The sequence below is a fragment of the Protopterus annectens genome, chromosome 10.part0 (genome assembly GCF_019279795.1).
Source record: "Protopterus annectens isolate FY-2018-M chromosome 10.part0, PAN1.0, whole genome shotgun sequence".
In the NCBI taxonomy this organism is placed as follows: domain Eukaryota; kingdom Metazoa; phylum Chordata; order Ceratodontiformes; family Protopteridae; genus Protopterus; species Protopterus annectens.
Window position 1 is genome coordinate 212,216,420 of NC_056744.1, and position 72,089 is coordinate 212,288,508.

The following is a 72,089-nucleotide window of genomic DNA, read 5'->3' on the forward strand; positions in this document are numbered from 1 at the left end:
AAGGCACCCCAGCCAAGGATCGAACCTGAGAACCTCTTGCTGTGAGGAAGCAATGCTAACCACTGCACCACTGCGGCCGCCCAAGACCTAGAACCTAAAGAATGCTATCACTATAAAATAGTTTGTGCTGAAGAGTTTGCCATTTACACTTTTTTAGTAACCCCTATGATTCCAGTGATATCAACATTTGTTTGAAATGTGAGGGCTTAATTTGATTCTATCAAAAAGCTTTGTTTCTATGCATTGAAAGTTACAAAGCAAACTTCCAGAGCTCCATTGGAGGGAATGAGTTAATCTAGATTATTTAATACTGTAGGAGTTCCATCATTATTTAACACTGTTTGATTTAATAGTGCTAGAGTTTCAGCATTAGTACTTTTGCACTATTTGATTTAATAGTGCCAGAGTTCCAACTGTATTACTTAGCACTGTTTGATTTAATACTGTATGGGTTCCAGCATTTTTACTTACCATCTTTTGATTTAATACTGCAAGGGTTCCATGATTATTACTTAAAATAGTTTGATTTAGTGTTGCAGGAACTCCATTATTAATACATAACAATATTTGCTTTAATATTGCCTGAGATCCATCATTACTCTTTAATATAACTTGATTTAATACTGTAGAAGTTCCATCACTACTACTCTTTCAATCACTCTCATCTTGAAATGGTTTCCATGGTCTGTGGGGAAGTAATGAAGGGTAAATTTGGTTGCCATTGAATCAACCTACATTAGTTCTTATGCTGAAACAACTAAGCACTATTATGAGATTTAATACAGTTTCATCATTCACTGTAGGAGTCATACGTACAATCGTTCCTGGGAACAGGTACCTCTCTGCTCTAGAATGGATGGAAACACAGTATAATTTGAGAGCGCATGCTTTACCATTTCTACTTCATTCTTCAGTCCTGTCAGTTGCTGAAACAGTTACCCTCTGCAGTACAGGATAGCAACTGATTCATGACACTATATTCTACTATCACTGCGATATGCTTATTGATGAAGTCTCTAAAGCAGTCAGCTACTATACAGGAATGAAGATGGAAGTTAAGTATTTCATTACCTACTCTATGACCTACCATCATTAGTCCAGAAGGTGTAATCTCTCATAAGGTAGCTTTCTAAAATGTCTTCCCCCTATTAGTGGGAAAGATCTACAACAGGAATTTACAGAACTGGGTTCACCATCATTAAAGTATTCTTTTATTTATCCAACAGAAAAAATTAAAATACACAAAGTGGGGGCTTTTGTTATGATTTGAACACAGACTGTGTACGTTACATTCTTGCAGTCCAGTAGTCCTGTGTGTGTCCATAAAATCTCGCTGTATAATTCATTTTAAAACACATTTAGTATGCTCTTTTGCTCTGTGAATAATTGGAATTCAGAAACAGTCCAACTTCTGCGTGAGAAGTGACTAACTGTGAAAGCATCTGCTATGACATTTACTTACAAAAGCAGCAGCCTCCTTCCATTGGACAGTCTAGTCATGTTATGCGTTATATAGATCTGGTCTGTCAGCATGCCGTGGGATGGCTGTATAACTATGCACGCAAATCCCCAAGCACTCACTTGCATTCTTCTCCCCAAACAGTCCAATAGTAAGCTCACATGTAACTGTTTCAACAGTTAAGTTCTTCTGAATGAACCATGTCTGTTTCAGAGCTTTGTCTGACTTCCTGCCTGGGTATGTTGAAAACTAATTCTAGCAGTGCTATTCCCTTGTGCCTTATCAGAGTTCATGGAGCTTGTCAATTAACTTTGATTTTAAGGTTGGACATAAACTGTACACCCCGTACTTCCCAGCGCTGCCATATAGACAGGTGTCCAGCTTTTCTGCTCAGAATTTATTTAGAGTGTTATCATGTGTTTGGCCAAGGCCCAGGACCTCCCAGTTTGAAGAGGTAATAACTCGACACACAATGTATCACAATTCAGTAATTTCTGACACAAGGGGCCTCATAGTCGCAGCTCCATCTGCCAAGGACATTGTCAGTATGCAAAAGTGCTACAGACATGAGCCACCTAATTAAAAGGAAACCAGACATTCAGGTATGCCACTGTAACATTCCTTTAATGCATGTATGTTTAAGGTGGCACACATGTCCAGCTGCTTGACAATAAGTCACTATAGTTCAGCTGCCAAGGACAGCTGCAATATTTCTCATTTCTGCTAATAAACTGTTTCCTCAGTTTGCAAACAAATGTTTTGATTAGTGCTCTTAAAATATTTTCCAAATATGGTGGGGGACATGGGTATAAATCATGTTTTTAGTATCACAAAGTATTATTCTGTGGGAATCAAGTCCTGGTCTGCAGTATGCAGATATTATATTTAGGGTTTATTTGTTTACTTTAACACAGACAGTTTTATCATATGCAGGTGACTCATTTCTTCAATTAAGATTAATACAGCCTGTTATCTTAAGATGTCATGCCTTCTTGTTGATACAGCATGCCCTGGGTTCTGCTTGGACATATATCATTGGTGCTGGGATTTGAAATAATGCAGATGAGTTTTTACAAAGTGCTTTAACAGAGAAATTCACTCCTGACCACATCTGGCACATCCTTTATAAAATCATATTTTTATTTAAGGCATTGCAAAATGGTTGTTGCTTAATTTATACATTCTTTTGGAGTTTATACCTCTGCTTATGTCTTCAGATGAGTCTATTTAAACTTGATCATGAGATCTTTTGTTGACCCTTGGGATTTGACAAAGCAGGCACATTTGTTTGTTATTTAAAGAACGTACTTGACTAGCTATGCTAAACTGTTTTCCTTGCCCATGAAAAATCTAACACTATTGATTCTTGAAACATTTATGCTGTGCTAACAGCTATAGCATTACAGTAACTGTTAAAAGGAGTCTAGTATTGTGTTAGCCTATCTGCTCTTGTAAAACTGTCTCAAGTATTGCTGTGAAGTTAGCATGATAAAAACAGATGAACACATTTTAGTCTGAGGTCCCTAAGCATGGACAAGGCGCTTTCTAAATTCTTTATAACTTCAAATGTAAAAGGTTGCATTGTGTAAGCGGGAGCCTTGAAACAACACTGAAGTACAATAAAACTAAACACTTCTTCACCAAAGCAGTGTCATGTTCTTGTATGAGTTTGTACGGCATATCTCCCATCATGAGATTTTTCACTTTAACAACACAAACCAAAAACCCAGAAACCTGTGGTGAATGAAGTCAAGAACAAAACAAAGCAAAGTATCCAAAAAAAGTAAAGAATTCTGAAATGCCCACATTTTATTGTGCAAAGCTTTTGGATTAATACCCTTCTTCAATGCATATAAAAACAACCATCCAACATACTAAATTTGTAATACACCAGTAAAATCATGTGAAATAGCCCCCTATCATATAACTCCATCGATTAAACAATTAAAACCATTAAACATTTCTTGAAATTCTAAAAATCCATAGAACCTTAATCACCCTCCAATGTGACCTATCATCTCAGGTGGAGGGTGGTTGACTGAACCAGTTTCTATTTATCTGCAATCTGCTTTAGGACAATATTTATGCAGAGTTAAGAGCTTTATAACTGATACTAGTGATTTTATAGTTAAATTAAGTGAATGTTTTAATTCTATGCAATGCTCTGAATTTCTATATGTTGTTGTTGTTGTGTCTTTCGGCTTTTCCCGGTTAGGGGTCGCCACAGCGGAACTCCGGTCTGCTAATGATTGGCAGTAGATTTTTACGTGCCGAATTGCCAGCTCTGACACACAACCTTCAACAAAGGTATGCCCATTCATGCATGTCTCCACACAGAAGATGCTTTAGCTGAGAATCGAACAGGACATATTATTGTGAGGCAACAACGTTACCGCAGCACCACCACCGCATTTGAATTTCTATATACATTAGATATTAAACTAATTCATATGGACTTGAAGCTGTATGTGATTTTTTTATGTATGAATGCAGTGATGCACAGCAGAGAAATTAGCAATATTTGTCAACTGCTTGAATTATTTCTTACAAATAACTTATTTATTTTTGAAACTCAGTATTACCTGCAAACTGAAGGTGTTGCTGTGGGTGTGGCAACTGCCAATACTTAAGCCATCATTGTTCTAAATCAGTGGGAAAATGAATATATCTAAATCAGTTCTAAATCAGTGGGAGAATGAATATATTTTTAATTCTAGTTTAGAAGTTGGTTAAAAAATATTATTTTTTTAAATGATTTGTAGATGAATTTTTTTTTAGTGTGGAATGGTGATTCATTCAAACTTTCTCAGTTTGTAGAATATCTTGAGACTACTACCAGATTTTTAAGATTTAAATGCCATCATTCAAGCAGGGAAATAATTTTTTTTAGATGTTAAAATAGAAAATACACTGAATGGTATTAATACTTCTGTATTTAGGAAAAATATACAAGCTAATCGCTGTACACATAGACTAAGCATGCATGCACCACATGTGTTCAGATGTATAGTTAAAGGATAACTTATAAGAGTTAGTAGACTCAATACAGATCAAGTGAAATGTTTAGCACAAATGGATGAGACAGTTAAAGATTTTAAGGAAAGAGGCTATTGTGAAGTTATGTTATCAGAAGCAGTACAAGAAGTTTTGGCTAGCAGGAATGGTTTTGTTAAACCATTCTTCACTGATAAGGTAGTAGGTCCTACCTCTGCTAATTCAGTAGTAACAAATAGCTCTAGAAGTAATATTTGTTTAAGATATGGTACTATGTTTAACAGAAGGATGAATTATGTATAAAGGATAATTTCAAAAAAATGGAATATTCTAGAAGCTATGCCTGAATTGAGACAGCTCATTGATAAAAAAAAACTAGTTTTACCTATAGGAATAGTCAGAGTTTAAGAAAAAAACTTTGTTATAAAAACTTTGATTTAGTGACAAATTTGAATAAGAACACTATAGAAAACATGGAACATTCCCTTGCTATAATTCTATTTATACTTAGTGCTAATGTTGTTATACATCCATGAACTGGGCAAGACTATATGCCTTTACTTGTTTTGCCACATGTAATACCATCAGTATAGTACATCTTGCTTTGTGTAATGAGTGCTCTGCCTTCTATGTAGGTAAATGTGGCTGTAAAGTAAAGGGATGAATAACAGAACATCGCTCAGTTATACATAGAAATATTTCTACCAATGCCTGTTGCTGAATATGACAATAGACATGATTTTAGGTTTAGAGCAATATAACTAGTGTATAAGAACAGCAGCGGAGGGGGTATTAACAATGTACTAGAATTAAGGGAATATAATTGCATCTTGCATTTGCAGGCTGACTCCTTCCCTGGAATTAATACTGCGGTCACTATAAAACCTGTTTTAATAAGAAAACAATTGAGATGTAAATAAGTTTTTTATTTTCAATATTGTTTTTAATGTTTTTAATGCTTTATTTATCTTTAAGAAATGCTTAATGATTTTAATTGTTTAATAAATGGAGTTATATGATAGGGGACTGTGTTACATGATTTTATAAGTATATTATAAATTCAGTATGTTGGATGGTTGTTTTTATATGGACTGAAGAAGGGTATTGACCTGAAAGCATTGCACAATAAAATTTGGATGCTTCAAAAGTCTTGACTTTTTTGGATATTTTTCATTTTAGATCATGAAATCCTCCTGGAGTTAGTATATATAGTTGGGGTGGGTGAGGTGAGCATTGGGGGTGTGGTGGGCATAGCCCTCCCCCCACATAGTTTGGGTATATATTATTTTCTGGAAAGAGTTCTTCATTTGACTTGTAAGAATCCATGTCTTTGGTTTACAACATTTAAAACAGGTGGGTGGCTATGCCCTCCACAACCCTAAATGTGGGGGGCTGTGCCCCTGCACCCCCCTTACAATATATACTAACTCCAGGATTGCACTACAGTGGGGAACAGGGCATATACCTGTTTAGATGAAATGAGTTTCAGTCAAATGAGTTTTCAGTGAAGTGAGCTTTCAGTGAATTGTGCTCAGGCAATTCATTTTCAGTAAAATGAGGCTTCGACAAAATGAGTTTCAGTGAAATGTGTTTTCTATCAAACAAAGTAGAACCATATATATACATATATGTATTTATTGATATTTGGTAATATATATTAAATATATTAATATGGGTCTACTATACATGATCGAAATTTCAAAAAGCCGAAACCCATATGGCCGAGACCACATGTTCGACTTTTGAAATTTCGAACATGTACAAAAAAAAAAAAAAACCTACCTACATGTTGCTAGCAGGAAGGCAAGCCCACTCCCCCCTGCACCCGCACACCTCCTGCTATTTAAATACACCAACTCTGAGATCTCACTACAGTGTGAAAAATGGAAATTTTCCTGTTCTGCACTATAGGGAGCTGTCCATTCAGAATGTTTGAACTTCCAAAAATAGATCATATGGTCTCGGCCATATGAAAGTCGGCCTGTTGGAAGTTCGAGCATCTGTAGTGGACCCATTAATACATACATATATCTATCTATGGAAATACACAGGGATAATCTAATAGGTCTTTAATTGTATTTTATTTATTTTATACATTTGTTGACCAGGTAAACCCACTGTAGGGAAATGTCCCTTTTTGGGGTTGACCTGGGGTCAGTGTCTGGTTAAATCACTTTCTCACAGTCAGACAGTATTCAGATGGAGATTGAAGAAATCAAATGGGCTACAGTAAATCAAGAAATTAAATTTGATGATTTTTTTTTTGACTGATTACATTTATGTATTTATTTCAGCTAAAAATATGAAAAACATATTTCTGTATTCTTTTCATTGATTAGTTATCCTCATTGCATTGTTATAATTCTTAATATGATTGCATGATGCATCCCTTAAATAGGTTTTATACTTATGCACAAATTAACACCATGTTTTTTTTCTGATACTTGGTCTGTTCATGCTGTGGGCATGTTATCTTTCATATGGCCTTATTTTACAGTAGCAAGCTTTAAATGTTGTACTTCATAGCTAATGCAAACATTAGTCTATTAAATTTAAAGCTCTTAAGTGTTAAAGTAATTCAGAGCAGTAACCTACTGTCTGCTTTCCCAATAGAAGCATTACGTTCATCAGGACCTACACAACTCTATCTGGGTGGCCAAATGCATTTACAAAGAATCAAATCCCATCCTGTTGACTACTGCTTCCTTCAGCTGCACTGTAACACATACTGAAAAGGCTGTATAAAATTAAAATTTACTTCACTGCAGATGTTTGCTTTATCATTTTCATCTGCTTTACATTTCCTCAGAATGCTCTCAGCTGTTTTTTATGTGGCAAACTGATCTTAGTTTTCATTTTTGTGGACTTTCAGATAAGCAACTTAAGTGAAACATTAAAATAGAAAGAAACATTTTTACTGTAGTCTCATATTCTTCACCAACAGTAGTCACTTCATGTCCTACAAACCCGTGACAGCTGAAAGAAGCAGGGCAGATGAGGATGATCTGTGATAAATTATATAACAAAAAACTGGCATGCACATGAGAATGATTTGCAATAATAAACAGTTATACATTTCCAGTCTTAATCTTGAAAGTGAGTAACTCCAAATTATTAATGGCTAGGTGCAAGTTTCAGAGAAACCTTGTATCTCCTTACATAATCAATACGTTGATAAAAGTGTTACTGGAAATCACCAAATTTTCTGAGTAAATGAAGTATGTGTTGATATACAGAGTATTTTTTCTTGATAAAAGAAGCTACAATGGATAATAATGAATGAAAAGTTAGAGGTGTCATCTCTATTTAGCTATGTAAGCATAAAAAAATTATGCAGAGAAGTATTAAAATGATTTATAAGTAATGCAGAAGAGTTAAGAGGATACTCTATAAGAAAGTAAGAAGTTGTCATTTCAAGTTTTGTGAGCTGTTCTGAAATGCACAGCTAAAATATGAATATGTGTGTGTGCGTGTGTGTGTGTGTGTGTGTGTGTGTGTGTGTGAGAGTGTGTGTGTATGTGTGTGTGTGTGTGTGTGTGTGTGTGTGTGTGTGTGTGTGTGTGTGTGTGTGTGTGTGTGTGTGTGTGTGTGTGTGTGTGTGTGTGTGTGTGTGTGTGTGTGTGTGTGTGTGTGTGTGTGTGTGTGTGTGTGAGTGTGTGTGTGTGTGTGTGTGTGTGTGTGTGTGTGTGTGTGTGTGTGTGTGTGTGTGTGTGTGTGTGTGTGTGTGTGTGTGTGTGTGTGTGTGTGTATCATAATTTCTTGGTTACCGATGAAGCACTGAAAGCAGGGAGTTGTAGTTACTGCAGAGGGAACTGCACAACCAATGTGAAGACAATTGAGATCCTCTTGGAAACCTTCCCCATACTGCCATGTATGTATATATATATATATATATATATATATATATATATATATTTTTTTTTTTTTCATAAAATTAGCAAGATTTGTTTTTGCAGCATGCAAGAACACCATGTATCAAATTATTAGGAAACTTCCATATACTGCCATTTAAAAATTTCCTAACATTGACAAGATTTGTGCACTTTACAGTATGCAAGAACACCATGTATCAAACTATAGGGGGGGTTGTGTTATTGGTGAGGGGCCTATGGTGTAGTTGTTAATGATACTTTAGCTGCTGTCCACTGTTCAGTTCTAGCCTATGTACAATATCTTTGTAAAGTTTTCATTTTTTTCAGTGACAGTGCATGTCCTTTTGTTCTTGGTTACTTCATTCATTTCTGATATCCCAAAAGACATGTTTTTCAGGCTGTTTTAATTAAGTTCATCTAGGAATGCACTATAAATTTCCCTTCCTGGATTTTGTGCATCTGATAACCAAGCTTTTATGGCAGTGGGATTCACTCATAAATGACAACAACTTAATATAAAAGCAGTATGGGATTATATAGAGATTGTTATGTTGCAGTCATTGAAAGCATTGTCAACCTGTGTAATAAACTAGTAAGTCAAACTGGGGTTAAATTCCCCAACAGTATATAAGTGGCATGTAAGACAAATATTGTTAGGTTTGTGAAATGGAATAAATTAAATTTCAAAAGCTGTGGGATGAAAGGCTATAGCATGCATCAGAAATTTGGACTGATCAAGGATAATATAAAAAAATGTAACATAAAATTATGGTGGTTGATAATAATGGCTTAGCATTACCTTATCTATCCTTTCTTCACCCCATGGAGAAGCTGTCATTGTAATTTTAATTTCATCTTATTTTTCGTTTTACCATTATGTCTATCCTGTGTTTGCCCCGTGTTTGTAATGTTACATGTATTAACAACTCTCATTGAAGAAATATCCTCTTTTATCATTTGTGGCACCCTCCTTTCCTTTCTGATTGAACACCATAGATGATATATAATTTCTTCTCCTGCCAGTGCAGATGTTTAAGATCTCTTTTGGTTTCCTTGCCACATTCAGCTTCTTATCATTTCATCTGCTTTATATTTCCTCAGCATGATCTCAGCCTTTTTTTATGTGGCAAGCTGATTTAAGTTTTCATTTTTGGGGACTTTCAGACCAGAGATAATCAACTTAAATGAAGCATTAAAAATGGAATTAAGCACGTTTGTTGCAATCGGTTATATTCTTTGATATTCAGAGAAACTCTGTGAAAAGTCTTTATAAATTAAGAACTGTTCTGAAATCTGCAATTAAAATATGAATGCGCGCACACACACACACACACACACACACACACACACACACACACACACACACACACATATATATATATATATATATATAGAGAGAGAGAGAGAGATGGTTACAATTAGGAAGAGCAAGCACTCACTTGAACAAATGCTTTTTAATACTGTAAAAAAAAAGCAGATACTCGTGAACGAACATTCTTCCAAATGGAGCTTCTGCTGGCAGTCTTTTGAATGAGATTGCAGTACAGGGGCGTTAGGGAATTTGCACTTATGTCACTCTTGCAGTTAGTATATATAATTAACAGGGGTTGGAGGGTGCAGCCCCACACATGGGCCCCCTGCAAAAAAGAATAGAAAGTAATAATTGTTCATTTTTTTTTTTTTTTGAGCAGGCGCTCATATGAGTGTTTGCTCTAAACAGGTCATGTCGCTGTTTCACAAGACACTCACACACACACACACACACACACACACATATATATATATATATATATATATATATATATATATATATATATATATATATATATATATATATATATATATATATATATATATATAAAACTGTGAATTTTGACTGATTGCTCTGTACAGTGAAATGTAAACATTTCATGTGCATGCAGCATTGAATGTATGTGGGAAAGGGAAGTATGGCTTTAGGACACTTTTGACACTCTGAAGATTTTGGTATTGGGGCAGGAAAGTTTGTGCGAGCATAAAAGGGTAAGGGCAGAGTTAAATGAGGGTATAGTTTTAGTGCAGTGTAGGTGTGTATTGGTTTGTGTTTGTGTGTATGTGTGTGGATTGTCACACTACCTAGGCTAGTGCGGCTGTTGCAGAAGTATTTTTTAAAAGAGAAGTGCAGGGTTATGTTTAGGGACACAGGAAGGATTAGGGTTGAAAGCTACTTCATCTGTCTGTCTACAATATAATCTACTTTAATTTTTCTTGTTTAAGTCACTTCCTTTCTTTCTCAGTGAGAGTTGGTACCTCCTTCTTGCATTCTTTTCTCTCTCCAGTTCATTCCTCCTTTTTTAAAGGGTACCAATAAACAAAATTTGTGTTCACTTTTGATTGTTTTTCTTGCTTAAAGATACATCTTGCCTAGATTCTTCTTAACAATGACAGTAATGGGCTTAGAACGCATTTATTTTTTTTCCTCTGTTTTTGCTACATTATTAAAACTTTTCTTATTGTTTAGTTTCTCCTTCTCAGTACTTATCTGCTGCGTAGAATTCTCTGTCATTGAGGATTTCTGTTTTAGACTGACAGAAGCTTTAGAATTCTTATCAGGTTATGCATTTTCCAGTCTTCCTAATTTATTTTCTTTGGAATACACTCTTTCAGTGAGAGAATGCTTTTCTTCAGTTCATCAAGCCATTTTGTATATATCCTTTAATAATGGTCTTTCCTTTATAGGTATATGAGGAGAAGAGGCAGGCTAGACCAATCACTATGCACCCAGCTTTCTACAATAATTTCTTCTTTAAGACAGGAATGTAGCCAAAAATTTTCACTTGTCCTCACAATTTCACAACTCACATTACATTTAAAAATGTACACGTTTCCTGCTATTGTCCCATGTGCTGTCTTCCATTTATAGATACTGTGTGTGTGTGTGTGTGTGTGTGTGTGTGTGTGTGTGTCACTGCTGTGATGCAGAAGGGATGGAAAAATATTGCTTGGACCATTTTATGCTATTGTATATTTAGCCTGAGGAGAAGGTTTCTGTATGATTTTATCTATAAGCATTGTAGTACAGACTTCAGTAGTTAGTGAGCTAAGATGTCTCTCAGGATTTTTGCTGTATCACTTTTTCAGTATGTGAAGCAGGATTCATTTCAAATCATTGAAGGTGAGTGTAATTACCACAAAATTAAATTGTTAAAAACTGTAGCAGACCTCAAAGTATGAATTTTGCAGGGAGTAAGTCCTTCTGCACATCCCAAATGGAAGGACACTTCACAAACCATTGAACTTGTATTTCCTGATTTTTCTAATAGTGGGGAAAAGTACAATTTCTGTTAGTACTGAAAGCAGCTTTTCGTGAAATTACTTCATAACAATTACAACTGTGGTGGTGGTGCTGCAGTAACGTTGTCGCCTGACAGTAAGACATTGTCCTGTTCAATTCTCAGCTAAAGCATCTTCTGTGTGGAGACATGCGTGAATGGGCGGACCTTCGTTGAAGGTTGTACGTCAGGGCTGGCAACTAGGCACGTAAAAAAATCTACTGCCAATCATTAGCGGACCGGAATTCCGCTGTGGTGACCCCTAACTGGGAAAAGCCAAAAGACACAACAACTTCATAACAATTACACTTGAATTAATTGGCTTCATAGAACTGACTGCCTCCAGTGTGCAGTCTAATAATCTGCATCTTTGGGAAGCATTCCTATACACATCCAGAAAAATGTTCTGGTACTGAGATTGAAGCCCAAATTCTGAATGGTAAAATAAACAGAGGCAAAATGATTAAACTTAACACATATGTTTTAAGAATATACTGCAGACATTTAGATCCTGAGTCAACTGAGATGAGAATGAAAGTGATACTGTGGTTACTTCAGTTAGTGGATTATGAATATATATTTCATAATGTCAATCAGAAGCTATATACATAAAGCTTACATAACTCTGGAACATTTCTAACCGATACTTGGCATCCGTGTAAAAACAATTTGTTTAACAATAAAGTATGTAGATAAAGTATGTAGATTAACATAAATATCACATATCTGTAAACACTTTAGATAGGGGCTGACAGCAAATTGTTGTGGAAAGAACATGCAGATCAGTTGCATAAATATCATATTTCTACAAATATCCCTAAAATGACATGCCACCAACAAATCTGGTTACAAATGAAAAATCACAACTGAATGAATAAAGGTTCTTCTGAGAGTAGGGAAATATCCACTATGATTAGAAAGATACTTAAGAGTTATTGGTATAATTACTATAACAAAATAATTTTTGTATGATTTATTGTTCATTATAAAATCAAATTTATGTCATATGGCTAATATATTCATAGTGAAGAAGACTGTGTTCTGAATAAGCTGCATGTCTATGCTTTTTATGCAAATGCAACAGTTATGAAGATATTTAGATTTATTTATATGTAGATTTCAAAACTACAGTTCCAGTAAATTAACTCAGTGAAAGTTGTCCAGGTTGAAAGTCTGTAAGTGAAATTCCACTGATTTTAGGTGTGAAAAACTTGATCTATCCTAACTTTTTTTGTAGTTCTTAGACATAATATTGTTAGACATCCTGAAAAAAACCCAGCACTAAGCCAGTTACTTTCTCCATACAGAACTAATTGTCCTCTCCGATCTACTGAGAAATTCCTCCTCTGCATCTCTAAAGCTAACAACAACTTAGGGAAAGTTCTTTTTTCTTATGCCATAGCTAGATCCTGGAATAACCTCTGCTCTTCTCTGACCTCTGCCCCCACTAACACACATTTCAAAAATGCTCTCAAATCACATCTTATGAATACATGGCTATGTCCATGCATCACATGAATCTCACAATCTCAGCACACTTTACACCGTCCTTCCTTCCTGCTATCTCTGCTGTATATATGCTACAGTTGGCTATCTTACTGTCAACTTGAAATTGTATATTATACCATGACCCCCCATTAATATTCCAAAACGTGCATGCTGATTGGCCAGCGTGCACGTTGTAAATCGACTTATACTAATGGAAAAAGGTCCAGTCGCCCGGACTTTTTCCATTAGTATAAGTCTCTTTTAAAACACTGTCTCGCTATGTTAAAAGAGTTTAACATAGCGACACAGGTTTATAAAAAGCAACGGAGATCTCCGTTTCTTTTTTAAAGCTGTCTCACTATGTTAAACTCCTTTAACATAGCGACACAGTGTAAAAAGCAACGGAGATCTTGCTTTCTGTTGCTTTTTAAATGTCTCGCTATGTTAAATGGGTTTAACATGCGAGACAGCTTTAAAATAAGCAACGGAGATCTCCGCTGCTTATTTTAAAGTTGTCTCGCTATGTTAAACCCATTTAACATAGCGAGACAGGTTTAAAAAAGCAATGGAGAAAGCAAGATCTCCGTTGCTTTTTACTGTTTCTATGTTAAATGGGTTTAACATGGCGAGACAGCTTTAAAATAAGCAACGGACATCTCCGTTTATTTTAAAGCTGTCTCGCTATGTTAAACCCATTTAACATAGCTAAACAGTAAAAAGCAACGGAGATCTTGCTTTCTCCGTTGATTTTGGCCACAGCTCTTATGTACTGCGTAGACATGCGCAGTACATCAGAACTGCCGCAGATACCAGCCAGCTGCGGAAGGGCAGCAAAGAGGCATTATACAATGCCATTATTTAAGAAAAGTAATTATTTCTTTTCTTAAATAATGTCATAGTATAATAGCAATAACCCATGCCTGGGTGTGGGTAATGCGGGATTTACCCACAGTTGTCTTTGTTTGGTGGGTAAATCCCGCATTACCCACACCCAGGCGTGGGTTATTGCTATAATATGTCATGTCTAATGATATGATTTTTTATTCTTTTATCCTATCTCACTAATCCATTGGTAAAGCTAGATGTATGAGAATATCTCTGTAAATTTACTCACTTACTGCTGATGTATTGTTTATTGTTTAGACTGGATTGTATGAGACTTTTTATGTCTGTACTTACCTCAATTATCACTGTTATATTATTGTTTGTATTATCATGTTGATGTTAATCAAATTGTGGAGCATTTCTCCCCGGGCATCCACTGTAAATGGACCTGTGTTCAGTAGGACTATCCTGGTAAACAAATGTAAAATAAATAAATAAATAAACAAAAATAACAGTAGCTCCTTGAGCCACCTATATGTCTGCCTTGATAGTGTTAGTATTAACTGTGTTTGTGGTTTTAAATATTACATTGATTTTCAGAGCTGGTAGCAATTACAACAAAATATTTTACTAGAAGGTATTACCTTTTAAAAAGATTTTTAATTTTAGGTGGAGAAAACCTTCTTTTTTGATGTTTACTACATATCTTGGGGGGGGGGGGGATAAAGAGCAATATTGGTGCATTCTGCAGGCTGCTGGATCAGGTATTCCTTTTCTATTACAAATAGGTTAGAAAACACATAAATGGTTGCAATGTTGTGATTTTCAGTTTCATCTGACTGCCCTGGATTACTAGACTTTTGAATCAGTTTAACTTTTTCTCAGTGTCTGAGAGGTATTTGGGGGGTTTCTATTAAATCTGTATTTGTTTGTTTTTTCTGCATCACTTAGCAAAAATGATGAAGTTTGCAGCAAGAATGATACACTGCTTTTGTCCTGCTTGAAGAATATTCATATAAGGGCAATTACTCCCACAAGTTCTACAGAATATTTATTTACTGCTTTTATATTCTTGTTTGGCTTTTGTGGATGCTTTCTAAAATGTCTGTTAGCTTGGATTTAAGTAACCTTCTGTATGTCATATTTATTTCAGTTCAGTTCATCTGATCCATTTCACAGTCATCTCTAGGTTGAAGGCATTCTCTAATATAGCTACAATATCTGATAGAGAGGGAGTTACACAGGATGCAATCTAGATTTCTAAGGGCTAAGCCTGAGGGATCAAATGTAGGGGTAAAGAGAGAGAGAGTGAATTCCTGAATGGGTCTATATTAGAACATCGAAATTTCATTATTTCAAATGTTCTAACATCGACCCCTATTCAGCGAATGCTGACAACATCGAACATTCGGAACAGTGAATTTTTTCCTAGGGAAAAATTTGCTGTTCCAAAATACATACACACAACACAAGCACACCAGACAAACAGCAATCCACACACATAAACCCCAAATCTTGCAGCTAACCCTACACTAAACTGTACAAACACCACTAACTATCCACTTACCTTAACCCAAACCCTAACCCTTAGGTCCGTCACTATCGCACACTCACCTCACCCGCGCCCTAACCCTAACTCACCTAACCCACCCTAACCCTCACGTCCACACAATCGCACAGATACCTCCCACACACCCTAATCCTAACTCACCTAACCCACGCCCAATCGCACACTTACCTGAACCTGACCAGTAACTTTCCACCACAGCGCTGAAAATAGCAAAATGACAGAAACGGACAACTGAATTCTTTCCCTGGGAAAAAATTTGGTTATCTGTCATTTCACTATTTTCAGCATTCGCTGAACAGGGGTCAATGTTAGAACATTCGAAATAATGAAATTTCGACGTTCTAATATAGACCCTTCCTGAATAACTTCCAGTGGCAGGCTATTACACATGCAAAATGGATGAACGTTTTAAAGTATATGTGCTTTTAGATTTGCAGTTTTGGAATGCTGCGTATGTGCAATTGCACATCTTATAGCACTTCAGTATTATCATGGTTGATTCCAAATAGGGAGAAAATATGGTATTATTTTATAGTGATGCTGAGGGGGAGGCAGTTGTCTTTACCTCTTGCTTTGATAGAAGTATTGGACTTATTGTCCTGTTGTCTGTCTTTGGCATATTACAGACAGACAGGAGAATTTAATAGGCAGTACCTTGGTCATCTGCTAATGCTCTGTAATACTTTCTACAATGGATCATAGGATCATAGGAGGTTACTAGGCTAACGGCCCTGGGGCCCTTACAAGTCTATCCAAGAGTTTATCCACAAAAAGAAACCTCAGTCAGCACTTGTCACCCCTGTCAGTGAGGGACACAGGTGGAACCCCTGGGACAAATTTGTGGTTTCCCATCCACTCATCAAGGTTGCACTTGAAGAGGGTCAGTGAAGTACTCTGTTTGACATGTATGGGAAGTCTATTCCCGAGATGGGGCAGCCTCTGGGAGACAAACCAGTCTCTCCAGCAGGTATTTTTGATGTTGCATATTAGATTCAGGCCTTTCAAGCTGGTAATGCATGAGGAGTTAGACTTATGGATATGGAGCATCTCTAGTAGGGCAAGGTCCGAGATTGCCTTGTGGGCAAGACACAGCTCTCCCCTGAGCAATCTGTATGATACCGAATAGAGTGATAGTGATTTGAGCTTGTCTGCATAGGACAGGTGTTGGAGGCCATGGATTCTCTTTGTGAGGTACATCCAAGTGATGTCTGCAGGTGCATCTGCAGTTACCTCCTACTGTGCCTCTAGGCATCAAATAATGCTTGTTCATATTTGTATTAATAATTCCAAAACCATGCTACATACAAGGTATCAGAATGTTTTATCTTGAAGCATACATGATGGCAAACACAATTGTATTGATATTTGTCCTATGTCAATGACTATTTGTTAGAACTGTAAGGGGGTAACTTCATTTTTTAAAGGCTGAAGCCACGTCCACTGGGAGTTAAAGGTACACACTCAAAAGAGTTGTTCTGGAGGGAATGAGTTAAGTGGCCTTTACAGTTGGTGCAGATGTTTGGAGAGGTACATACCAAATGGGGCGATATACTCAGTTATTGGTGTAATGAGGAAAGAGTATAGAGAAGTAATAACTTCCTTTTTTCTGGATGCAATCCCTTTACTTATGAGATGATCCAAGTAAAAGGCTTTTCTGACCACTGTCGTTACATGATGGTCAAATGTGAGGTTGTTATCAACCTAACTGCCCAGGTCTCTCACAATAGTTTGTGTGCTTAGGGAGTTGCTGTTGATGTGGCAATCAGTAGGGGCTGTGTTTCTGCCGATTGGTATGATGATGCATTTTTTTTTGCATTTAGCTTGAGGCCATGACTTTGGCACCAGTCATTACTGTGAGACCCTCTTGCAGTATATTAACATCATTTGAGGAGTCAATGACAGCAACCAGCTTACAGTCATCTGCAAACTTGGTCAGCCACAGGCCTTTTGTCTTTGCCTAGACTGCTGAGAAGTAGATGCCAAACAGTAGGGGTCCCAGAACAGATCCCTGGGGAACTCCACTAGAGACAGGTCTGCTATCAGAGGAGGAGGCACCTATTTTGACTTTGAGTGTGCTGTCAGTGAGCCAGTTGGCCACCCACCTGATGAGATAGGGATTTACACCAAGTTGTGTTAGCTTTTCAATGATGCCCAAGTGAGGGATTGTGTCAAAGGCCTTGGACAGGTCAAGGTAAGCTGTATGCATTGACTTTCCCTCATTCAGGTCCTTGGTGACAGTCTCAAAAAAGTCGACCAGGTTCAAAAGGCAAGATCTGCCCTTGATGAATCCAAACTGGGTCGGGTCAAGTCCTTGGAGATTGCCTATGTCCTTGTTTATGAGATCCAGATCAGACTTGTAAAGCTAATGGGGTGATAGTTTCCAGGGTCAGTAGTGGCACCACCTTTGTGCAAAGGGATGACAATGGCAGTTCTCCACTCTGCTGGAATGAAGCCTGTACTTAGGCTGTGGTTGAAAGAGAAAAGTTGAAAAATGTTATTGCAGGAAAAAAAATATTTATTTATTTATTTATTTAACATTTGTTAACCTTTTTTGTCCATCTGTGCTTGTGCTCTTTTTCAGCGGAGGCCTGGAGAAAAGCTCCAAAGAACAAAAATTATACTTATAATAATAGTTCTTAGTTTTAAATTTTACAGATGATAAATGCACAGTATTACTTTGAGAAATGATGTAAATAAAATAAGTATTCTAAGAAGAATTAACAACTGTTTAAATGGGAGAATAATTTAGAGCATAGTTAAAGAACTCTGCAAGTGGGGCTGGAGAAATTAGAAGTGAGTATAGAGGTGTTTAGTAAAAACAAGGTGGGATATGGGAGAACAGGCATGTCGAGGGTCAAGTGTTGGATTCTTAGGTGTGAGGCAAAAAAAAAAAAGACAGTGTGAGGGAGGATTTAAAAAGAAGTGGATAAGCAAGAGAGAGCTAATTAGTATCAATAGTATGGGGGAGCAGGAGTTGGCAGGGATATGGGGAGAAGTAGATAGTAAAAGTTGTACTAAGCAGAGAATTAAAGTTGATAGTAGAAATTTGGGAGAGGAAAGAGGTGGAAAGCAAAGAGGGTGGTTGAGAAGTGAGGGAGGAAAAGTGATAAATTAAGTAGAGTTATTGCAGTTATTGTGTGCGTAGCTCAGAATACAGTTCTGAGAGGTTTTCTTTGTTGTTTATTTGTGGTCAGATGTCTCTGATTTCATTTGTTTCTTTTATTTTCTTATAAAATCAAGAAGACATGATAAGACTGTAAAATATATGGCTATAAAGGGCTGAGAGTTGACACACAACATACTCATGTGGACATGATAGGAGGTACAATTCAGGGGACGACGTACATGATCTTGGTGAAGGTAGACCTGAGACACTAGTCAAATCTTTTGACAGAGTTCTGTATTGGATCTATTTGACAGGGGGTGACCCCGATAGAATGGAAGACATCGGTGGTGGTGCCCTTCCTTGATGGCACGAACAACAGCTACTGTAAATACTGTTACAGCTGACGTGCCCATTTAACTGGCAAGGGTTTTATATCCCCCTCAAAAGGATTTGAAAATTACTAATAACATGTTTCTGAGTCTGAAAAATCTGAATACAAATTTGCTTCACAAAATGTCATCTTTTGAATCCCTTTGTAACCTCTGAAAAAATACTTTCCTTTTGAAACTCCACTTATATGCATATGTGTAAAGTAATTTAGATGTAATCATAATAAACAAGTTACAAGCAGTAATATGTTAGTTCACTTGAAAACATATTATGACTTTCAGTGGATATTTAACATTTTTAAGAATAAGGGTGATGTGCAGAGCTGTAGTAACTACAAAGGGATTAAACTGATCAGCATGAAGTTATGGGAAAGAGTAGTGGAAGCTAGATTAAGAAGGGAGGTGATGATTAGTGATCATCAGTATGGTTTCATGCCAGGAAAGAGCAATACAGATGCAATGTTTGCTCTGAGAGTGTTGATGGAGAAGTACAGAGAAGGTCAGAAGGAGTTGCATTGTGTCTTTGTGGACTTAGAGAAAGCATATAACAGGGTGCCTAGAGAGGAGTTATGGTATTGTATGAGGAAGTCAGGAGTGTCAGAGAAGTATGTAAGAGTGGTACAGGATATGTACGAGGGTAGTGTGACAGCGGTGAGGTCTGCGGTGGGAGTGACGGATGCATTTAAGGTAGAGGTGGGATTACATCAAGGATCGGCTCTGAGCCCTTTCTTGTTTGCAATGGTGATGGACAGGTTGACAGACGAGTTCAGACAGGAGTCCTCATGGACTATGATGTTTGCAGATGACATTGTGATCTGTAGTGAGAGTAAGGAACAGGTGGAGGAGACCCTGGAGAGGTGGAGATATGTTCTAGAGAGAAGAGGAATGAAGGTCAGCAGGACTAAGACAGAATATATATATGTGTGAATGAGAGGGAGGATAGAGGAATGGTGAGAATGCAGGGAGTAGAGGTGGCGAAGGTGGATGAGTTTAAATACTTGGGATCAACAGTTCAGAGTAATGTTGAGTGCGGAAGAGAGGTGAAGAAGAGAGTACAGGCAGGATGGAGTGGGTGGAGAAGAGTGTCAGGAGTGATTTGTGACAGACGAGTACCAGTAAGAGTGAAAGGGAAAGTCTACAAGAGGGTAGTGAGACCAGCTATGTTATATGGGTTGGAGACAGTTGCATTGACAAAAAGGCAGGAGTCAGAGTTGGATGTGGCAGAGTTAAAGATGTTAAGAGTTGCACTGGGTGTGATGAGGGTGGACAGGATTAGGAATAAGTATATTAGAGGGTCAGGCCAGGTTGGAAGGTTTGGAGACAAAGTCAGAGAGGCAAGATTACGTTGGTTTGGACATGTGCTGAGGAGGGATGCAGAGTATATTGGGAAAAAGATGCAAGGATGAAGCTGCCAGGTAACAAAAAAGAGGAAGGCCTAAGATAAGGTTTATGGATGTGGTGAGAGAGGACATGCAGGTGGTTGGTGTGACAGATCAAGATGCAGAGGACAGGAAGAAATGGAAACAGATTATCTACTGTGGCGACCCCTAACGGGAGCAGCTGAAAGAAGAAGAAGAAGTGGATATTTAACATCCTTTGCATGATCAAAGGCCTCCACATATTAAAATATTGTCTGTAGTTCCCTGACACCTCAATATTAAAATAAGATCTGTAGTGTAAATATCCAGTTCTCTATGTGTCAGATTAGTAGTTGTTAGTTAGCAATATTTTGATTAGCATAAACTTAATCTTTTACTTGGCCTAATTAATGTAAACATAAAGAAACAAACTTGTACTCTTTGATGTCTCAGCAATTTAGCTGCTTATCTGTTCGGCCTTTTATATTGGCCAGACGTCTCGTCCACTGAGAGTACGTATGTCCGAACATCGGAGTGACATACGTAACAAATGAGAAACCAATGCTCTCTACAGACACTGCATGATACATAATAATGTGGATTTTCATTTTCTAATAATAGATAGAATTGCTGGCAATAGAAACAATATGCAGGGCTGGCATAGTATTTTAAATAGGAAAGAAAAATATTGGATATTTAAGCTGGGCGGACTTTTCCCACAAGGATTAAATGATCATTTGTAGCATTATATTGTTACTTTTGTATGTTAATATATGGTATATGTTTTATCTGTATGTTAATTATCTAATTGAAGGAAGTGATATTAATGGGGGGGCTGTTTTTTCTATTGGTGAATGGGTCTATATATGGAGGGATGATTTAATCTGTTTATTTGTATTCCACTGATGAAGGCAGTTATGCCGAAACTGGTATGGAGGATTACATTTTGAATTACCTTTACATGGCAGTGTTTTGAGTCTTTTTTGCCACATACACCTCATTGCTGGCCATTTGTGTTTTGCTCCTAATTTGGTTTGGCCCTGCATTTGCCGTACATGCAGAGCTCTCTCACTACTGCATTCTGCTTCTGTTCTGCTGTTGGCCGGGTGTTGGCACTACCAATATTGGTGACTTTTGAACCTGTTGATATCAGTGTAATTTCAGCCTTTCCATTTGGATTACGGTGGACCGGACCTGTTGTTCTTTGTGTATCAGCATTTTTTATGTATCAGCATTCTCCATGGAATCTGTTCCGTATGTTTATTGAGTACACGTCTGAGGCCTTTGAATTGGATGATGGCGGTGTGAGGAGCTTTCTGGAAACTCAGTATTTTTTGGTCATCTTTTTTGGGACATTGAACCTGTGAGGATATTCTACGTACTGTGGATATATTCGGACATGTCATGTGTATGTGCAGGTACTGTGTTTTGATTTTTTACCTGGGTAGTGTCTGTATATTCATATGATCGCTACAGTCGTGGTGGTTTGGGCCTTGATTACTTGCTCAATCTCCTTCTTGCTTTACATCCTATACTGGTGTTTGGGGAGGCCCGCTTGGTGGTTTGGGCCACACTAATACCTATACAATCTTCTCATATATGATAACTTGTGTCTATTCGAATGATTGCTACAGTTGTGGTGGTTTGGGCCTTGATTACTGCTGGGAATTGAAAATGTGATTGTGGGGATGTGTTACAGTGAGGGGTGGGATATTTGCCCTTTCCTCACTGTAGTGTGACCTCGGAGTTAGAATACATATTTAGTGGGGGTGGGGGGGGGCACAGCCCCCCACAATAGCAACTTCGATTACCGTCATTTTCGCTCATTTAAGCATTCGCAGTAAAGTCTTTTCGATTTTATAATATAGACCCTATGTGGACATACATGCCTATATATATATATATATATATATATATATATATATATATATATATATATACATATATACAGATATATATATATATATATATATATATATATATATATATATATATTTATATCTGGAGTGCATTCAGACATCAGGTCCACACGCTAAACCTCCTTCCTCCACTGCTGCACTGTTCTGCCTTGCTACAAAACACAGCATCACATGTGGACACAGCCTAACATTGGGGGGGGGGTATATAGGGACAGATCATAGATAAGCCTATTACAAACCTATGAAGTTTGTGCATGATACATTTCACATTACCATGACTGTTCTGAAGGTGGTGGGGTCTGAAACTCATGTGTCTATCATGACTTCATTACTTTCACAGTCAGCTATTTTCCAGACTAATATACATGTTTGGAGGACCAGAACAAACACTATGATGACTTATATCTTGTCATTCTGTGCAGATCTGCACAGTGGGCAGGTATGCCCCACTGCTCACAGGGCCAATTGCTATGTCCATAGCAGTTGTTCAGCAGGACATAATTACAGCAACAAGTCTGGATGGCACATATAAATCTTTTAACATCATCTATCCCATTATTACAGACCAAGTACTACATTCAATTGCATGTATACATGTTTCATATACCTGTTTTATTATTGTGCTCTCTTCAGTGTACTGCTAGGATATCTTCCTTAGTTGTTTTTTTTTTATTTTTTGTTTATAGTATTATTTTTTTAGTGTTATTGTTTTTTATTTTCTCTCTCTCCACTACAGGGATTAAGTACAGGGATTAAGCTGGTTTGAATAGGCTGCAGCATGGCTTTTGTAGGTGATGCTCATAATTAGGTGATGGCCTCTGCATCAGTTGGTTTTCCCCACTTGCTAGTTGCATGCAGCCAGCTGTGTAGTACTTCCAATAGCCTATGTCATAGCAACTCATTACTATAAATGACTACATCCTGTGGATGTTGTTCCTTTATCTTTCCTGTATGGAAGACACCCTTCCTGTGTGTGGGCAGCAATGTTACAGATAGTAGGTAGCTATACCTTTTACAATAGGACATGCGAACACAGGCCAACTACATATTTGTATAAGGTTCCAGACCAATGGACAGTGTGAGTATTGCTGTTATATGCATTGAATACTGCTGTTTTTTCAGGGTTTTTGTGTACATGCTAGTTTTGCATGGAATGCAGTCTGTCTGCATATCTCTCAACTGTGGGCTTGTCCATATGATGGCCAGAGGATTGGCTGTGTTTTGTCTGTTCACCACACAGATCTTGCCTCTGACATATCAGTGGCATTTTCTCCATTGATTGCTATCTGTACATGGCAACATCCATTTGTGTTTCTGACTTCATATTCCTGAGTAAGGGTATGTTGCAACCAGTCCTGTAACACCAGCAACTTTCACAGTGTATAACAGCAATATTGCAAATATGGGCCTGTGTTCCAGCCTCTGTCCTCCACATATATACCAGGCTTTGTCCAGATGTCATGCAGTAAGATGTTGTTAGGTAATGGCCTATCATTATTTAGTACTGGCATTCCTGCTATCATTCCAGTGATGTTGTGGACTCCCACACAAATTGTGGGGTAGGGTCCATATATATGAGGGCAACAGCTGGACAAAACATGTGTGACCTTGTACAGTCCGGAGGTCAGTGTATGGAAAACTGCTATATGCCCTTGTAAGACATTTTATGGGGGTGGGTTATTACATGTTTTTAACCTAGCTGTTACAACATGTGAGGGATATCAGTAGTAAGAAACATATGCAGTATATGGCTGTACATTTTCATACATTTTACCATGGGAATAGTGGTGGGCTACAGCTTACTGTCTTACACACAGTTCTGTTTGTCAGTGTGATAGTGACATTTTAAGTTAAGCATTGTTATGTAAAAGATACATTTACATTGTGACAGCTAATACTTTTCCCCTTAGGGGTTGAGTACAGAGTGTAATTGGAGGCTGCTGAACTACATCTGTAATTAAGTGTTGATTGGTTCTTATCTTCAAGGCAAGTTTTTTTTACTGTTGTACTACTTGAAGGCCTTAGCCTGGACAGCAAAGTATGTTATGTTTTTCAGATTACTGTATCAAATGTTTTGTGTGAGAGATGTATTAATCAGTTATGTATTCCAAACACCTAACTACTATACGAAATGGCATAAACAGCTGAAATAGTACACAAATAAACATTTCTATGTATGCAAATGTTTGTGCTATCATGTCCTTTGCATTGTGTGTGGGTATGTTTCATGCAATAATTGTGATTTGTAGAAAAGACTCAAACACTGGCCATTCCCCAATGTAGTGCAATCCTGGAGTTGGTAAACATAGGTGTGCTGGTATGGGTGGCACAGCCCTCCACTTTGGAGGGTGTGGGGTGGTGTAGAGCCCACAAAGTGTGAGTGACAACTACTTAACCTGTTAACATAAACTGTACAGTATTACAGCAAACTAAGCGAGGGGGGCACACACAACAATAACCCCAATGAGGGTGGCTGTGTCCACAACATCGACAACCATCTATATATACCAACTCTAGTATCGCTGTACAGCTATACAGTAGGGAAGAGGGCATTTACACATCTACTACTAGTTTTGATGGAATGAATTTCCATGAGATGATTCTTTTGAAATGTTAGCATTTGCCAGTCAGTTCTTGGGCAGATGGCTTCCTGGGACATGTATTTTCTGCAAACTGAAGTGGATCCCTACACATACACACACACTTACTTGCCACCACTGAGAGTAGAACCCCTACCTAGGTACCTATTGCTACTAATGTGTTTGGCCTTAATTGCTACCACACAGCTTTTAGGATGAGGTGTGTCCTGAGTTTCTTAAGTGAGGAACATCACCAGGCCTTGTACAATATGGTAATGGGGATGTACTGGGTGTTAATGAACAATACATAGTATGACATACTGTCATATACACATTCATAAACACATAACAGTCATAGACACATCTGAGAGACCTGGGTTTATCAGTGCTAACTACCTTGTCAGTGAGACCATTCTGTTAAAGATAATTTGCACATAGCACATGCATCATTGGGCTGGTTAGTGTACTCAGTTACCTGTATGGTTGATGGTGACAGTGGTCCTCATACATTTGACCTTGGGATATGTACTGGGGGTACCATAGTGTAAAGACAGTATACCCAGCACCCACACCACACATTGGATATTTTACTCACTGAAAACCGTGACAATACTCTGACATACCCATATTCTCACTTTGACCAGGACTGCAATACAACCCCTTGTCTATCTCATCAGTGCTACTACAGGGATATGCATTTACTGCACATGCCACAGGGATAGTAGGGTGATGGTTTGTCATGGCTCTCCCAATGTCAGCAACATCACTATCCCTTGTACTGTATGGCCAGGTGTATTTTATTTGGAGAATGTGGCCTCAGAATGCTGTATCTTACAAATATACACACTTGCACACATACACACACTTGCCAGGACTCAGAGGGTAACCCATGCCTATCTACCCATTTGTACAACAGTGTTGTGCTGGTACTGCAAGCTCCACAGGGTGAAGAATGTAACAAGGTACATGTAATGTCCATTACAGCAGCAGCCATTTCTAACTAAGGCAATGGGGGGTGTAGTGTGTGAGAAGGTCCTCAGGGTGTTATCAACTGCAAATTTACAAACACACAGACACTGTTATTTTCAGTAATGCACACTGACACATCTGTCAGTACTGGGGTCCATAGTTGCAGGTGTTCCTAGGTGTGTATCAGGATATTGTCCATGGAGATATGAGAATAGTAGGGGATCTGGGTACAGTGGTATCGTGCCACCTGACATTTGTCAACAGGCCATCTATCACCTGAGTGATCCTCAGGGTGACAGTTAAATGCAACATCCACTCATCTGGTTGTCTCTTGCAGAGGGCCAGTGAGGTGCTCCAATTGACATTTATGCAACATATATTACATAACATGGCCAGTGTCTGGGTTGGAGACCTGTATCCAAGCATGTTCTGTTGACTGTGGTAGTCTAATTGAGGTATCCATGGCATGTGGTGCATATAGGGTGGGGTTTCCTAGCTGTGGCATTCATAATACAGCTGGGCAGACATGTCATTGTCAGTCAATCAAAGAGTGCCTGTAAGCAGCCAATATGGATACCTGACATCAGCACATCTGTACACAGGATGGACAGAAATCAGCTAGTCAACAGGTTATGCATTAGGATTAATGGTTTGACAAATAGACATCTGACACTGATAGGTATGCCATTACTACATGACAGCAGCCCTCAATGACATGTCCTATACACATAGTAGTCTACAATTAATATCCACATATCAGATCAATATCCAGTAGCAAGTACTTAATAACACAGAGCTCACACACCACGAACATGATAGTCAGTACTCAGAGTCCAGCTTTGCATGCAGGGGTGTATGGTTCCAGTACTACAATCTGCAATCTACTCTTACTTATGAAAGCACTGTTAACAGTAGTAACATAATGATGCAATACATGCAAGTGTGACTGCATATAACCTGGGATACTACCCATATATGAAACACATACAAAAGGAAAAGATTGTTGTACTAGCCATATATACTCAGGTGTCCCAGACAGCATACTCACACTCCTTGCCACTGTAATGACAGCACATAGAAGCATGTTATGTACATGGCATTGAATACACTTATTAAATATGTAACTACCATGCTATTTTATCAGACTGGAATATGATCACTGGTTGCCAGGGCTGAGCCATGCTTAGCGGGTGTAAGCATTGCTTAAATATAAAGCTAAGCAGATTTGTGCACTGGTAAGTGAAGCCTACACTGTGTAAGCAGCTTTTCATTTAACTGTACATTAGCAGCGCTTACCATTGGGCAAACCCACTCAAACCTACTCAAAACTGCCTTAATCACTCTGTATCCAACAGTCCTTGTTCTGCCTAGCAACAAAACAAACAGTCCTTGCAGGTCTTACACCCAGGACTCTGCACACTACAGTCACAGCAGTTAACCACTAAGCCATCATAGCTGTGAAAATGGCTGTTGTTTTTTCCAATATATCTGTCAGTACACATACTGAATAGTAGTGAACAACTGCTTTGACTTCTACAATTGTGTAATACTTGTTAGTGAAATTAGTGTTGAATCAGTATGTTGTTATATCTAAATATAAACATATCAGGTAAATATTGTGTGATAACATCTGGGAAGGTATATACAACAGTCATGATTGCACATAACAAGGATATGTATATATATATATATATATATATATATATATATATATATATATATATATATATATACATATATATATATATATATATATATATATATATACACACATATATATATATATATACACACACACACACACAAACACACACACACACATATGTAGATATATGTATACATGTACATACACATATAATTGGTTCTCTGACAGAGTAGTTGATGCTTGGAACAGACTGCAAAATTACATTAAGGCAAGTACTAATTTAGATATTTTTAAGAACAGCCTGGACATTTATTATGGGAACAAGTGTTTTGGTATGTTGGCAAGCTAGAGGGGCATCAATGCCCATGCTTGAAACTTTTGTATGTATGTATGTATGTATATATATATATATACATATTTATATATATATATATATATGTCTGTATATTGATTTATATATATATATATATATATATATATATATATTTATATATATATATATATATATATGTATATATATATATATATATATGTGTGTGTGTGTGTGTGTATTTTATATATATGTACATGTGTGTATATTTATATATATATATATATATATATATATATATATATATATATATATATATATATATATATATATTTATATGTGTGTGTGTGTGTATATATATATATATATATATATATATATATATATAAATATAAACATATGCCATTGACATGTAGTGGAGTCATACCTCAGCACCAATAATCACAACCTCTTAGTACAAGGGGATGTCATGTAAGTATTGCAGGTATAAATATGGAAAGTTGCTACAGTAACAGGGGTTGTGTTAACAGACGTGTGTGATGTCACTTCTGATACTGATATGTACACCATCAGTTACTGACAGTCATCATAAGATCATCATAGTGAAGTACCACACAAATCACAGTAATGATCCTGTGGAATACAGCAGAGATATGACTAATAAACGTGGACAGTCTGACACAATCTGGTTAGTGCAGAGGCATACACTGAACTCCTTAGTGCAAGACTTGTGGACGAAGCATGACAAAGTGGATGTTTTCATCCATGTAAGTGGGTATATCACAAAAATACTGGAATAGATAAGCTCACACAGTTGATGCATTCACACACTCCTGTCTGTCCTAACCCATATTAACCAGAGGAGCAAAGGTCCCAAGCCCACATACTTCTCACTAGTTAGTGACATACATCTTTACAGCATCCCACTGCATTGTCAGAAATACACAACAGTTATGGTGGCCAGGCAACATATATCTGACAAATATCTGGACATTACATCACACTAGGGAAATACTCTGAGCTGCTAGGCATGTTGCAAAGCACTGTGCAAACTACAGGCAGACTGCCACAACACTGACCCAGGTTTCCTATGGGGGAATACACATGTACTTGCAAATATAGCAGGCACTACAGGCATGTAACAGCATGGAGTAAGAGACACCAGTGTGAAAGCGCATACCCACAACCAATCTGAACACAGTCACAGTGACATTATGGTAAGCCTAAGTAATATTACAGTATATGGACTGCGTGAAAAAAAACACTGTCATATGATCCACTCATACAGTTACCCTACATATAGTGGGCCAATACACAGTATAGTCTGATGCCTGACTGTGGTATGGGACATGTGTCAGTCAGGCCCTACAAATATGTACGCTAATAGGGTACAATAAACTGGAACAGCATGCAACATCAGATAGAACAGGACCAAGAACAATGACATCTACCACAGTCTGTACACAGGCCAAGTAACATATTCACAATACACACTCTGTCAACAGTCACCATAAGTACACAGACCTCACTACTGTACACACTACAACAGAATGCCCAGGTTTTGTCCTCAAATATAAGGTCCACTATACATAATATGCCTATCAGTCTGATATCTAACTGGCTTTTTATCAGGTATGATGTCAGTAAATAATGATGTATTGTACATATGCACCTCTTATTGCATGACATATGGACAAAGGGTGACAGACTTGTAGGACGGAGGCACAAACACGGGGCCAGTATTGACATATTGCTGTGATAAACTGAGAACTTTCCTGGTGTAACAGGGTTTGTTGTGACATATGTCTTCTGAGGGATATGAAGTCAGTAACTCACATGGATGTCACCATGTACTGACTGCAATCATCAAAGTATGCTACTGCATATCTAAAGATAGGAAATGTGTGAGTAACACAACACATGTAAGACTCCAAACTGGACAGTCTGCAGATAGCCCTCAACCACATAACAGTGTCATGCCAGACTTTAAATTATGTAGAACAACCATATCCACACAAACCCTGTTAAACCATTACTTCAAATGTAGAACAGCAATACTTACATTCTGTCCCCATGTCTGGAACATCCTCCTCCTGTTTGTTGGCTTGTCTCCACAGAGTATGTTGTAAGAGGTATTTCCAACTACCTTCTGTGATGCTGTTTGTCAAACATCCACATGAAGTCCTGCTCACAGTGAAGGAAAAGGGCCAACCCCCACATGAAGTGCTTAGTTATAGGAGTGTGTTTCTATACAATTGGCTATAGGAATGATACCACAGCTGTTCCACATGCAATTAACAAGTGGGGGACTGCAATTCATGCACAGGCCATCAGCTGATTATTAGCATTCCTTACAAAATTCAAGCTGCTGCCTATGCAAAACAGATGTACTTTTCCACATCTACCAGAGAGAGAGAGAGAGAGACAGAAACAAAGTAAGACAAGAAGGGTGTAAGAGAGAAAGAGCCAAGCATGTTTGTGTATGATCTGTGGGTGGAGAGTGGTATCTGGGTATTATAACAGTTGCCTATATTATTTACTAATCCATACTGTCACATAATAATTGCACATGGCTCTACACATTTATGGCTGGCGATTGTCTACAACAACCTCTCTTGGCCTTGTAATGTGGACAATGGGACATATAGGTCCTCAATATAATGATGTAGCAAAACCCACGCTGCAATGGATCCTGTCAGTACATAATCACCCCAACACCCACACAGGATACTGATGACACATGCACACTTATTAGTACTGAGTTTTAAACCCCTACCTGACTATGTATTGCTATTACAGTGTTATGTAGTTATTGCACACTCCATGGAGCTTACATTTTGCAGAGCTATCCAAAGGTATCTTTGAAGGTGAGTGACATCAGTAACAGTGCTAAAGGAGGGATAAGGGAAGTGAAGTACATGTGAATGTCCACAAAAGCAGGTATCAATGGAGACACACACTCTCTCAGGAGATCACACACATTATTACAATCAGGATTAGAACCCCTTCCTAACTAGTTTGCTACACTACAGTATTACATGGTTATCAAAAGTGCCACAGAGCTTATATGGCTGATACATGGCCAAATGTTTACTTCAAGGTGAATAACATCAGCAGGCGTGCTAAAGTAGGGCAATGGGAGGTGTAGTGATAGTGAATGGCTTCAAAATCATTAATCTCCACACACACACACACACACACACACACACACACACACACACACACACACACACACACACACACACACACACACACATACACACACACACACACACACACACACACACACACACACACACACACACACACACACACACACACACACACACACACACACACAGACTTGTCAGTACTGAGATGCATAGGTTCATTGCTTCACAGGTGTGTAGTAGGTGAATGGGCCTGACAGCTGTACAAGGCTAGGCAAAGGGAATACTTTGGCATCAGGCCACATGACAATGGTCTCCAGTGTGGCTCAGGGGTGTAGTCCCTGGAGTAGTCCCCAAATGTGGGTATTGTATTCACCATCCACTCATCTGGATTACTATAGTAGGTGGCCAGTGATGTGCACTGCTTTGCATGTATGTGATCTATATTCCATAACATGGACAGTGTCTGGGTTGTGCACATGTCCCACATGCATGTTCTTTGATGTGTGAAAGTATAATTGAGGTCTCTGTGGCATGCTGTGTGTACAGATTGTTATCTTCTGATGTAGCATTCCTGACCTCATTTGGGGAAACCTGGCTATGAAACTGAGGTTGTGCTTGCACCTACATTGACAGCATGATACAGGTATTCAGTGGAGTTAGTGTTGTCTGTCCATACAGTGCATGTGTATAAGGCATGGTATTCCCTTTGTGAGTTACATTTGCAGACTCTCCAGTTGTTGCAAGCATCCAGTGGGGAACATAGCAAAAGGACCACTGTAAGCATTTATTTGCCTACTGTAGGGATGGAACAGGGTGACATGCCCTTTTACTTGCTGGATGATACACAGTCAGGAGATGTTACACATCACAGTACATTCTGATGTCAGTGGCACTGTTGTGGTCAACAGACAAGTAGTCCACTGCAATCACACCATGGTTACTATCTGTGAGACAATATGCAGGGAACTACCAGTATAGTGGTTGTTGCCTAGCCAAGTGTGTTTGTGTATGAGACATGGGTGGAGAGTGTTCTCTGAGTAATACAAGGGTTGCCTATATTGTTCACTGATCCATAATGTCACATTTATAGCTATGGATTGTCTAGACCAGGGTCTCTGGTGTTTGACATCTGTTGTCCTTGTAAGATGGACATTGTGACATATACTAGGTCCTCAATATAATAATTTGGCAAAACAAACCGCACAATGCATCCTGTTATTACACAATCATAGCAACTGCCACACAGGATACTGATGACAGATACACACACTTACCAGTATGGAGATTCAAACCTCTACCTAGCTATGCATTGTTACTACAGTATGCCACAATTATCGTACATGCCACAGAGCTTATAAGATGGATATCATCCCAAGGCACTTCTAAGGTGAGGAACATCACCAGCACTTGTAAATATTGGCATTGGGTGATGTTGTGGGTGAGAGATCCCAAAAATAATTTTACCCTAAACAAACATTTACATTTGCCAGGTGTGAGGTTCAAACCTCTATCTAAGGATCTTTAGGGACCATTATGCTATGCATTTACCACATGTACCACTGCCCTGACATGGCTTAGTGTTGGCAACAGGTACTTGTAAGGTGGATGATATCTGCACGGCTTCTAAAATAAGGCTCTGAGATGTGTACTGGCTGTAAATGGGGCCAAAATCTTTGGGGAACATACATAAACACTTGCCACAGATGAAAGTCAAACCCATAACTATGTAGTTACTACTACTATATTGTTCTTCATTTATGGCATGCGCCACAGAGAATATAGGGCTAACCCTTCTCCACAGGGGTATTTCAAAGTGACTGACATGAGCAGGCTTGCTAAAGTAGGGCAATGGAAGGTGTAGTGACTGTGAATGGACTCAAAATTATTAATCTCTACACACACACACACACACACACACACACACACACACACACACACACACACCACACACACACAGAGTTTTACAGCTACCATGTCTGGGATGAGAACTCCTAACTAGTTAGTATGGTATACTATAGCATTGCACAGTTTTCACATGTGCCACAGAGCTTGTAGGGCTGTTTTTTGTCCAAAGGGGTATTTCAAGGTGACTGACATCAGGATGAGTGCTAACATGGGCTATGGGAAGTGCAGTGTGTGCGAATGGGCCGTAAACCATTCCTCTGGAAACACACACACAACACTCAGTCACACACAACTTTACATTTGACAGGACTGGGTAAACAAATGCTAAATGTATACTGATTTGTACTATCATGTTACACAGTTATCACAAGCACCACAGAACACTATAGGGCTGAGGACTAGCAAAAGCAAATGTCTACAGTGACTGACATTGGCACATCATGTGATATTGGCCAATTGGATGAGTGGTGGGTGGAACATGCCTCATGATGGCAATCTCTTTGTCACTGACTGCCTTTCTCTTCCCACATCTCTGTGTGTATGTTTGCCCTATTATATAGTGTTGGCCCTGGATATGTGTTAGTATTCCTATCCAATGTGTTTGCAAAGCATGAATGGTGTGCAATGTGGTGTGTGTGCACAGACATCTGTAACTGACAGATATGTCTAGTCCACTGTTGTTGCCAGACATGGGCCTCATTTCTCTAAGTGTAGGAGTATGCCCAGTATGACCTTCTGTATTGAGTGTGTGAATCCATTCCAAGTAGGTTGTACTCCAGTGCAGGATTTTGTGTTCTACACCTTCAGCTAGCAACCTGTTTCTACAGGATATCTGTAGATAGGTTGACAATATGGAGTCACAATGGGTGAAAGATAGTGGAATATTGTAACTATTGTGTCTGTGCTGCTTGTGTTACATAGCTGGTGTTAGCAGAGATATAAAGACATGTATTGTTTTACAGTGTGATGTATTATGTCATCACCTAATGACAGATATACTTATTTGCTCACAGTTATTTCCTGGGAAATACAAGATAAATGAAGCTGTGTCCAGTACTGTGGTCTGCAGCCTGCATTTCCTTGCACACTCATACCATTCTGGAGGGGTAGCTGCAGATAATTGCTGATGGATCTCTGTAAATGGTCCAGCACCTTCGTACTGTGAGGCTGAGGTTCCCCTGCTTGTACATCTATTAACATAACAGAATGGCCATATCCTTCTGTGGCCATACCTCTCAGCTGTACGGATTCACCCAGGTTACCCAGAGGCAGAGCTCATATATCTGGTCAGTTCCTCTTCACATTGTGGTTTACGAGTGGGTTTATAGCCACCCATTACTGGGTTTGCAGGCAGGGATAGTAAGGGCACACATCAGAGTTTCAGACTTCACACACTCCATGACATCCATGCTTCTACACCCCCACTCTGTTATTCTATCCTCTTCCTAACATTATGCAACTGATATCTGCAAAGTATCCCTATAGTTTTCACTTCATCCCAGTATTATTTAGGGGTTGGTCCATAGTTCATGCAGTAAGACATGGTGGGCATGCTACTGGGATTTGTCAACATGGCCTTCCATCTGTGTTCTGTGGACTGTGTTATGTTGTTAGTTGGGACCCCATGAGATAACATACATTGGCAGTAGGGGTGAGGCACAGGCCTTTGACAGAGGACTGTAGGGCATTTGGTAGTGATGCAGGCCATCTGTAGCAGGCCAGTGCATTCTGTCACTCCTACAGTCCCAGGCTGCAAGCCACTGGATTCCCCTGGGGTGACAGGGTAAGTGTGTGAGGTGTTAATGGCAATAGTTCCTGTCCATATTAATCCATTGGTCTGGATGCTGGCAGGGTGCTGCTTTCAGCTTAGGACACACCTGCATGGGGCACCTCTTTAGCATGCTGCATTCTGTGGGTATTCCCATACAGAAGTGGGGGTCATACTGTACTCATTTCCAACAGCAGGGATATGACCTGTGATAAACCTGTGAATGATGGTGGGGTGAGCTGAGTGCATGTGTGATATGGAAGCTTCTTGCAGCTGACTCACAGATATACCTGGGGCATTCCCCTTATGTTGCCTTGAGCGGGGACATTGGCAATCTCTTGTTACTTCATAACTGTGCCTTTTGTGGTCTGCCAGTGATTGGCCAAACTACATCAGTATTCCATACTACACAGACAACTAATGTGCTGATAACCTGTATGTACAATTCCAAAGGTGTGTGCAGTTGACAGTTATATTTTATGTAGTCTGTCTAGGGTACTTCCACCTGTGTACTGTGTGCATGTTTGGGCCCACATTCATGGCATGTCCATCTTTCAGATGGTGACAGATATTGACATCTGAACAATTAGTATGGATGACTGCTGAATTGGGTCTTGCTGGGATGCATTGTGGTTGGCACTGCAGTTGTCAGAACATGGCCCTGTCATCGATAGTACTGGCCATAGGCCACTGTGACATAACGCTCCATGCCTACATGCTGGCCACTTCCACACAATATACAACACCCAACAACCTAACACACAGAGCCCTGCATATTGCACACATGCAGCAATCTACCCTGTACATTGGGCCAGCTCAGGTAATCTGTGCTCCACTGTTATTAACCCCACTCATACATGTTACTGCATTTCTACATAGGATTGTGGGGGGGGCACACCTGACAACTGTAAACATTTTCTATGACTGTACTGGTATTTCAGGCACTCTGTTGGCATCCATTTTGTTTTGTATTCTGACCTATCATGCAGACTAGAGGCATATCATTATAGTACATATCTTAGGTTTTATTGACCTACATTTCAGTTTCAGACTTCTTACCTTGCAGAACTAACATACAACTGCCTGACCTGCTGTAGTCTATCTGTGGAGGTCTGGAGGGGGCTGTTCTCTATTGCCGTTAATTGGAGACATTAGCACAGCTTTTCTTTATGGTCTACACCTGTCCTGCTGGCTGAGGCTGTTGTTGGGTATGTGAACCTCCCTGACATGCATGTGTGTCCTATGGACACACATTTGGGACACCACATGTACTGCAGTGGGATTTGTTACCTTGTCTAGTACTGCCTACTTTGTTGACAGCAGTATTTGTTATGGATTTCATGCTGCCCATATAGGTGTCCACTATCTGCTACCATCCCATTCAACCACCCGATTCTCTTGCATGCTCACATCCATACCATACAGCAGTACTTCCCTTTGGGATCATGCAGTACATGGACATGGACTGACACATGACACACCAGGAATATTTGTCATGTATGTAATCACAGGACAGCTGATAGTATAATAAGGTCTGTAGCATGGAACAGGCATTGGTAGGGAAGGTAGACACCAGGTAAACCCTTAATATCGCATTCAGTAGAGAGGTGACTGACAACCCACATATGCAGCACTACAGATGCAATGGGGAATTACTAGACAACACCAGGGAGTGTATCCATAAATTGCAGTTGCCACATAATAGGCTAATTGAGCAGCATATCTGGCATGTACTGAGCAATACAAACACATGACACTACAGTGCATGATATTATGGAGTGAACATAGTAGCCCCTCACATATAGGGGCCATGCTCATGATGTCCAGACATACACAAGGTGAACAATGAATGACAGCAGTGAGGCCATGTAAAACCACTCCACTCAGGTCAGGGAGGTAATGGAGTAACAGGTCTTGTGTTGTGATCACTTGTCTAGGCATTTAGAGGAATGATATGTTAATGAGTGGTATTAATGAGTGTATGTTACCAAGTGTGATGCAGGATGGAGAATGCATGGGAAGATACGTGGGACTGTCTGTAAAGTCACGGACAGGTAGGCATTAAGGTGGTGTGTGTGTGTGTGTATGTGTACTGTTATGCAATGCTGTACAGGTCTTACAGTGCATTTATTGTTTTCCCCCACAGGTGGCGAGGTGGGTCAGGGTCCCTCCTGCATGCAGTCTGATGTTGGTGTCCATACAGACACTGATGATGATGATAGTACTGTTGAGGCACAAGTGGGGTTGTCAGGGGCTAAAACAGCGCCATCATTTGACATCCCCCTTTTAGCCAGCCAAACCCTGCACACAGTTTCAGTGCCTATACATACACCATCACCAGTGGCCATAGCAGAGGGACAGCTGGTGTTTGGTGGCAGTGCACAGGAGAGTGTGGTAACCATGCCTACTGTGTCTGGTCACAGCAGGTATAGCCAGATGTCTGGCAGGGTACCACATAGGCAGATGTCCCAGGGTGCTCGTGGTAGGGCTGCTTGTCATCATGCCCCTGGTGATGCGCCACAACTGGTACCACCAGGAGCATGTTTCAGGCTGTCATGGCAGTGCAGGCACATATGGCATGTTACACCATACAGGGCCTGAGGCTGCAGAGCGCTGCTATCACATCTGCAAGCGACAACTTCCGTGAACTGTCTAGTACCATCTGTGTTTATACCGAGCTCATAGATAGATGGTCTGGTGAGATGATGGCCCTCATTGACCGTGGTATGTCCATACTTGAACATGTGGTGGGAGTGTGGTGATGGCCACGTGGATGTAGGCCAGCAACGCCAACAGCTTGCAGTCAATGTGAACGTGCTAGGACACCAAGGGGCTCCAGTAGTGGCAGTACCAGTCCTGGCACTGTGGGGGGGCACTGTCCACACTACAGCAGGCCATGAGCACGTGGTCCTGGCCAGTCCCAGGAGGGACTTGGTTCCAGTGGACATCTGTCATCATCAGGGGAGAGAAGAACATCGAGGCCTGTACATGAATGTGCCCATGGAACCCCTGGCAGGCATAGTCCACGTGTCCATGGCCAGAGGCAGTGAACTGCACACCCTGCCAGGTATGGTCTGCCGCTGTCCATAAACACCTGTGTGGGGCAGCCACATGGCAGAACTATGTGCATGCATACCCATACACTATACGAACACACCTAGGGCAACCCCATACCTACACACATATCACCACACCCAGTTTGCCTCATTACACCCCCGCACACATGGTGTCAAATGTATGGCCCACCCTCAGCCTCTGGTAAGCCAACAACACATCCTGTGCATATGATGATACCTGTGCCACATCCCTGTCATCCATAACATTGATGCAGGGACAGGCAAATATGGTTCAGATGCACACGGTGACTGTACTACAGTGTACCAAAGTACTGCAGTGTAACATGTTGTCATGAGTAAAGTTTAATGCATACACGTCAGGTAGTGTAGCCATCCAGCAATGATGCATTATAGCTGTTAGTAACACTGGTTGATTGTGGTCTCCATAATGTTATCCATTTGTGTTGTAGGTGTACATGTGTCAGCACGAGGATGATCTGCAGTCATATTCCACAATGCAGTATGGCACTGTGGTGACACCATGGCTGTGACATATCTGGGGTGCAGTTGAACACATGTCACAGGTTTGTATAGCAGTTATTGCCTGTGCCACATAGACAGGTGACCCGCTGGGACATGTATACTCTGCAATCTGATGTAGACCCATACACATACATGCACACTCTTACTTGGCAACACTGGGACTAGCCTCCTACCTAGGTATGTAGTACTATTGAAGTGTGTGGCTTTCATTGCACACACCACACAACATTTAGGATGAGGTGTGTTCCAAGTTACATGTTACATTCAGAACATCCCCAGACATGTACAGTATGCTAATGGGGGATGTAATGGGTGTATATGGACAATACATAGTGTGACATACCTTCATATACACATTAACAGACACATAACAGGCAGACACACATCTGAGAGACCTGGGCCTATCGCTGCTAACTTAACCATGCGTCCAATGTGTTATAGGTAGGCTGCACACAGCACATGCGTAACTGGGCTGGATTGTGGTATCAGTTACCTGTATGGTTGATAGTGACAATGGTAACCATAAAGTGGTACATGGGGCATATACCGCATGTACCTTGGTGTAATGACAGTGTACACAGCACCCACATCCCCCAGTGGATATTGTACTCCCTGAAAACCATGATGACACTGACATACCCACCATCACACATTGCCCACGACTGCGATACAACCCATTGTATATCCCAACAGTGGTACTACAGGGATATACATCTAATGCACATGCCACAGGCATACTAGGGTGTTATATTGTCATGCCTCACCTATGGGCAGTAACAACACTATCTGTACTACTGTGTGGCAATGGGTAGTGTAATAGGAGTATGTGGCCTCAGAATTCTGTACCCTACAGATATATGGACATGCACAAAACACACACTTGCCAGAACTCAATGGGTATCCCATGCCTATCAACCCATTTGGAAAACATGTTGTGCTGGTACTGCAAGGCTCATGTAACCAGTATGGAGAGGAGCATAATAGGCTACATGTAATGTCCCATACAGCAGCAGCCACAACTGACTATGGCAATGGGTATTGCAGTGGTTGTGAAGGCCCTCATGGAATTCCCAAGTACAGGTGTGCTAACACACAGACAATGCTATACTCAGTAATGCACATGTACACATACATGCATACAGGGTGTTGTCTCCTATATGTGCCAGTTCTTACACAGCTGGGCAGACATATAAGTGTCAGTCAAGCATAGGTTGCCTGTACCTATCCCAGCTGGATACCTGCCTTCTGCACTTCTGTACAGGCACTGACAGTCATCAGCTTGGCAAGTAGCTATGCAGTAGGATGAATGTGTTAACAGATGTTTGAATACAATATATATGCCATAACTATATGTTGGAAGCTTTCACTAACATGTGCTGTACAGACAGTAGTCTACAGTTACATTCCACATGTCGGATCATTATCCAGTAGAGGATATATACTGTGACACAGCTCACACACCAGGGATACATCAGGTATGCCTCAGAGTCTATATATATATATATATATATATATATATATATATATATATATATATATATATAGCTATATATGTATGAACATCCTATGTGTACAGATATGCCTATTTATGTAGATATATATGTAGATATCTATAACTATATGTGCATCCATATCTATTCTGATAAACCTATTACTGTCAATATATATGTAGATATCCATAAGTATATGTGCATATGTATCTCTATCTGTATATGTGTAGACAAATATTGCTGTGTATATGAAGATCTCTGACTGTTTATATGTATATATATGTACATATACATATCCATTTATGTATGTCGATATGTATATGTGCATATATCTATATAGATATATGGACAATTATATATACATATATGTTCACCATATGTCCAGAACATGTAGTAGAGTCCTACCTCAACCCCAATAGTCCCGACCTTTTAGTGCAAGGGGATGTCAGGTATGTATTGCAGGTATATATGTAGACTGTTGCTACTGTAATAGGGGTTGACCTAACAGACATGTTGTGTGTGGGAGATCACATCTGTTTGTAATGTGTGCACCATTGGCTACTGAGAGACATCTTAAGGGCATCATAGTACAGTACCACTGCTAGCACAGTAATGATCCTGTGGACTACAGCAGAGATATGGCCAATAAATGTGGACAGTCTGACACACTCTGGTCAGTCCAGAGGTATACAAAGAACCCCCTAGTGCAAAACATGTGGACCAAGCCTGACAATGTGGATGTTAACAGCCATGTAGATGGGCATATCATGAAAATACTGGTATACATTTGCCCCCATAGGTTATGCATTCACAAACCCCTGTCTGTCCTATTAATAGGACGTGCTGGAGGGATAGATTCATCACCCAAAGACTCCCTATGCTGTGGAACAAAATCCCGGTACATGTGAGGCAGAGCACCTCGCTGGCCTTGTTCAAGAGAAATCTTGACCAATGGATGGGAGATCGCAGATATATCCCAGGGATTACCTCAGTGTCACTGCTCGACAGAGGCACAGCAAAATAATGGGTATAGTTCCCCATACTAAAGGGGTGGCGTAAGCCACAAAACGATGGGCTAGGCTTGTAAATGCCCTCGGGCAGATAGCCTAGTATGAACCTATGAACCTATGAACCTATAATAACTGCTGGTACAGAGGTGACATGGCCACATACTACCCACTAGTTAGTGATATACATCTGTACAGCATCCCACTGCTTTGTCAGAAATACATGACTGTTATGGTGGCCCAGCACCAGTACATCTGGCAAGTATCTGGACATAACATCACACTGGGTAAGTACACTAAGCTGCTAGGCATGTAACAAAGCACTGTGCAGGCTACAGGCAGACTGCCACAACACTGGCCTACATTTCCTATGGGGGATTACACATATACCTGCATATATAGCAGGCTCTACAGGCATGTCACAGCACAGAGTAACAGACACCTGTGTGAAAGTGCATAACCACAACCAATGTGAACATAGCCACAGCCACATATGGTAAGCTAGCTTAATATTGCAGTATATGGACTATCTGATCAATACCATCCTCACATGTGCCACTCACACACTAACCCTACATATACTGGGCCACTTCACAGTGTAGTCCAATGCCTGTCTGTGGTATGGGACATGTGTTTGTTTGGCCCTACAAACACGTAAGCCGATAGGGTATCATACACTGGAGCAGCATGTAACATCAAATAGAACAGGACCAAGAACAATGACATCTTTCACAGTCTAAATGTACCAAAACAGTGAAAAAGAACCACAAGATAAACCAAAAACTGCCCCGGAGACCTTGCTCCAGTCAATAAAGCCAAAGTAATCCTTGGCATAAATTTATTTGTAAAGCCACAATAGCCAGTGTTTTAGCTGCCGTCTCTCTGCTTCTTCTTTCTCAGAGTAATACAAAACATACAAAGCACAACCTCCTTTTATTTTGTGGCAGATACAGGAAATGAGAATGATGTCAACACTCAAAAAAAATACAGATCAAAAAACATCGTACATGAATGACTGGTTTACCCATTCATGTTTAAAACTCATTATTGTCTTTACTATCTAATAAATCCAAACAAATGAAGACTATAATAAATGCAATTTAAAAAATATATAATATAAAATGGTGTATGCTTAATACAAAACACATACACATGTTGTTAAAAACAACATGTAAAGATTTTTTTGGCAACACATTATTAGTGGCCAAAAAAAACGGTCCATAAGACCCCTAAAGCACATATAATGGTTAAAATTATGCATTAACAACCAAGTAAAAATCCCATAAATAATGGTTATATAAATCCTAAAATACATTTTTGGCCTGAACAAATCCAAGTCTTTACCACAAAACTTTCAACTTATATCAATATCTGAAATATAAGTGAATAAAATATATTTGATGTGGTTCATCTAAAGTAACTCCTCAGTTTTAGTACAGCTGAGATATTGCAGTTAGGATTTATATAACCATTATTAATGGGATTTTTACTTGGTTGTTAATGCATAATTTTAACCATTATATGTGCTTTAGGGGTCTTATGGACCATTTTTTTTGGCCACTAATAATGTGTTGCCAAAAAAATCTTTACATGTTGTTTTTAACAACATGTGTATGTGTTTTGTATTAAGCATACACCATTTTATGTTATATATTTTTTAAATTGCATTTATTATAGTCTTCACTTGTTTGGATTTATTAGATAGTAAAGACAATAATGAGTTTTAAACATGAATGGGTAAACCAGTCATTCATGTACGATGTTTTTTGATCTGTATTTTTATTTGCGTAGTGTTGACATCATTTCCTGTATCTTATTGCCAACATAAAAGGAGGTTGTGCTTTGTATGTTTTGTATTACTTCCTCTGAAGAAGCTACAGCAGAGGCTGTGGTGAAAACACTGGCTATTTTTTACAAATAAATTTTGCGTTAAGGATTTTACCTTTTTTGGCGCTTTATTGACTGGAGTAAGGTCCCCGGGGCAGTTTTTGGTTTATCTTTCACAGTCTGTACACAGGCCAAGGTACATCTTCACAATACACACACTGTTGACAATCACCATAAGTAAACAGACCTCAGTACTGTACACACAACCACAGAATGCCCAGGTTATGTCCTCAAATATAACCCCTACTATACATAACATGTGTAGCAGTCTGATATCTCACTGTCTTGTTATCAGATATGATGTGAATAAATAATGATGTACAGAACATATGCGCCTCTTACTGCATGACATATGTACAAAGGTTGACAGAGTTGTGGCTGGAGGCACAAACACAGGGTCAGTATTGACATGTTGCTGTGATAACCTCATACATTTACTGTTGTAACAGGGTTTGTTGTGACATATGTCCTATGAAGGATATGAAGTCAGTAACTCTCATGGCTGTCACCATGTACTGACTGCAATCTTCAGACTATGGTTCTGCAGTTCTCAGATAGGTGCTCTGTGAGTAACACAAGAAACAAAAGGCTCCACACACTGCCCAGTCTGCAGATGATCCTACAGATGGGGGTTTCCTCAAAAACACAGCACGGTCACGACAGATATTAAAACATGTAGCCCAGCCATATCCACACACACCCTGTTAAACTGACATTACTCCAAATGCAGAATAGCAACACTAACATTCTGTAGTCATGTCAGGCACATCCCCCTCCTGTGTGTTGGCCTGTTTCCACAGTGTATGTTGTTAGAGGTAAATCCCCAATCCATCTGTGATGCTGTTTGCCAAACACCAGATCTAGGTCCTGCTCAAAGTGAATGAAAAGGCCCAACATCAACATGATGTTCCTAGATATTGGAGTGTATTTCCTTGCAATTGGCTATGGGAATGTTACCACAGCTGTTCCACATGCAATCAACTAGAGGAGGGCTGAAATTCATGCAGAGGCCATCACCTGATCATGAGCATCACTTACAAAACACATGCTGCTGCCTAAGCAAAGCAGGTGTAGTTCTCCACATCCACCAGAGTGGGACTGTGAGAGGCACACAGAGACAAAGTAAGTCAGGGAGGGGATGGGAGAGTAAAACCAAAGCATGTTTGTGTCACACACCTACCAGTACAGGATATCAAACCCTGACTGGCTATGTATTGCTATCACATGTCTATGCAGTTATTACATGCGCCACATAGCTTTCCTGTTGAGTAGCTGTCCAAACGTATATGTGATGGTGAGTGACTTCTGCAACAGTGATATGGTAGGTTTAGTACATGTGCCTGTCCACATGAACAGGTGTCAGCGTCAACACAGCCACACTCTCTCAGGGACTCACAAACACTGACACACTTGGCAGGGCCAGGAATACATTTCCTAACTAGTTAGTTTGCCACAATACAGTACTGTGCAGGTCACATGCACCACAGGGGTTATCCGGAGGTTATATGGGCAAAGGGTATGTGAAGGTGTCTGACATCAGACAGCATGCTTTAGTATGCCAATGGGGGTTGTAGTGAGTGAGAATGTGGTCAAAAGCATCATACACAACACACACAGACACAGGGTTCCAGTACTGGCATGCATGCGTGCATTGCTTCACGGGTGTGTAGCTGTTGACTGTGCCAGAAGGCTATACAAGCCTAGGTGAAATGTATACTTTGGCATCAGGTCACATGACAATGGTCTGCAGTGTGGCTCAGGGGTGTAGTGTCTGGATTGGCCCACACAGGTGGGTATTGTATTCACCATCTAGTCACATGGGTAACTATTGTGTGTGGCCTTTGCTGTGCAATGCTTGCCATGTATGTGTTCTTTAGTCCATGATATGGACTCTGTCTGGGATGTACACACATCCCACATGCATGTACAGTGACATGTGGAACTGTACCTGGGGTGTCTGGCCCATGTTGTTTACACAGATTGTTATCATCAGATGTCCCTGTCCTGGCCTCATGTGCTGGGAACAGGTAATGGACAGAAGGTTGACCATGTACTCACATTGATAGCATGATACAGGTATTCCCTGGTGTCAGTGGCATCTGTCCATATACGGCATGTGTATAAGGCATGGTATGTCCTTTGTGGGTCACATTTGATGGCACCACAGGTGTTGCAGGCATCCAGTGGGGAACATAGTGAAGGCACACTGTCTGCATGTACGTGCGTATTGTACTGATGGACAAGGTGCCATGCCCTCTGTAGTCCACTGCAATCACACCATGGTTACTATCTGTGGGCAATATGCAGGGTACTACCAACATAGTGGTTGTTGACTAGGCAAGTGTGTTTGCATATGAGACATGGGTTGAGAGTGTTATCTGTGTAATACAGGGGTTGCTAACTTTGTTCGCCAGACCTTGATGTCACATGTAGGGGTATGGAATGCCACCCCAGCCTCTTGGCTATTTCACATCTGTTATCCTTGTAAGGTGGACATTGTGACATATAATAGGGCCACCATATAAGAAATTTGCAAAACCCACTCCACAATGAGTCCAGTTGTTACACACCCACAGCCACCTCCACATAGGATACGAATGACAAACACAGACACACATGCCATGTCTGGGATTAGAACTCCTACCTAATTAGCTTACTGCAATACAGCATTACGCAGTTATAGAATGCTCCACAGAGATTACTGGAGGGTTCCTTCCCAAGGTGTATTTCAGTGGGTATTACATCAGCAGGCCTGCCAAAGAAGGTCACTGGAGGTTGTAGTGGCTGTGAATGGCCTCAAAAGCATTGCACCCTACACAGACAAAGACACACACACAAACATCCACACTTACCATATATGGGAATAGAACCCCTACCAAAGTACTATATCACACTACAGCAGTATGCTGTTATAGAATGTACCACAGAGATTACTGGGCTACTTCTTTCCCAAAGGTGTATTTCACAATGAATGACAGCAGGCCTGCCAAAGTAGGGAATTTGATTTGTAGTGAGTGTGACTAGCCTAAAATGCATTGCTCCCTACACAGACAAAGAAACACACACACACAAACATCTGTACTTGCCATGTGTGGGAAAAGAACCCCTCCCGAAGTACTACACCACACTACAGCATTAGACTGTTATAAAACACACCACAGAGATTACTGGGCTACTTTTTTCCCAAAGGTGTATTTCACAGTGAATGACATCAGCAGGCTTGCCAAAGTAGGACATTTGGATTGTAATAAGTCTGACTAGCCTAAAAAGACATTGCTCCCTACACAGACAAAAAAACACACACACACACACAAACATCCCCACTTGCCATGTGAGGAAATAGAACCCCTACCAGGGGTATTATATCACACTGCAGCATTACACTGTTAGAGGACACACCACAGAGATTGCTGGGTGATGTCTTTCCCAAAGGTGTATTTCACAGTGAATGACATCAGCAGGCTTGTCAAAATAGGGCATTTGAATTGTAGTGAGTTTGACTAGCTTAAAAAGCATTACCTTTACACAGATAGAGACACACAGACACAGTTGCCATATCTGGGATTAGAACACGTGTCTAATTAGTTTATTACACTACAGCATTACACAGTTATAGGACGCACCATGGAGATTACTGGGTTATTTGGTTTCCAAAGGTGTATTTCACAGTGAATGACATCAGCAGGCTTGCCAAAGTAGGGCATTTGATTTGTAGTGAGTGTGACTAGCCTAAAAAAAACATTGCTCCCTACACAGACAAAGAAACACACATCCTATGTGTGGGAATAGAACCCTACTAAAGTACTATATTATATTACAGCATTACACAGTTATAGGATGCACCACAGAGAATACTGGGATACTCCTTTCACAAAGGTGTATTTCACAGTGAATGACATCAGCAGCCTTGCCAAAGTAGGGCATTTAAATTGTAGTGACTGTGACTAGCCTAAAAAGCATTGCCCTCTACACAGACATTTGCTATGTCTGGGAGTAGAACACCTACCAAACTAGTTTATCACACTACAGCATTATGCAGTTGCAAGACATGCCACATAGATTACTGGGCTATTTTATTCCCAAAGGTGTATTTCAAAGTGGATGACATCAGCAGGCGTGTCATCGTAGGGCTATGGGGAGCGCAGTGTGTATTCATGAGCCATAACCCATTAATCTAGAGGTTGACACACCACACGCAGGCGCATGCAGGTTTATATTCGGCAGGTACATGTATACAACTGATAGATGACTACTGCCTTGTACAGTCATGTTGCACAGCTAGCACTTGCACCACAGAGTCTGTACTGCTGATGGATACCAGTGGCTAATTTCTACAGTGAATGACATTTACACATCATGTGGTTGTAGCCATTTAGCTGTGTGCTGGGTGGGACAGACTGCATGATGGAAGGCTCTTTGTCACTGTCACTCTCTTCCACACTTCTATGTATGTCTACTTTTGGCATATTATAGTGTGTTGTTCTTGGATATATGTCTGCATTCCTATCCAATGTGTGTGCAAAGCATGACTGGTGAATACTGAGGAGTGTATGCACTAACATCTGCAACCGTCAGATATGTATGGTCCACTGTTGTTTGCAGACATGGGCTTCATTTGTTCAAGTGTGTGGGCATGCCCAGTATGACCTTTCAGTATGTTTTTGCCTGACATTGCCTTCATTTCTCTAAGTGTGTGAGCATGCCCAGTATGCCCATCTGTATTGAATGTGTGGATCCATTCCAGGTAGTTTGCACTCCAGTGCAGACCTTTGTGTTCTACACCTACTGGTAGCAAACTTCAGTTGGCAATATGGGTCGAACTGTGCAAGGGATAGTGTGTACTGTAGTTGCTTGTGTCTGTGCTGCGTCCGCTACATGGTACCGGTGTTAAAAGAGATATTCAGACGTGTGTACTCTTATACACTGTGATGTTTTATGCCCTCAAATACTATCAGGTGGACATTCTTGCTCACAGTGATGTCCTGGGGAACAAGGGTGAATGCAGCCGTGTCCAGTATTGTGGGCAAATGCCTACATATTCATGGAGAGATATGCCATTCTGGAGGGGGAGCTGCAGACACTTGCTGCTGTGTCTGTGTATCCAGTTCAGCACCTTGGTACAGTGCTGGCAGAGGATCCCATACTTGTACATCCAGCAACATGGCAGTATGGCCATATCTTGCTGTAGCAATACCTCACAGCTGTACAGATTCAGACAGGTTACCCAGAGGCAGGGGCCATAAGTCAGGACATTACCCCTACTGTGGTGTACGGGCAGGTTTGTAGCCACCCATGTATGTGTTTGCAGCCAGGGATAGTATGTGCACATGGCTGTGTCGGACCTTGCACATTCCATGCTGCCCATGCTCCCACTCCCCTCTATTATTCTATCCTCTTCCATACATTATGCATGCATTCTCTGATACTTTCCCTAAGGTTATCACCTCATCACAGCTGTGTTTTGGTGTTGGTCCACAGTTCATGCAGTGGGACATGGTGGACATGTTACTGTGGTTTGTTCACATGGCCTTGCATATGGCTTATGTGGAGTGTATGTTGTTATTTGGGTGTCCATGACATAATATGCATTGGCAGTACATGTAAAACACAGGCCTTTGGCAGAGGCCTGTAGGGCATTTGGTTGTGATGCAGCCCAGCTGTGGCAGGCTGTTGCATTCTGACAGTCCTACAGTCCCAGACCGCCATACAGTATATTCCCCTGAGGTGACAGGGGTGGTGTGCTAGGTGTTCATGCCAATACTTTCTATCAGTATTGATCAGGTGGTGTTGAAGCTGGAAGGGTGCTACTTACAGCTAGGAACACAACTGCATGGGACAGCTGCACTGTATGCTGCATTCTTTCGCTATTGCCATACACAGATGGGGGTCATATTGTACCCATTCCCAACAGCAGGGATACAACCAGAGAGGTACCTGTGGGAGGTGTTTGGGTGAGCTGGGTGCATGTGTGCTATGGATACTACTTGCATCTGACTCACAGATGTGCATGAGGCATTCCAGTTATGCTGGCTTGTGCAGGTACATCAGATTTTTCCCAATACATCAGTCCTATCACCTTTGTAATCTGCATGTGTTCGGCCAGACAACACCGATATTCCCTACTACAGGCCCAGATAATGTGATGCATACCTGTATGTACAATTCCAAGGGTGTGTCCATTTCATGATTACACATTATATACTGTATGCCTGGGGTACTTTTCCTTGTGTACTGCTTGTATATCTAGCCCAACAACCATGCCATGTCCATCTTTCAGATGGTGACACATATTACCACCATACATTTACAATGGCTTACTGCTAGCATGTGTTATACTGGGGGGAATGAGGACTTGGCTTGTCATTGGCAATAGTGGGTAATGGCCACCATGTCAAACCTCAACATGCATACATACTGACCACTCTCACACGATATGTAACACACACACCAAGTAAAAAGCAGCTCCACGGGTAGAAACACTGAGTCCAGGAATCACAAATGTGATACAACCAGAAATAAACTGAAGTTAAATAACTTTAATGAATAAAAACAGAAGAATTAATCAAGCGCTTTCGCCTGGTTCCTACCAGGCTTTATCAAGATACTGCTCAGTGAAAAGTAAAACCATTTTATATCATTATACATACATCAGGTGATCACTTAATCGACCACTCCTGGTGCTAATTATGATAATTAGTTAAAAGTTTAAACATTTTTTAAGGTGTCTCTGAAGTATTTTTTAAGATGTTAAAATATTTGTACTCCCTGCAAGTAAATAATACTGCAATAACACGTTGTTTTAAAAACTATCTAGATACCTTGTGTGTCAAAAAATCTTGTAAAAATAAATACATATAAGTAGTTAATGCAAACCACTAATAATTCATGCAGTGTGTTAAATAACAATTTTTTAAAAGTGCAAATACTAAGAACAAATATTAAAAAATATATACAGATATGCACTTAAAATGTTCTAAATATAAATCCTTATAGTAAAAACATGTACTTCTGGTTGAAAGTTAATAACATAAAATAAAAATTCATCATTAACTAACTGCCTGTTTATTACCTGGCATTTTCAAAACAGTTTTTTGTTTACTCATAATTTCTCCCTGCTAAGCTTTAGTGCACTTGCTATACTGATGCTATCATTTAGACCTGGGGGTCTTACTGCATTTAATTTCAATTGCCACAAAAGGTCTTTATGCTCTAGACGAGTCTCCTAGTCCCCTCCTCTGGGATGCTGGGTGACCTGGTCTAGGACAAGGAATTTTAGATGCATGTTAATACATTGCATTGAATGTTTAAAAAAAGCATTAGTATCTTTCTTCTTACTAATTTCGTATAGATGCTCATAAATCCTTTTTCTTAGTGACCGCTCAGTCTTGCCAACATAAAAACTGTGACACTCCATGCAAACACCGAGGTAAACCACCCCTTCTGATGCGCAGTTAAAATATTTTGTTGTACTAATCTTAAAGTTCCTAGAGGGAATGTGTAAACTATTATTATTGTATATGTGTACACACTGGTTGCATGCACCACATTTGTAGGTCCCTACCTTGTTAGAAAAATGTGAATGTGTTTTTCTGTTATTTTTATTCTCAAATAGGCCCTTTAGATTAATATCTCTCTTTCTTGTGAATCCAGGCTTGGCGGGTACAATTTTGTTAATGTCCTCCTGTAATGTCAAAACTGGCCAATATGTCAAAATAGTCTTTTCTACCTGTTGGGAGTCCCTAGTGTATATATACACAAAGTTATTATGTGACGATTGTCGGTCAGCCTCTTGAGTGTGCTCTAAAATCTTGCCTTTCCCAAGTAATGGTGGATACTTAGATTCCCTGTTGTCGAGAACCTCTTTAGCTAAATTATCCACAAGATAGACTGGATAGCCTCTCTCAAGAAAGAGTTTTTTTAAAAAGTCAACTTCTTTAAGAAATAAATCTTGAGTACTTGACATCCTGGATGCACGAATGAGTTGACCTTTTATTATACCCTTTTTCTGATAAAAGGGTGCCCACTATCAAAATGTAAGAATGTGTTGGAAAAGTCATATTTCTATATATTTGGGATTGGAAAAAGTTGTTGACATAATCTTTGAATAAAAAAACATCCAAATAATGTAAAGAATTTTTGCTCACATTATGTGTGAAAGCCAAAAAATCTGTAGTGGAATTAATGTACGTGATGAAATTTGAAAAACTGTCCATGTCACCATCCCATAATATGCAGATGTCATCCAGGTAACATTTGTAGTAAGTAATATGCTCAGCCCAACCAGATGAAAAGATGTATTTATTTTCTTAATAGTATAATACTATGTTTGCGTATGTTGAGGCACATGGAGCACCCATCGCTACACCTTTCTTTTGCCGGAATACTTCTCCATTAAAATAGATGAAGTTATTCTCAAGAACTACTTCCATAAATTCCACTATTAGCCTAACTGTGTTATTACTTAAATCAGATTGTGTTGTCAAAATTTCATTAAACCAATCTATACCTATTAAGTGAGGAATACTGGGAAATAGCTCTATGATGTCAATAGTTACCATTAATATCCCTGGGTTGTAAAAATAACACACACACCAACCTAACACACACATACCTGCATATTGTACAAATGCTACAATCTATCCTGCTACCTTGACCACCTCTGGGCATCTGTGCTCCACTGGCATTATACCTACACATACATGTTACTACATGTCTACATCGGATTGGGGGGGCACACCTGTTACTACATTTCTACATAGGATTTGGGGGGGCACACCTGACTGTTACAATGTGTGTACATCGGATTGGTGGGGCACACCAGACCATTTCTACTTTTCTACATAAGATTGAGGGGGCACACCTGACTGTTACTACATGTCTACATAGGATTTGGGGGGCACACCTGACTGTTTCTACATTGCTACTTAGGATTGGGGGGGTACACCTGATACTTGTACACATTGGCTAAGAATGTACTGGTATGTCAGGTACTCCATTTCATTCTGTTTTCTAACCTATCATGCTGACTAGAGGCATATCAGTGTACTACAGGTCTTAGGTTTCATTGACCTACATATTAGTTTCTGACTTCCTACCCGCCAGACCTAATATCCCACTGTCTGACCTGATGTAGTCTGTCTGTGTAGGCCTGGGGGGGAGGTTACCCACAGGCATCATTCAGAGGCCTTAGCACAGCCTTTGTTTGTGTTTGTTTACACCTGGCCTGCTGGCTGAGACTGTTGTTGGGTATGTGAACCTCCCTGACTAGCATGTGTGTGTCATATGGACAGACATGTGGCCCAGCACATTTCCTGCAGTGGGTTTTGTCACCATGTGTAGTACTGGCTACGATAGTGACACCAGTATTTGTTACAGATCTCATGTTGCCACTATAGGTGTCTACTATCTGCTGGCATCCCATTCAGCCACCCAATTCCCTTGCATGCTCACATCCATACCATAGATGCAGGTAACAACACATACTACTCCATTCGGCAACTGGTAAGGAGAGTGACTTACCTTGTGGGTGTGCCAGTATTGAGGTTGGTGCTGGAGGGCTGCCTATGTCTGATGCACATAGTACACTCCCTACACATGGTTGAGCACAGGTAGTGTCATGTTTAGCATCCCTTTTACTGTATGTGCGAGTCAGAGAGAGGTGTCATTCCCTGGGTCCCTCCTGTGTCAGTGTATGCACTATGCATTGTCTCTTTGCCAAGGCCAGGGCATACTGGGCATGCTTCTTTCTACCAACTGGGGCAGGCTCAGGTTGCTCCTCCTCTGAGTCATTCTGTACCTGTGAAGGCCTTGATAATGGTGGGGGGCTGTGTGGCCCTGCCCTGTGCTGTTCCTGCTGTGGCTGTTTCTGCAGGATCATATTGTGTAGCATGGCACATACAATAACAATTTGAGTACATGTAGCTGGTATGTACTGCAAGGCACCACCGGATGTGTCCAGGCACCGGAACCATGACTTGAGCATCCCAAACACATGCTCTATTATAATTCTGGTCTGTGCGTGTGCCTTATTATGGAGTTCTTGTTTGGGTGTGTGTGCATTTCTGATGGGTGTCATCAGCCATGGCTCCAGTGCGTAACCAGCATCCCCCACTAGGTGACCGTAAGGGATGTCCCCATTGGCAAATCTCTGGTACAGCTGCATCAGATGCCAGATGTGGGAATCGTGACAGCTTCTAGGTCAGCCAGCACACACATTCATTATAATGCCCTGGGCATCGAACACGACCTGGCAGTTGATGGAGTTGAAGCCCTTCCGGTTGATGTAGTCCCTACCCCGCTCACCGGGTTTCTTTGATGCATATGTGCGTGCAGTCTATAGCACCCACTACCTCAGGGTATTCTGTTATTTAGTGGAACAGACGCATATTGCTGGCCAACGCCTCATGGGTGTTGGGGAAATATACGTGCTCACCGGCATGTGCTGACATGGCATCCAGGAAGTGGTGGAGTACCCTGGATGCTGATGCCTGTGAGATCCCTATGATATCCCCAGTTGGCCTTTGGAAGGTACCTGTAGCTAGTATTCTTAGGCCTACATATACCTTGGTATCCACAGGGATGGGTTCCCTTCTGTCAGTTGTGTGTGTGAGGTGTGGTCGGCACAGCTCAACAATTTGCTGTAGGAGGTCACTGTCCACCCTATAGCACTCCACTATCTCCAGCTAATGTAGCCCCTGGTAGATTACCCTGGGTCTGTACACTCTTCTCCATCTCCTCACTGTGGGTTGGTCAACAGCATTCTCATCCTCACCACCCTCAAGCTCTTCCACATGTTGTTGTATGATAGCTATTGCAGCCCCTATCATTTTGTTGGTTTTGTTTGTTAAAATTCCCCCGCTTCTATACAACGGTGGTGTAGAGTATGTGCGAAAACCAGAGGGAAATGTGTTTGCATAGTTTATAGTAGTGTTCTGGGCTGGGCTGCTGCCTGTGTAATTGGCTGATTCTGAAACATTTCATCTGTCAACTATGCTAGTTCTCCTTGATTACCTTCCTACTACTGTTTTCCCTTCCTACTGCCTTCCTTTTTAAGCCCAGGGGTGCGCTGAGCAAACACAGTGCTCAAATGTGCACAGAGCTGCTACTTCCTGGTTTACTTTTTTTTTCTTTAAAACCCAGTGCACGGTGCACACACCAGCTTAGGCAATGTAAAGAGTGCTAGGCTGCCTCAGATACACCCCCTTGCTTATCTCTGCTAAACTAAGGGCAAACCCGAGCCACAGGGCTCCAATCCACTTACAGTATGCCTGACACACACCCTTATGATGTCAGCTAACTCCTAGGCTTGCACTAAGCTATTCCTGCTCTTACACTGTTGGGTGCTGACTAGCATGCAGGGAAGATCTGGGATTCAGTATCATTCCCCTCATTTGCATGGGATTGCCTGCTGATGCATAGTTACAGGTCCCACACTGAACCTCCCCCCTTAGCAACCACTATTCACTGTCCATGTTGTCTTCTGCCTGCCATTGAGTATAATGGCAAAATAATGATTTTGGTTAGAATGCTTATTTTAGATTTCTTTTTTTTATTTTTTGCCCGATCCCATTTGCGTGCCGTTGCCCTATGCTTAAACAACCGAGATCGGCTAAAAAAAATAAAAAGTTGATTTTTTAATTTTTGCAACTGTTTTCCATGCGCGTGGCCTTATATTTGGCCATTGCCATGCTTTTTACATAATATCCACCCTTTATTTGGAGCTGTCATGGCTCCGTTTTGTAGTCTGCAGAAATGTACTTGGTTACTGGCCGACTACATTTCTACAAATTACACTAGTCCTGCATGGCCGGCTTGCAGCTTCCTGGATCACAAATTCACCTCATTTGCATGGATTTCACCTGCAAATGGGGTAATTTGCATACAGGGGCTGAGTCCGTGCAGGACTAGTGTAGGAGCGTTCGTACATGTCCCTACAGCTTATTCCTGGATTGCATGGCAGACATACTGCCTGCTGGAGCTCCTGTACTAGTCCTGCACACCATGCAGGGCTTGCTGAATCTGGCGGCAAGTGTTTTTAATCTATGGTTAAGACCTGAACTAGAGGCTTTTTTGTTAACTTGTGAAAATGATGTTATGACTTTATTAAATAGAAAGCCAAGAACCAGGTATTATAATATGACAGTTAAAGGAAGGAAGCATTGTTTGAGTTAAATAAAATAAAAGTTTGTACATAATAAAAGCAGACAAAGGGAATGTGGTGGTGGTATTAAATATGGATCATTACTGTTGCGAGTTAAGAAGTTAAGTGACAATAAATTTTATCAAAAAGTAACTTGGACAGAAATTGTTAAATCCTATAATATGATTGCTGCATGTATTGAGGAATGGTGGTTGGAAGGTTTGGTCACTGCTGATATTGCAGACTATTTTAGAATATGGAAGCCCAAACTGGGGAGATTTTTTAGTCTGCCAAAAGTGCATAAGCACCTAAGGGAGCCAACTTTCACATCCATAATGGCCAGTCAGGGTAGTAAAACAGAACTGCTGGCCATTTATATGGGCAAATGTTTGTAAAGACTTCTATGCTGAAGTAATTGTTACAGTAAAGATTCTTTTGAGTTTAAGAATCTTATTACAAACTAGAGTGGATGATTCTATAATATTAGTGACAAAAGATGTTTTTTCTTTATACACCACCATTCCCAATGTCGAAGGGCTTGAAGTGGTTAATAAGGAAATGCTTTCTTTAGGAATATTTGCAAGTGAAGAAATTAGGTTGCTAACTGAAATTTTTTATGTTATTTTGAGTTATATTTTTTAACATTTGATAGTGAAATATATAGACAAACAAATGGTGTAGCTATGAGGGCAATGATAGCCCCCAGCTATGCCAATATTTTTATGACGGTCTGGGAGAAAGAATATGTATATAATTTTGACTTTTTCAGTGATATATTATTTTACAAACATTGTATTGATGAATTGTTTGCATTATGGAAAGGCAGTATGAATAGATTATTATAATTTTTAACATATTTAAATAATGTATCTAATTATCTTAATTTACATATAAAATTAATAAAGATGATATCAATATTTTAGATTTAGCAGTGTATAGATCTGCCAGCAAATTAAAAGCCAGAATTCTTAAAAAGGAGTTGCAAAGTAGTGGTTACCTACATTATGGTAGCATGCATAAAAACAGCTTTAAAATTAATATAGTAAACAGGGTAATTTATGAGATTAAATGAGTTAACAAAAGATACATATTTTTTCAATTTAGAACATGAGCTGTTGGGGAGAAGGTTTTGTGAAAGGGGATATCCAGGCAATCTGGAAAATGAAATTAGGAATGAAGTTAGAAATGAAAGAGAGGCCAATATTGGCACTTTACAAAAAAAAAAAACAATTTTATATGAGAAAGATAAAAAGGAATGTACACTGGCATGCGTATTGCAAAACTCAATAGATGAAGTCAGTATTAAACAGATTGTTATAAATAATTGGAAGTTTTTAACTAATTTTACAGATATAAAAGACATTATAGGGGATAGCCCTATATTTGTTTCTCAAAGGGGGGGATATTTAAAAGAGCATTTTTACAGGAATAGTTAATTTAATAAACAAAAAGAAGAAAATAAAGGAATGTCAAAATGTGATAATTTTAGGTTTTGTCAATACATCTTAGAAAGAAAAATCATGATAGAAGCCAAAAATGACAATATTAGATTATTGCAAGAATATAATTGCAGGTCTAAATGTATAGTTTATGTTGCCCTATGTAGTCTCTGTCCTGTATTTTATATTGGCAGGACATCTAGGGAATTTTATAAAAGAATGTATGAATATTTGAGGGCAGTGAGAATTAAAGAAAGTAATACTGGCCTGGCTAAGCATGTTATGTTAAAACATAGTTTATAAATAAATAAGGTTAGTTTTACATTTTCTGTAATAGATCATCCCCTGGATTTACTATTCCTCTGTGCAGGACTAGCTTAGTCCTGCATGGAGGCGGCCGCTTAGGAGCAGGAAGGCAGCGCGCCATGCATAATAATGAGGCGCGCTGCCTGAGCTCCTAGGCTTACACAGAGCGTGTAAGAGTGCAGGGGGCATGTCTGAGAGCAGAGCTCTTAGAATAAACACGCCTCCACAATGAAGAACAGCAAAAAGGGGTATGAAATGAGCGAGATCACTCACATGCAACCACATATCCCCACCAACAGTCCCTCTTGTGTAGAACAGCAACAGTATACATAAATAAAATGAAGAAACCCTTAATGTTTTTTTTTTAAATCCGATTAAAGCTAACTGTAGGTGCGCAAGTGTGCCCATCGCTTAGCTACGGTTAATACAGCTTAAATGGCTGAAGAGGATAACAAGGAAGATATATTCAAATAAAGCAGCATCATAGTAGTGTAGTGGGTAGAGCATTTGCATTACGAGCAGGCATTCCTGGTTCAAGTCCCACTGCAGCACATTCCATTTTCCATGGCAAAGCACATTATGAGCAATATTTATGTTGCATAACCCACTAAATAATATATATTCATGAACTGGAGTACTGCAGCAAATGCACATGTGAGGTGTCAGTGTCATAATGAATAAGGCACTAGTAAGCAGGATTAAGCACAAATAAGCAGCAGTCAGTATATTTAAGCACTAGTAAGCGGGCTTAAGCCCATTTGCTCAACGGTAAGCAATGCCTACACTGGTTAAGCAATTTTAAAGCTAACTCTCTGTAAGCAGCTGTAATGGCAGATTAGCAGTGCTTACCGTCACACAAACCCACTTACAACTGCTCAAAAGTGCCTTATTCACTTTGTATCCAATGGCCCTTGTTCTGGCCATCAACAAAATAAACAACCATGCAGATTTCAAACCCAGGACCCTATACATCACAGTCACAGTAATTAACCACCAAGCCATCATAGAATTACATAGCAGTGAGGTATCAGCAAACAAGTCCTCACCATAGTAAAACCAAACTGAACCTGTGACAGGAATCAGTATACAGTCATATGTTCCATAACCCACTAAATAACATAAATATGTGAACTGGAGTACAGCAGTAAGCCCAGAAGTGAGGTGTAATTGTAATAGAGTGTTGAAGTCCCCAGTAAAATACAAGGACCCCATAGAGTGTACATACACATTAATCATGGATACCATGCAGATATATAAGATATAATGAATAAGAAATCAATGCCAAAAAGAAAAAATAATGCAAAGTCTAATGTGAGCAATGCTAAGCATTGCACAGGCCAGCTTAGGAGGTGTAAGCAATGTGTAGGCCAGCTAACTCAATGTGCCCAGTGTTATACCCCTTTAAACAATGCCAACCTTCATTAAGCAGGTTTGTTCATAGCGTAGCCTTTTCAAAATCGGCCAATCACGGAAAAGTATGGGAAATCGGCCCTACTTAAACCCAAGAAGTGGGAATACATCTCATAACTGGTTGTAGCTTCCCCTTGCAGGCACTATGGCAGTAAGGGGATAAGGTGTGCACTTCTGGGCACAGTGGTGGTGCATCCAGGAGTCCAAGGTCATGGCAGGACTCCCAGTTAAAGACCATGCTCAGAGACTGCTTCAGGGCCAGTACCAGGGCTCCCAATATAAGGTGGAGGCCTGGAACCATCTCGCCCATGACCTCACCAGTGCCACTGGCATACCCCAAACTGGTGAGCAGGTCAGGCACCACTATGCTGACCTGACATGGCGTAAGGGGGACCTCTTGGAGGAGTGGCTCCAGGAGGCTAGAGCAGCAGGGGATGTTCCAGTTGTGTGTACGTATCAATCCAGTATGTGTGCAATAATTGCCAGCTTGGGTATATCATGGATAGGTATGGCTAAATATTCCTCTTATGTCCCCCAGAGCTGCAATGGAGCAGGCCGCGAACCAGGAGGCCCACATCAGTTGCCTGGTGAGGTTGTGATGTGAGGCAGGTCAGTAATACTCATGCATTTACTGTCATAGGAAATAAAAATAAAAGTAGTAGTAAAGTAATTGCTTGTAGAAAACCTGTATTGTTCAAGGCAAGTACTGCATACACTAGAGAATATGGCAGGAAGAGTCCCCTATTGTTTGTATGTCAATAAAAGTGTAATAGCCTGACAAAACAGGTCTAACTGCTGGACTGCATGTGTATATCTTGGTATCATACGGTAATGTAGATATACAGTCATGTAATAGTACTGTAGTATTAAGCACTGTTACCCACACTGTGCACCATACATTGAATGTGTAGGAATGCCTGTATATGACAGGTGTAATCCCCAGAGGTCATTTAGTACAACTGAGAGACACATTGACAGCAGACAGGGAAAATGCAGACAACAAAAACTGAATAGCACATACAACTGAGATGTAAACTGTTGTCTTCTCAGCACACACAGCCATGTTTCGAATCCTGCCAGTGGTAGCAGTCGGCATACAGAATCATACCCCGCAACTGTACAGATATGTCCAGAATGTCTAGTAAAGTGGCCCATATCTGTTGCTTATCAACCTGTCCCCCTGGGAAATTAGTGGGATGATCCCAGACGTATAGCCAGCAAACAGGAAATACAACTGATTGACACACAGCTATGCGAACAAAGCTGGTACACTAGCAGCTCCCCAATACCTTATGTGACTAAGAAGCCATGTATGTCCCATTTACACCCCAACTTGTCAAGCTGTGGTCAGAGTATGTACAGTAACAGAGTGAGATGTATGTGCAGAATAGTAATGTGGAATCTGGTACTGTGTGTGGGAACATTCAGGTAGTGCTAATAAACATTCCTCCCACAGGTCTGTCAGATGCCAACACTGTGCTCAGAAATACAAGAATGATATGCAGTTGCTCTGAATAATGAGGTATTACACATCACTGTTGCCCACACTGTCCAACAACATACAACTGTCAAGGAAATATGTATATTAGTTTTGTAATACGGGGTCAGAATGCAAAAGCACAGGGGATTAATAAGACGGAAAGCAGATAGGAGATATACAGCAATATCTATATAGCAGACACAACTGTGATGGACAGTATTTAAGCTGTAGCAGACACAGCCATGGTCTGAATCCTGGGAGTGGAATTAGGTTGCATACAGATTCATACCCCACAGCTATACAGATGAGGCCAGAATGTCCAGTATATGTGTCCATATCTGCTGCCTGTCCCTCTGTCCCCCAGGTAAGTCTGTGGGGTGATCCCAGATGTTTAGCCAGCAAACAGGGAATACAAGTGATTTTCAAACATCATGAGAACACACCTGTCACTGTAGCAACCCCCAAAACTGTTAGGTGAGTAATATTTCAAGTATGTCCTATCTACACTCCCATGTTGTTAAGCTGTGACCAGTGTGTGTACAGTAACAGAGTGAGAGGTATGTGCAAAATACTATGTAATCTGGAACATTGTGTGGCAACAGTCAGGTAGTGCTAACAAAAAATGGTCCCACAGATACGTTGGATACGAACACTGTGCTGAAAAATACAGACCATTATAACCTGTACTGGTACTGTTCACTATGGTATTGTAGGGAATTGTGAGTGTTGCAGTTTCTCTGAATAATAAAGTATCACTGGTCACTGTCACCCACACTGTGCTACATAATATAACTGTGTAGGAAAGCATGTATATGTGTGTGTCAGGTCACTAAAGGTGGAAGAGGGCAATATTCTAGATATGTCCCGGCACACCAACATGTGGTCAACACATGGCCAGAGTCTGTGCAGAAAGAGTTGGATAGCTATGTACAAAACAACAATCCAGAATCTGGGAGTATGTGTACAAGCAGTTAGTTAGTGTTAACAGACATTCCCTCTTCAGGTATACCAGGTAAGAGGTGTATACTGCAGGTAAAACTGGTTCATGTGTAATGATGACAACAGCCATATCACTGTCCAAACTAAGGCTATAGGGTAGTGTAGTAAGACTTGTAAGGTACAGATAACAGCACTGACTAGGAAAGTAATGTGGACTACAGGAATATACTAGTTGCTAATTGACATCTTTCTCTCCCCCCCAACATATCTCTAACAATAATCAACATACCCACCCCAACCGGTATGTAATGACACCTATGTTCTGATAATGTCCAATTGTTTGATAAATATTTTGATGGTTCCCATCAATGTGCTATATTGAATTATTCCACCACTGGTGGCATGCTGCCATCAATGTACCTGCATGCTATTCTTACCACTGTGGTCCCATATATGCATGTGTTCTGCTGCTATGCAACAGTTCCGTATCGGGTGTCTGGGGTAATGGGAATATTTATGAATGCTGTTATACCTAACCCTGGAATGTGTTGACTATTACTAACTCACAAATGATGATGAAATCTAACCACTATAGCACGCTTGGGAAGGCCAGTCTCAGCGGACCCACCTGTCCTACCTCAGCTGGCCGTAGCACCGGGCAGCAGCATGTCTGGGGCCCAACCTGGGACCTCCCTGTCTGTTGGTCCTGCACCACCTTCGGGTGGAACAGCCTCAGGGGATGGGGCTTGCCCCCTGGGAGTGGGCATGGACAAGCACCTGTCACCCATCGCCAGCTCGGGGTCATGGTGCGTAGAGCAATCAACCAGCAATTTGGTGATCTTCTACACCAGCTTGAGGGCCTTGTGTCACTATTAGAGAGTCAGCCTGGCTCTGCGACTCAGTCCCCAGCACAGCTACCTTCGGGCCTGTGAAGGTGCAGTGGTGACTGCCCATGGGTGGGGACCTCAGTCCCACTGTTACCACTAGGGGGCTTGTGGGCTTCCAATATCCCAACACCCCTCCCCATCAAGGTGTTTACTCCCCACATGTCATATACCGCCAGGGGCATGCATCTTGTTTGTCTTGTCTGCTAACCTACCCAACCTACCTCCCCAAATATACCTACAACCCCTCCCCAACATCCCACTCTCACCTGAAAAAAAGGGCAATCTGTTCCCATAAAACAAATCTCGCTTCATACATAGCTGTCCATTTTGCACATGTGCCCACTGGACACATGTAATTCAGTCTAATTGGCATCACAGCTTATTATTGCTATCCTCACCCCTCTCCCAGGGGTTTGACTGTCCAAATCTACCTCCAAATTCAGTGTATATGCACAGCTGTTGCTATAGAAGAAATGGGCAGCATTGGGCCTTCCCTACACCCTTCCTGCACATCCCTGACTATGTTCCCTACTGTCTTTCTCTCTTTGTGGCCCTTTTTTCACCACTTTCCTATCAACCCTGATTTCTTTTCTTTTAAAGAAATTAGCATGGGGGTAAGTGTGAGTTAGCACTTTTAAGCAGCAGTAAGAGGGTTTAAGCCTGTTTGCGAGGGGGTAAGCAATGCCTACACTGATTAAGCAAATTAGAAGCTAACTGAGTATAAGAAACTGTAACCAGAAGTTGGCAGTGCTTACCTACCCGCAAACCCGCTTACAACTGCTTTATAGTGCCTTAATCACTCTGTATCCAACGGCCCGTGTTCTACCTAGCAACAAAACAAACAGCCTCTGCAAGGCTCGAACCCATGACCCTGCACACCATATACAAAGTGATTTACCACTAAGCTATGTCAAATATACATAGACCTGATGTTTTCAAAAACATATTATCCAGCCCAGTCAGTCAACAGTACAGAGAATGTATTCCAACCTTTAGATGTATGTGTGTGTGTAAATATATTAATATCTAAACAGATACAACATATCTATATATATAATATATATAAATATATATGAACATATATACATGCAAATGCCTACATCTATAGATATGTATGTCTACACCTATATGTCTAAATATATATGGCAGGTTTTATATATATATACATATATATATATATATATATATATATATATATATATATAAATATATATATATATATATATATATATATATATATATATATATATATATATATATATATGTATAGGTATATACGGACATACATCTGTAGATAAAAATGCGGAAATAAAAACATATATTTCCACATGCAATGTTAAAGGGGTTGAGAGGCCCAAACAATATACGTCTTGTACTAATAGGTATACCCCCCCACAGCCAAACACGTCCCCCTTGCAATACACTACCAAGTGTTGCAGATCCCATAACCAGGACCAGACATGACATGGGCATTCCTAGGATGCATATACAGAGTCACATATATGCATATATATATATATATATATATATATATATATATATATATATATATATATATATATATATATATATATATATATATATATATGTAACTACACATACACATGCAGAGATATGTACAGTAAGTTACATATGTAGTACGTGCACACAATATAGACCAACCACTTGTTGGGAGGGTGGCCTAATGGTTAAGGTGGTTGCCTTACAAACACAAGGTGCAGAGTTTGAGTCTCACAAGGGATAATTGGCTAGGCTTACAATGGCTCGCAAGGCCAGTTAGCTTAGTACTGACCTATGAACCACTATTCCTACAGTTACCACCATGCCAACTGGAGACTGTATGAGCCACCCATACAAATGACATTCATTGCCTGAAACATATACCCACAGAGATATCAAAGGATATAACACCACACACAGGTGTGCATAAATTGGAAAGCTTTATTTGTGTACTATTACAGTTGTATATGCCATGCAGTGGTGGCTCATGCTATTGGGCTGCAGGACTGCAGCCTCCCAGCTGAGAAACCAAAATGCATGAGTGAATGGAAACTCAAATCTGGACTGCTGTTTACCTCAGTCCAGATTCAGAAGAAGGCAGCAGTCTTACAAATGCTCCATAAGTTAATATAGATACAACTGCATAGACTGGAAGGGGATCAGACTGCAAGGTCTGCAGTCTTTGCTCATAACGGAACACATAGACACAGCACACGCATGTGTGGTTGGCATTCCAGTGCTGAGAATGGAGGAAATGGCTGCCTCGGGACTACTGGCTGCTTTGAATGAGGGAATGAAGCTTGGCTTATGGAGGAATGGACTACTGCCTGCTTTTTATGGAGAAAATGGCTGTTTCTGCTTGAGGAGGAATACTTTTGCAAAACAGTTTCCTGCTTTAGAGTGTGTGAGTAAAATGCCCCAGTTAACTATAACTGGTGGCTGGAGAGTAACTCAGGTTCAAACCCTTAACTTTGGGAGCAAGTTGCAAGGACCTGAATTCCCTACCCCATCACCACTTGTGAAAAGCATTCAAAATTTTGCCTCATACTTTTGCTCTGTTCTGTTCCTCATAAAATCTGTGGTTTTAGAGTTTTCTGGATTTTCAGACATTTGAATTTCAGACTTCATATTTTTCAAAAACTACATGGTAACACAAAACATTTTATTCTAGCAATTTTCTAAGTTTATACGATCAGCATTTGAAAATTGTCCCTATTTTTGGGCTGTATTCCCCATTATTGGTTTTGTGCAGGTTTTTTGTGCTAAGAGGTTGAGAGCTATGGTGAGAACTGAATTCACTAAATGATAGCCATTTAATTTTCAGTCTTCCCAGCTTTCAGGAAACAGCTGATTTAGCATAGTGGAATGTTGTTCTGACTATAGTGCACAGGGTTTTGGGTTCAAGTCTTGGCAGTGAAATGCATGGTGACAATACAGAATTTTATTGTAGCAGATTTACAAGGTTATACAAGCAATGTTTAAAATGTGTCCCTGTTTTTGGGCTTTTGTCCCCCCCAATAAATTTTGGCTATTTCCAGATTTCTTATGCTCATGTGCTGCAAAGTTGAGAGATACAGTTGGGTGGATGTTATAAGGAGCTACGAGCTTCAGGGGAAGAGAAGTTCAGTGCTGCTTATGCTGTGTGCATTGTTAATAATACAACAGGTTGTGTACTTGCTTTTGATGCAGAAGGCTGTGGGTTCTACTCCCGCAGTATGTAGATGCATTGCTGATACTATACTGTGTTGTACTTTTAAAGGGGGTGGATGCTGCAGTCATGAGAATGTCCTCTTTGGTGTAGATACCTAGTAGCTATCAACCTGTTATCAGGTTGCCATCCATTCCCTATTGGAATATTACTAGCATATCATTTTTAAATGTAACATGGGCAATTTATTCCTCAAGGTCAACAGGCTTTTTATTTGTAGATGAAACAATGAAATATAAAGTTGTTTGCTAGCAGCAACCTCTTCATTAGTTACAGAACTCTTTAATGTGGAATTATTTAGATGGCTTTTACTTCTGCAGAGATTGTGCATATTTACTGATACTGGTGGACTGTAGAAGTTTGAGTAGACTTTTATAATGGGAATGTTCTGAATTGGGCAGTTTTGTCATTATTGGTGCATGCATTTTGTTTTATTGTTAACTGAAAAATGTTCAAAACAATACAAGGAATATAATGTAATACAATCAGAAAGCTGTATCAAATGGGTGGTTAGCATTGCTGTCTCACAGAAAGAGGTTCTCTGGTCCAATTCTCAGTTGGGGTGCCTTCTGTGTGGAGTCTGCATGTCCTCCCTGTGGTCACGTGGGTTTCCTCTGGGTGCGCCAGTTTCATCCCAAAGATATGCTGTAGGTGGATTGGACATTCTAAATTGGCCCTAGGTGTGAGTGCTTGTGTGTGTGCCTTCTGTGGAAGATTGGGTGCCAGGCTGGCAACTTGACATCATAAAACTTTACTGCCAATCATGAGTGGACAGGTGATCTGCTGTGGCAACCCCTAACCAGGAAAAGCTGAAAGAAGAAGGAAGGTGTATCAAAGAACACATATATGTTTCGTGTGCAAGGGCCCTATGATTTGAAAACAGCCCAAAGTTAATCTTTATCTGCCACTTGCCAGATGTATTTTCTTTGAATGTGGGTTTCAAAGTTGTTTCAATGAATGCGAGTTTCAAGGGCAGAGAAGATTTAATGCTAAGTCTATTTTCATTGTGAGACTGCATTGCTTTGTTTAGCAGATGTCTGTAAGTGTTTGTGCTGTTAAATGTAAAATAAAACTTTTAAATGAAAGCCAAACCATCATATAAGTAAAGCAGTATGCACATTACAGTGATTATGGTAAATAGGGTGAAATACCCAAGTAATGGGACATTGTAATGGCTGCAGGGGGAGGCCCCATTCGACCATGATTTTGTGAGGGGGGAAGGGCAGCAAACTCAAAGACAGCCCCGGCTGAACTATACCTTTCAACTGTCCAGATTGTCACAGAATGAATAGATTTTTGATTCTTATTTTTGGTTTATTCGTCATAAAATTTGTGGTTTTCTGGCAAATCATTTAGGAATGAAGTCACTAAATAATGACAGACAATGAGTTTCAGACTTCATACCCTTCAGAAAAATGCATGCTAAAGCAAGACCTGTTATTCTATCAACTGTCTAAGTTTATACAACAGCAATTTTTAGTACTGTCTATATGTTCCCCCAATATATTTGGCCTTGTCCAGATTTCCTGCATTAAGAGGTTGAGAGATATGTGCAAATAAACCACTTTATAAAATTAGGTATATCCAAACCTCTCAACTGACCCCAACTTTGGCTCAAAATGTTGCTCTTCCCCTAACAATCCCTCTGCAAAATGGCAATTTTGGAAGAAAATGTAGAGGGCTTACAATTAAGAAATAATTGTAATGATCAGAGTTATAGATTACTTTTATTTCAGAAATGCATGTAGATTCTCTTATTTTGTCAGCTGCTTAACTTAACAGTACTAATATTAAAAAGTGTCACTTCTTTGACAGGTTCCTAGCTGTATTGTGTGGCTATTTAATATTTTTGCATCATATTTTTGGTCCGTTTTTTCATAAAATTGTGGTTTTCTGGCAAATTAGTGACAAATCCTTTAAGATTTAAGTTAAAAATAATGACAGACATTAATGCAAGACCTACTATTTTATTATCTTTCTAAGTTTATAAGAGCAATATTTAAAATTGTCCTTATTTTTGGACCTTTGTCCCACTTCTATTTATGGCTTTGTCCAGATTTTTTGCTCTGAGGTTGAGAGGTATGACATGTGTCAGGGCCATCATCATCAGCCAGAGACATTTCAAATTGTGACATGCTTGTTGCAACCCCCCCCCCCCATGTAGTAACTCTGGATGTGTCCAAGCAAGGCAAGGAGCAGTTATGCAGTGTAAGTGTGCAAAGTCTCCCCCCATCCAAAGTAGACACAAGTACTACAGTGGCTTTTCATCTGTCCTTGATTTTGCAGAATGTTCTGGTTTTCTGTCATATTTTTATACTGTTGATTTATGCTTATCATTATTCAGAAAATGCATGTTGTTGCACTGCCTGTTGCTCTGTGTTTAAGTAGCAATGATTTAATGACCATCAGGTAAGGTTATCTGAGATTGTAATATGCAAGTAAGCTTTAATAAGCATACTGTTAAAGAATTACCAACATTGAAAGCCTTTTTGTTGTAGCCATGCAGAGAATATTTACATAACTAGATAACGTATAAGCCTTAGGTATTGAAATGCATATGACAGTATTTGTAATAAAGGGCAGGATTACAGTATTTTCAGAAGCTCACTTCATTTGTTGGAGACTTGCAGTCGTCTTTGCAGGCTTTACCAGTAAACTATACAGAATGCCAATCTATCATGTGTGGTCCATAACCTATGCAGTACTCCTTTAAGCAATTTATCTTGAGCTTGTTTCTTGTTTGCTGTTCATTTTTTTTACTTTGATCCTGTTTTCCCCATGAAACAAGTAGATAGTTGTTGTCAGCCAGCAGGTCTTTTTTGGATAAGAAAAATTTTTACAAGTGGGGATATCACAGAGATTACTACTTTCAGCATGCTACTTGGTATGTTTATAAAGCTGAATATAAACTATAATTGGAACTGCTGTGCAAGGAGAAGTGGTTTGAGTTGAGTGCTGCTTGTTTTTTTATACTTGATTTTGACTGGCATTCCAGTAATGCATTTAAAATGTAATTTATTTTTTCATGCCTCACAACCTTTTTGTCTCCTTCTAGATATTAAGTAAGCTGTCATGTAGCCAATGCATTGAAATATTTTTTTTCTTCTATACTTCATTTTGTCTTGATTGGACTCTCATAATGACAGCTTGGCACCCAGGGCAGCATATTTAATTAAAGTCTCAGTATTTTGTGGTTTTGAGCATAACTCCACCCCTTTCTGATTGGTCACACCCCTTCCCATTGGCCCCACCCATTCAACTGTCTCCTGCAGCCCTCCTTTGCTTTGAAGTCACCAGTAGCCACTGATGCCATGTCATATTGCTGTTTAGACACAGACATCCATATAAACTGAGTAATGCAACTGTGAAACAGTTATACTAATACAATAGCCTGGAAAGGTTAACACATGTTGCAGTCCAGGCCAAGGTCATCAAGTAGTACAATAGTAAAGGCAGACTGGGCCACAGGATACCAAACAATCAACGGTAAGTAATGCAGGTGTATAGTTCACCAGCCTCTATCTACACTCTGTAGACAATCCCTAGGGGGTAAAGACTTCAGTTGACACACTGGGATGTAACTGTTACATAACAAGGCACAACTGACACCATCACAAGCACACTGACAAACAGAACAGTCTGTATGCATGTGGCAGTAGGCCTGCATTTACCTAAGGTGGATTGTATGATAATGTACATCCATATACCTTAAGGCAGCTCACCCTGATGGTCTTCAGGACTTTGGGCTTTCAGGATTCTGTAGTGCTCCCATATACATATATGTATATATAGATATATGTATACATAGATATACGTATATGTATATATAGCTATATGTATATATAGCTATATATGTATGCGCATCGTATGTGTACAGATATGCCTAGTTATGTTGGTATATATGTAGATATCAATAACTATATGTGCATACATATCTATTCTGATATACCTGCTACTGTCAAAATATATGTAGATATTCATACGTATATATGCATATGTATCTCTATCTGTATATGTGTAGACATATATTGCTCTGTATATGTATATATCTGGGTGTTTATTTGTATATCTATGTACATATACATATCCATCTATGTATGTCAATATATATATATATATCTGTATGTCTATATAGATATCTGGATAAGTATATGTACATATATCATTCCACTGCTCTGTCTGACATATATAACTGTTATGGTAGTCCGCCAGCAGTACATCTGGCAAGTAACTGGACATTACATCTCACTGGATAAGTACACTAAGCTGCTAGGCATGTAACAAAGCACGGTGCAGGCTACAGGCAGACTGGCTCCACACTGGCCTACATTTCCTATGGGGGAATGCACATGTACCTGCACAAAGATAGCAGACTCTACAGGCATGTCACAGCACAGAGTAACATACACCTGTGTGTAAGTGCATCACCACAACCAATGTGAACACAACCACAGCTACATATGGCATGCTAGCGTATTATTACAGTGTATGGACTATCTGTTCAACACTGACCTCATATGTGCCACCCACACACCAGCTCTACATATACTGGGCAGCTACACAGTGTGGTCCGCTGCCTGTCTGTGGTATGAGACATGTGCGTGTATGGCCCTACAAACATGTAAGCCAATAGGGTGACACACAGTGGAGCAGCATGTAACATCAGATAGAACAGGACCTAGAACAATGACATCTACCACAGTCTGTACACAGGCCAAAGTACATATTAACAATACACACACTGCCGACAATCACCATAAGTACACAGACCTCCGTACTGTACACATAACCACTGAATGTCCAGGTTATCTTATCAAATATAACCCCTACTATACATTACATGTGCAGTAGTCTGATATCTCACTGGCTTGTTATCAGATATGATGTCACTAATTATGGTGGTCAGTAAATCTGCACCCCTTACTGCATTATGTACAAAGGTTGTCAGGGTTGTGGCTGGAGGCACATACACAGGGCCAGTATTGACATGTTGCTGTGATAACCTCATACATGTACTGTTGTAACAATGTTTGTTGCAGCATATGTCCTATGAGGGATATGAAGTCAGTAACTCTCACGGCTGTCACCATCTATAGACTGCAATCCTCACACTACCTTCTGCAGTTCACAGATAGGTGCTCTGAGGTTAACACATGAAACATAAGGCACCACACACTGCCCAGTCTGCAGATGACCCTATAGATGGGGCTTTCTCATAAACATAGCACTGACATGGCAGTTATTAAAACATGTAGGACAGCCATATCCACACACACCCTGTTAAACCAACATTACTCCAAATGCAGTATAGCAGCACTTACAGTCTGTAGTCAGGTCAGGCACATCGCCCTCATGTGCTGGTCTGTTTTCACAGTGTATGTTGTTAGAGGTAAACCTGAATCCATCTGAGATGCTGTTTGCCAGACAACAGGTCATGCTCCTGCTCACAGTGAATGAAAGGCCCAACATCAACATGATGTTCCTAGATATTGGTGTCTGTTTCCATGCAATTGTCTATGGGAATGTTACCACAGCTGTTCCACATGCAATAAGCGGGTCTATATTATATCATCGAACACTTAAAAAAGCAAACGCTGATTGATCTACTTAATTTAAGCGAAAGCTTACAATCTCGAACTGTCAGATCAGCAATATTTTTCCCAGGGAAAAAAATTGCTGATCCAAAACACATACACACAACACAAGCACACCAAACAAACAGAAATCCATACACATACACCTAAAATCTGATACCTAACCCTACACTAAACTATGCACACACCACTAACTACCCACTTACCTTAACCCAAACCCTAACCCTAAGGTCCGTCACTATCGCACACTCACCTCACCCGCTCCCTAACCCTAACTCTCTTAAATCCGCCCTAACCCTCATGTCCACTCAATCGCACACACACCTAACCTGAGCCCTAACCCTAACTCACCTAAATCACCCTAACACTCACATCCACACAATCATACACTTACCTGAATCCGACTGGTAACTTTCCACCATAACACTGAAAATACCGAAGCAACAGAAAAGGACAACCAAATTCTTTCCCTAGGAAAAAATTTGAGTTTCTGCTGCTTTGATATTTTGCAGTTTCGTGAAAATAAGTTTGATCAATCAGCATTCGCTTTTTTAAGTGTTCAAGGATATAATATAGACCCCAATCAGTTAGAGAAGGGCTGCAATTCATGCAGAGACCATCAGCTGATCCTGTGCATCACTTAAAATACATATGCTGCTGCCCAAGCAAAGCAGGTGTAAGTCTCCACATCCACCAGAGAGGGAGTAAGAGAGGCAGACACAGGCACAGAAAAGCTAGGGTGGGATGAAGGGTAAAACCTATGCATGTTTGTGTCACATACCTACCAGTACAGGCAATCAAACCACCAATTAATATGTAGTGCTATCACATGTCCATGCAGTTATTGGATGCACGACATGGGTTACCTGTTGAGGAGGCCCCCAGAATGTATATGTGATGGTGAGTGACATCTGCAACAGGGATATGGTACCTATGTGGTAGGTGTTGTACATGTGCCTGCCCGCATGAACAGGTGTCAGCGTCAACACACCCACAATCTCACAGGGACACACACACATTGTCACACTTGGCAGGGCTAGGAATACAACTCAGCACTAGTGGGATTGCCACAACTCAGTACTGTGCAGGTATCACATGCACCACAGCGGTCATATGGAGGTTATATGTGCAAAGGGTATGTGGAAGTGTCTGATATCAGACAGCATGCTTCAGTATGCCAATAGGGGTTGTAGTGAGTATGAATGTGGTCATACGCATCATACACCATACACACAGACACGGGTGCCAGTACTGACATGAATGTGTGCACTTTCATGGGTGTGTTGTGGTTGATGGTGCCAGATGGCTATACAAGGCTAGGTGATGGGTATACCTTGGCATTAGGCCACATGACAATGGTCTGCATTGTGGCTCAGGGGTGTAGTTTCTGGAGATGCCCACACAGGTGGGTATTGTATTCCCCATCCAGTCACCTGGGTGACTATTGTGTGTGGCCAACTCTGTACATTGCTTGCCATGTATGTGTTCCTTCATCCATGATATTGACAGCATCTGGGATGTGCACACCTCCCACATGCATGTACAATGACATGTGGTACTGTACCTGGGGTGTCTGGCCCATGTTGTGTACACAACTCATTATCATCAGATGTGCCAGTCCTGGCCTCACGTGGCAGGAACTGTTCATGGACAGCAGGTTGGCCCTGCACCTACATTGTTAGCATGATGCAGGTATTCCCTGATGTCAGTGGCATCTGTCCATACAGAGCTTATGTTTCAGGCATGTTATGTCCTTTGTGGGTCACATCTGATGGCACCACAAGTGTTGCAGGTGTCCAATGGGGAACATGGGGGAGGTGCACTGTCAGCATGTGCATGCCTATTGGACTGATGGACAGGGTGCCACGCCCTCTGTAGCCCACTGCAATCACACCATGGTTACTATCAGTGGGCAATATGCAGGGTACTACCAACATAGCGGCTGTTGCCTAGGCAAGTGTGTGTGCATGAGACATGGGTTGATAGTGTACCCTGGGTAATACAAGGGTTGCTAACCTTGTTCAGCTGGCATTGATGTCACATTCTGGGGTGTATGGATTTGCATACCAGCCTCTTGGCTATTTC